Raw genomic sequence first — 72,089 nt, forward strand, 5'->3', positions numbered from 1 at the left:
TATGGAAGAATCAAGGAATAAATAACTTTGGTTCATAACATTTAAAATGTGAAACAAATAATCATTTCCATTTAATAATTCAAGCTATATAGATGTCCAAGTACATATTCTGACTCTTGGAAGTAAAGCCATATCTAAAGGGTTATTTGTTGTTGTTTTATTTATACCTTTCTTGAAATAAGTCTCAGAAATATCTATAAAACCCCAAATCAACATCATAAACTTTAGTTCTCTTACAGCCTCTGCATATAGCTTGACAGTTCTTCAACTTCTAAATTTGCAGAACCAGCACTTCAAAATGATAGGTAAATAGAGCCACCAGTGGCCCTCTGTGACAAGCCCATCCTTCACCCAAAGCATAGCTAAGGGAAGTATCATTGTGCCCCAAGCTTATGTATGCCATTTGAGACATACATCAGAAACAAACGTCTTTCTCACATACTAGTTTTAGAAGAACAAGTATCTATTTAAAAGAAAAGAAAAAGCAAGAAATGAAGCAACCATTCAACTAATCTCAGTAAAAAAGCTATTTGGGATAATTTTTTAAGTTTAGGCTTGCATTTTCTTTAGCCTGGGTTTTCCAGATGACCATCTCATTCATTCACCTATTTGTAACAATAGTGCTAGATTAAAACCATATTAAGAAAGGACTTACTAATACATGATAAGCAGATACACCAATGGATGATAATAATGAAAATATGGAAATGTATAAAATACAAGTGGCATGAATCAGTTTAGAAAAGACATATTATTCACACAATGGGGAAATGACAATTGGATAATTATTTGGAAAACAAACTTGAATTCCTGTATTATAAAATATTTTAAAAGGAATTCTAGATGGATAAAAAATCTAATTATGAAATACATAAAGTATTAAAAGAAAATGTAGGTTATTAGTCTTGTAATTGTGTCATAAAGGAGGACTATCTAACTATGACCAAACATTTAGTGATAATATTGATAGGTTTGACTCTACAAAAATATACAATATTCTCTAGGACAAAATCCTCTTCATAAATAAACAAGTCATTTAGTAAGTTAGCTAACTATTCAGTTAGGTATATCTTTCTACCAAGTGACATTTGAGGTGACTCAAAAATATATAAACATCTATGAATATTTCACTGTTTTAAAAATACACACATGAAAAATTATAGAAAAAAAATGAGGCTGGAAAATAAGCTGATTTAACAAAGTCACAAAACACACCAATAGATACTAATTCATTATGGGCTAGGTACGCTGCGCTGTCCTAAGCTGTCCATTTCCTGAACATCTACTCCCATATATTTTAAATTATCCCAAATCTCTATTTGACTTAAAAAAACTCACACGTAAAAGAGGTCCAGGATGACACATAGTTAAAACACTGATGTCTACATCCTTACAATGCATTCTGTTTTGGCTAAGATAGTAACATGGTTTCAAAACATATTTCATGTAGGTTTAAATCTATATAGAGTTCTTCTAAAACTAATATCTGCTGGGGAAAATGTGAGTGTTTTTATCATTTGTTTTGAGAAAAATTATTGTAATATTTTCAACCATATGAGATAGAGTAAGAAAAATTGCTATAATAGATGAGAATAGGGCTTCCCTGGTGGCGCAGTGGTTGAGAGTCCACCTGCTGATGCAGGGGACACGGGTGCGTGCCCCGGTCTGGGAGGATCCCATATGCCGCGGAGCGGCTGGGCCCGTGAGCCATGGCCGCTGAGCCTGCGTGTCTGGAGCCTGTGCTACGCAGCGGGAGAGGCCACAACAGTGAGAGGCCTGCGTACCGCAAAAAAAAAAAAAAAAAAAAGATGAGAATAGTTTTCAATGCATATTTCAATTGTCTGCAGATAACTCGATGGTCCAAAGATACTTTAGAATACCCCAAAGTTCTGAGTATTTTGTTTTTCTTTGTCAATGAATTTGCATTTTAAAATAATGCAAACATATTATATAAAAATGGGGAAAACAAAGGGAAATTACATATAATTCCACGACATAAACACAACCAATTTCACTTCTTCTCTTCCAATATTTTTTCTCCTTTTTATCTGCTTGGATTTAAGAATTCCAGCACTTTACAACCTTTTTACAGTTACCTTTATGAGAGAAAGGATTTTCTGAAATAGCACCAGCTCCGTTAGAATGACCACCAATTCTAAATTAGAAAAAGTCCAAGGTAGTAAGGTTTTACAGCATCATTAAAAAAATCTCTGGCCTCCCAATGTATAATACTTTTGTATAGAAAACAGCTTATAGGATATGCTGAACTTACAACATAGAGGTTAAAATAGTTAACAAGAAATGTAATTAAGGTTTCCTGTCACATGACTTTCCCCCTCACTTCTTCTGCATGTTAGTGCTATCTGGACTAATTTTTAAAGAAACTTATTTTTTTTATCAGGCAGCATGACAGATTAGTCACTTATCCAGGGCCAATCCAAAAAATAATTTTTATGTTTTAAGTTCAGTTTCTTTTTCCTGTTTGCCTAGTTTGGGTGATATGATATGTGAAGAAAGCGAATCTTTTAAAAATTTGTATAGGCAGGAAAATCCAACATACTACACTACAAAGCTCCTGAAACTTTTGGGCACTTAAACAGAATTCAGTCATCTGTGTGTGAGATCTGCATATAAGTAGTAGTGACATTTTACAAATGCAACATGGTCCAAATGTTATAAAAACTGATCGTAAGGCTGTGTTAGTAAAATATTCAACTTGGTGTGAGTGAAATAACATGTTTTTTTCCCACAGAAGACAGTTATACTTTTTCCAATACATGAGGAACTGTATGCAATTTCTGACTTTGAATAGAAAAATACATATTTCTTATAAAATTGCTACTATCTTTTACCTTTCCAACATAATTTCACATGCACAGACACATGGGAATTGGGTAAACTGCATTACATTATACCAGTATTTCCTAGAAATTTGACTCCCCCCAATTTTACAAGATAAATTTCCTAGTGTTACCAACAAATTAGCTGAAATTTTTGTTTTTCTATTAAGAATTAACAATTCTAAAATATAGCCAATATTTTATAACTATAAATGGAATATAGAGTGATCACTATATTGTACACCTGTAACTTATATTGTACATCAACTATACCTCAATATTAAAAAGAACAGTTCATTTGAACCGTCCTGTCATATCTTAGACAGCAATCCTAATTGATTTGAAAACTCAATCAACTGAAAACCCAAAGACTGAGTTACAACACCAAACCATGCATAAGTATGCAAATACAAATATATCTTACTGACATCTTCTCACAATTCCTTATTCATAATCATTGGGAACGTGGCATCAGAGGGTACAGAGAAGCCCTGGCAAGAGCTGGTATGCACACTTCACATGGAGTTGCTGGGAAAAAGACATCAGTCCATTGTGGCAATGGCATCACAGGAGTTAGTACCCCTGGTTCCACCAGTGACTATCTGTAAATCTGATCTTGGACTACTTCTTTCACTTTCTGAGCTGTGAGTCTATGAAAAATTGTTAATGCAACACAGACTCAGGAACTATTCAAGCAAAAGAAAACAATAAAATATTAATGGCATCAAAAATTGTGAAAAATGAAAAGTCTTACCCCAAAATGCTTTTGGGGTAAGCTCTTTCTCAAGTAATAATAGATAGAGCTTGCTATTTTGGGATCTGTGAGAAGCTCATGAAATGAAATGGCTTGACAGTATCTTTCTGGGCTGGTGGGGGGGGGGAGGGGGAGGAGTTAATTGTCTTCCAAGTCCAAGAAGGTGAAAATCTTTCCAGAAATTATTTCCATAGCTCTTCTTTATCTTGACTCAGGCTCTTTCCCCCATTTTCCCTTTCTTTCTCTTTTCAAAAATCACTTTTACTTCAACTTATTTTCCTCTAATCTTCCTAGCAAAAACATTTGTTAAATCACTATTCTTCTCTCAAGCCTGAGCTTGCACCCCTGATCCCATCCCTGCCCCACATTTTCCTGCATGATGAGGGGCTGAAGTTCTAATTCTGGCCCATCTGCAAAAGCAAAGGAGGTGGGAGAGTGGATGATGTGGGATAGAGAGAGTGAATCCTTCTATAATGATCCCTACCTTAAGTACTGTCTGGATATTTTCCTGATATTTCTGTTATTCTACTTGACAAGCAACTATCCCCCCCAAAAAAGAAAAAAAAAGCTGTGTGAAGTAGTTAGTCAGAGTTTGAAGAATTATTAGTGACAGAAATGGAAAAGCCACCTACCCAGTTTTCTATTCTTCTTTCACTGAGATTCTGTGGGCAGTAGTGTTTCTCAGAGCATACTTCAGAAAATAATGCAGTTAATTTCTTCACATTTAATACCATCAATTAGCTTCTATTTCAAAATGGATTTTCCTGCTTTCCAAAAAATTCAATGCTCATTTACTTTGATCTCTTTATAGTTGTCCCTCCTCCTTAGCTAGAAAGTCTTTGCTTCTTGTTAAGTATCTGCCAACTTGGAAAGCTAAAGTACCCAAAACTGGCAGAGATACATTATTGTCATCCCTATGTTTCATTTTCCCAGAACCTAGCATAGGAAAAAAAAAAAACAACCCTATTTTCACATGCAGCTGACACTAGCTCAGTTGCTGAGATTAGCTCATGAGGGTGGGGGAAACGCGTACCAGTTCCCTTTCATATATGTATCCTTTTTATCCTCTTCCATCTGCAACTCAATGGTTAGAAAATGTGATGGGTTAGAGAAATCTGTTCATTCTGGTAAACTGTTTGGAGGTGTCAAGGCTAAGAATAGTCATGGGCTGACATTAAATAGTAGGGACACATGCTGAACTGGCTCACCCAAAGCTGGTGTCTACAGCAGCACACCAAATTAGAATTTAGATGGGAGACCTTTTTTAGAATATTCTTGGATAGGATTGCTCAAAGACATCTTAATTTAGAGATGCAATGTGACCCTGAGGGCATGAATTCCCATGGACAAGACTGATTCAGGTGCTCTTAAAAACTGTCTTTAAGCCAGAACATAGAGGAGAAAACGATCACAATAACCTCCCCCTATCAGGAGGACAATTTCCACTGAATACAGAACTCATTTAACGGCAAGCAGGTTAAGCAGCAAAGCCAATCTAGAAGAAATTATAATGCTTTCTAAAATTATGGAACAATCCTGTTCTTTGAAGTTGTCTAACTTGCAGATCTGTCTGAGAGTTTAGCTGATTCACATCTTGGCAACATCCATATTCAGCCTAGGTTAAATATATGTCTTAATCTATGTCACTATGAATGTCACGATTATGGTAAAAATATCAATTTCCTTTGGAAGCCATGTTTCACTTCCAGTCACTGCTCCTTTAAATCACTTGCACATGTTTAAACTTAGATGGCCGAGTGGTTAAGCTGGTAGATTTCGAAAAGAACAGGTCACTCTTTAGATCACATTTGGGAAACTATTTGTCTGTGGATGTAACCGTTCTTCTACTCTGGAGATTTTCCTGACTTCTCTATTAAAAAATGAATCTTTCCCATGTGTTCAGATTTAACCAAACTGCTCTTTAAGTCTGTTTTCTTTCACAAACTATCAAACACGTGTGTTCAAAGAGATGCGTTAATTCACAGACTCACAGGGCAAGGAGGCTTAGGCTTGAGAGCTCATGTGGCATTCGAGTACATAACCCTGCCTCTAGGCAGGACCCTGCCAAAAACCTATCAAGAGAACTGAAAGTGTAACCCACCTTCTAGAGCTAGAGGGAAGAAGTTTTCAGTGATTTTAACATTTAGACACCCCCTGCTGCCTACCTACATGCCTAAGAGGGATCCCCCATGTTGTCATTTAAAACTATTTCTTCACATTTTGTTCACCACAGAGTTAGAACACATAAACTTCTGATAATAATGCGATTTCACACACATTAGGTCAAATAACCCCCACTGCTTTTTCCCTTTTCCTCATAGCTCCACATATTAATATTTCAGTCAACAGCATTGCTTTGTGCCCTTACATTGCTATGGCAAGAATTAGAAAAAAGTACATTCCTCTAAACAAATAAAGTACATTCTGGATTCATTTATTCATTCTACAAACATTGCTTGAAAGTTCCTATGAGTTGGAGTAGTTCTAGGGACTGATATTACAGAGGTAAACAAAGAGAGAATTCCTGCTCTCTTGAAATGTAGAGTCAATCTAGTGAAAGGAGATAGACAATAAACAAAGTATACAAGTGAAAGAAAATAAATATGGCTATAGATGATAGCTTTTCTTAATGAGAAGGGAAAGCCCACAGCAAGTACAGGTTTAGGAGACAAAATCAGGATTTGGGGTTTGGACATATTGTTTGAAATGCCTGTTAGATTTCCATTAGATTTGTCAAGTAAACAACTGGATACAGGAATCCAGAGCTGAAGGAAGATATCTAGGAGATACAAATTTTGGAGTCAACTGTTGACTAAAATTTCACTTAGGATTAATTTACTTCTATCATTTATTTTGTAACAAGGAGCCTGTCATTTCCATTTGAACCAATCTCCCCATTCCATACTTCATTTTTCAATCAGAACAATTAGTTAATTTCATTGTTTTATTCTAATTTTCTAATAAAATTTGACAAGTATCTACTGACTATATTTCATTTCTAAGCTTAATGAGAAATTTCACCTTCTGCCACATTATATTTTTACCAAAAGTTATTAAGTGTTGACTCTGTGTCTTGTATTTTATTAAGCATTTCCTATGTATCATGTCATTTAATTCTCCAAAACCTTTATAAAATAGGTATTACCACGATCTATGTTTTGTTATCAAAGAAACAGAGACATTAAGCAAGTTGCCTCGGGTGACACGGCCAGTGTCTTAAACACAATGTTATACCAGTTCTATAGTCTCCCAACAAGTGGATATGTTACCTGACACCAGATCATCCCACTCTTTAGAGATATATATTTTAAGTCTACGAATATCCACTGAGGGCTCTTTCAATGCAATGCAACATCTATAGAACTGAGCTCAAGATGAGCAGGTATCCAGAAAAGGACTTCATTAATGTCTACTGAAATGAAGAGGGGTAAAAAATTGTGCATTGCTAAGTGTCTTCACAGAATTATCTTATTTAGTCTTCACATTAAACTGGAAAGAAAGGTAATATTATCTGAAGGCTCAAATCAAGTAACCAGCTCAATTCTTAGAAAATGTGAAAGCCTGGATTTGACTAACAGCATGTCCAACTCCACTGCCATATTCTTCCCACTGTGATAAGCTGTGATAATCTACTGAAATATCAGTTGGTCTTTTTAGTCTTCTACTGGAAGCACACTGAGGATGGTTGAGTGTGAAGATTAAAATGTTTTTCCCCACTACTATCATGAATTTATAATTAGCACCTGTGAGCTAATAGAAAATATACATATTGGTCTCTGTCCCTGGTTCCTGGCACAGAGCTTCTACAATTCTTGAAGTGATTAGATCATCTTTTGTTCTAGTATTTAGACTATGACTCTGTCCCTGACACAGAGCTCTAAAACCCTTATAAATTCCTAAGGGTTAAGAGAAACAGGAGCATCTTTTGTTCTGCTGACGTGACTCTGGGTGGGTTCCTGGATGGCTCCTAGATGGGAGCTGCTCACCAGAAAGACCAAGCTGTGATTAGAAACTTGGAATTTTCAGCCCCACTCCTCATTCTCCAGAAGGGGGAGGGGGGCTGGAAATGCAGTTAATAATTGATCATGCCTGCATGAGGAAGTTACCATAAAATCTCAATAGTATGGTAAGCTCCCAAGTGGGTGAACACATCTACATACCTGGAGGTGATGCATCCCAACTCCATGGGGGCAGAATCTCCTGCACTCGGGACTCTCCCAGACCTCATCTTATTTTTCATCTGTATCCTTTAACATACCCTTTAATAAAGTACAAACATGTTTCCTTGAGTTCTATGAGCCCCTCTAGCAAATTAATCAGATCCGAGGAAAGAGTCATGGGAACCTTAGATTTACAGTCAGTCAGCCAGAAGCATAGGTGACAACCTGGACTTGTGACTGGCATCTGAAGTGGAGTGGAGCAGTATAGTGGGACTGAGCCCTTGACATGTGGGATCCAGTGCTATCACTAAGTGGACAGTGTCAGAATTGAGTTAAATTGTAAGACACCTAGCTGGTCGCAGAATTGCTTGGTGTGGGGAAAAAAATCCACACATTTGGTGACCAGATGTATCAGAAGTGAAGTTGTCTGTGTAAAGTAAAGGAGGGGAAAAACTAAGGTTTTCCTACAAAGCACCATTTCTCTGTGGATGATGGAAAATAGCTACCACTTATTGAGGAGATAAGATATATATATTCAACTAGAAAGAAATCTCAAATGAAGAACAGTTAAGTGATTCACCCAATGTTGCACATAAAATTAAGGGCAGGACTTGGAATAAACACAGGTGTTTTGCCTCTGATCTTGTTTTCAATGCTGCCATATATGTGTATAAAAGAGCCATTTAACTCAGGTTGTACAGTGAAATAGAAAACCATGAGAACTAAATTAAACTTATTCTCTCAAAACCAACATTAACCTTTCTGCTCCTTTCCTCAGTTAGGTCCTGAAAGAAGCCTAGACAATAGCTTCATTTCTAAAATGGATTAATTTGTGAAATTTATACCATATAATAAAATTATTTGGAATGGAAAGTGACTGTTTCTTCTTCCCCCACTTCTTAAACTTTCTTTCTAAAATAAATACACATATTATGCAATTCCACTAAATTATAATAATGCTTAGAATTGCTCTATTGCTGGGCTTTCTACTGTGAGGACCACTTCTAGGGAGCTTTATTTATAATGGTGTCATTTTGAAATCTCAGTAGCTAATCCCCTTGGATGGGTTCCAAGAAACACCTGCCTTATGATGAATTTTTCTCTCTCATGAATAGAATCCCAAAATATGCCAAGGTTGGGTCTAATACATCACTATTTCAAGATATAGAAACAGATGAATTGAGACTGAACTTTCATATGATAACTAGGACCAAAATGTTTTCCCCAAGCTGTGAGGAAGCAAAAGGAAACTGATTGTGGGAACAAAGTCTCTTGTAGAGAAAAGAAGTTATGAAAGTAGTCTAGAATAATTTATAGCAATATATAACTGCAAGTGCTTTTATTACACATTCTAATATTTGGTTCTGACAATAACTTGGTGAGATAAGCAGGTGAGGTACCATTACGTTCAGACCACAAATGAGGAAACTGAAGCTAAAAGAGATTAAGTGGTTCACCAAGAAGACCCCAAGATAGGATTAGAATTTATAAGAGATTTGATGGCAGAGGACACAGCAGACATGAGATGAGCCTTCAGACTGCAATGTAGGTCTATCACTTATGGAAAGAGAATGAAGGAAGGAGGATTGTGTAGATAGACTCTTGAACTACAGCACAATTTCAAGAAAGTTTCAGCCAAAGACCTTCGATGGAGGAGCAAGCCCACTGTCTTGGGAGAATGGGTTGCCTTATCCTCTGTCTTTGGCTGAGAGCAACCCATAAAAAGCATGGCCACAAAGTGAAGACAGTGGTGGGTCCAGAGGGGCAGGAGCCGGGAATATTAATCAATTATGTTCCTCACAGCTGGAGATCTGACCAGCACACTTTCATGACTGCCACAATCCCCTATGCTCACCCAAACAGCAATTAGAAATGGTGGTCCCAGAAGTCTCCTGACATCCAGTAGAGTATTTTATAGTCTTTTTTTTTCAATTGAAGTAGGATTGATTTACAATACAATGTTAGTTTCAGGTGTATCACATAGTGATTTGCTATTTTATACATTACAAATTATCACCCAGTCTAGTTACCATACAACATTATTACAATACTATTGGCTATGTTCCCTATGCTGTACATTATACCCAAATGACATTATTTTAGAACTGGAAGTTTGTACCTCTTAATCTCCATCATCTATTATACTCATCCCCTACCCCTTCCCCCCCCAACCATTGACCACCAGTTTGTTCTCTATATCTATGAGTCTGTTTCTTATATTTGTTTGTTTTTGGATCCTACATGTAAGCAAAATCATATGATAATGGTCCTGCTCTATCTGACTTATTTCACTTAGCATAATACCCTCTAGGACCATTCATGTTGTCACAACTTTCAAGATTTCATTCTTTTTTATGGTGGAGTAATATTCCATTATATATACATGCCACATCTTTTATATCCATTCATCTTTTGTGGACACTTAAGTTGCTTATATATGTTGGCTATTGAAAGTAATGCTGCAATGAACATAAAGTACACATTAGTATTTTTGTTTCCTTCAGAAAAATACCCAGAAGTGAAATTGCTGGATCATATAGTAGCTCTATTTATAACTCTCTGAGGAGCCTCAATATCATTTTCCATAGTAGCTGTACCAATATACATTCTCATCTACAGTGTATGAGGGTTCTCTTTTCTCCACATCCTTGCCAACACTTGTTATTTGTTGTCTTTTTGATGATAGCCATTCTGACAGGTTTGAGGTGGTATCTCATTGTGGTTTTGATTTCCATTTCCCTGATGATTAGTGATGTTGAGCATCTTTTCATGTGTCTATTCACCATCTGTATATCTTCTTTAAAAAATAAAGTTTATTAAGGTTCTCTGTCCATTTTTAAATTGAGTCTTTCTTTTTTTTTTTCTGAGGTTGAGTTGTATGAGTTCTTTGTATAGTTTGGACATAACCCTTATCAGATATATCGTTTACAAATATCTTCTCCCATTCAGTAGGCTACCTTTTCATTCCGCTGAATATTTCCTTTGCTGTGCAAAAACTTTTCAGTTTGGTATAGTCTGATTTTTTTATTTTTGCTTTTGTCACCCTTGCCTGAGGAGACATCTAAAAAAATATTTTTAAAACTGATGTCAAAGACTGTACTCTGTATGTTTTGTTCCAGGAATTTTAGAGTTTCAGGTACTACATTTAAGTCTTTAATCCATTTTGAGTTTTTTTTTTAATATATGAGAAAATAGTCCAGTTTGATTCTTTTGCATGTAGTTGTCCAATTTTCCCAAGACCATTTATTGAAGGGACTATCTTTTCCCCATTGTGTATTCTTCCCTCCTATGTGGTATATTAATTGAATATAAGTGTGGATTCATATCTGGTCCCTCCACTGTGTTCCACTGATCTATGTGTTTGTTTTTGTGCCAGTACCATACAGTTTTGATTACTGTAGCTTTGTTGTATAGTTTGAAATCAGGAAGCAAGATACCTCCAGCTTTATCTTTATCAAGATTGTTTTGGCTACTCAGAGTCTTTTGTGTTTCCATAGATATATCAAAATTATTTGTTCTAGTTCTGTGAAAAATGCCATTGGCATTTTGATAGGGATTGCAATGAATCTGTAGATTGCCTTGGGTAGTATGGTCATTTTAATAATATTAATTCTTCCAATCCATAAGCATGGTATATCTTTCCAATTGTTTGTCATATTCAATTTTCTTTCATCAATGTTTTAGTTTTTACAGTATAAACCTTTACTTCCAAGGTCAGATTTATTTCTATTTTATACTTTTTGATACAGTTATAAATGGGATTATTTCCTTAATTTCTCTTATTGATAGTTTGCTGTTAGTGTATAGAAACACAGATTTTGTATATTAATTTTGTATTATGCAACTTAACTGAATTTATTTATTAGTTCTAATAGTTTTTTGGTAGCATCTTTAGTATTATCTATATATAATATCATATTTTTCCTTTCCAATTTGGATTCATTTTATATCTTTTTCTTATCTGATTTCTGTGGCTAGGATTTCCAATACTATATTGAATAAAAGTGGCGAGAGTGGGTATCCTTGTCTTGTTCTTCATCTTAGAGTAAATGCTTTCAAGGTTTTTTACCATTATATGATGTTGGTTGTAGATTTATCATATTAATACATGGCTTTTTTTATGTTGAGGTACGTTTCCTCTATACCTACTTTGGTGAGTTTTTATCATAAATGGATGTTGAATTTTTTCAAATGCTCTTTCTGCACCTATTGAGATGTTCGTATGATTTTTATTTCTTCAATTTGTTAATATGGTGTATCACACTGACTGATTTGCAGATATTGAATCATCTTTCATCCCTGGGATAAACCCCACTTGATCATGGTGTATGACCCTTTTAATGAGTCAGTTTGCTAATATTTTGTTGAAGATTTTTGCATCTGTGTTCATCAATGACATTGGCCTGTAATTTTTTTTTTGGTGGCATCTTTGTCTGGTTTTGGTATTAGGGCAATGCTGGCCTTGTAGAGTGAGTTCAAAAGTGTTTCTTCCTCTACAGTATTTTAGAATAGTTTGAGAAGGGTAAGTGTTAACTCTAAATTTTTGGTAGCATTCACCAGTGAAGCAGTCTGGCCTTGGGCTTTTGTTTGTTGGGAGTTTTTTGATTACTAATTCCATTTTATAACTAGTAATCAGTCTATTCAGATTTTCTGTGTTTTCCTGATTCAGTCCTGGATGATTGTACATTTCTAGGTATTTATCCATTTCTCCTAGATTGTCCATTTTATTGGCATATAATTCTTTGTGGTAATCTCTTATAATCCTTTGTATTAATATTTCTGTGGTGTCAATTCTAACATTTCCTCTTTCATACATGATTTTATTTATTTGGGCCCTCTTGTTCCTTGGGTAAAGGTTTATCTTTTTTTTTTTTAAATCTTTTAAAAGAACTAGCTCAGTTTCATTGATCTTTTCTAAATTTTTTGTCTCTATTTCATTTATTTCTGCTCTGATATTATTTCTTTCTTCTACTAACTTTGGGTTTGGTTTGTTCTTCTTTTGCTAGTTTCTTTAGGTGTAAAGTTAGACCGATTTTTGTTTGTTTGTTTTCTGGGGTAGACTTGTATTGCTATAAACCTTCCTCTTAAAACTGCAGTTGCTGTGTCACGTAGATTTGTGGTTTTGTTTTGTTTTTTTGGCCACACTGTGCAGCTTGTGGGATCTTAGTTCCCCAACCAGGGATGGAACCCAGGCCCCCAGCAGTGGAAGCGCAGAGTCCTAACCACTGGACTGCCAGGGAATTCCCAGGATCCTTGTGTTTCTATTTTCATTCATCTCCAGGTATGTTTTTATTTCTTCTATGATTTCTTCAGTGACCCATTGTTTGTTTAATAGCATATCATGTAGCTTCCATGTATTTATGTTTTTTGCAGTTTTTTTCTAGTGGCTGATTTCTAGTCTCAACCAGTGTGGTTGGAAAAGAAGCTTGATATGATTTCAAGCTTCTTAAATTTATTGAGACTTGTTTTGTAGCCTAACATGGGATCTATCTTGGAGAACATTTCATGTTGAAACTAATGTGTATTCTGCTTTCAGATTTAATGTTTTATATATACTTATTAAGTCCATTTGGTGTAATGTTTCATTTAAGGCCAGTTTCCTTATTGATTTTCTGTCTGAATGATCTGTCCATTGACATAATTTGTGTGTTAAAGTCTCCAGTTATTATTGTGTTACTGTCAATTTCTCCCTTTATGTTTGTTAATATTTTTAAAATGTATTTAGGGGCTTCTATGTTGGGGTCATAGATATTTACAAATGTTCTATCCTCTTGTTGGATTTTTCCCTTTATCATTATGTAATACCTTGCTTTGTCTCTTGTTAAAGGTTTGTTTCAAAGTCTTACATAAGTATTGTTACCCCAGCATTCTTTTTGCTTCCATTTGCATGGAATTCTTTTCCCATCTCCTCACCTTTACTCTCTGTGTGTTTTTAGATCTGAAGTGAAATCCTTGTAGGCAGCATATATATGGGTCTTCTTTTTGTATCCACTCAGCCACAATATATCTTTTGATTGGAACATTTAGTCCATTTACATTTAAAGTAATTATTGATAGGTATGTACTTATGGCCATTTTGTTACTTGTTTTCTGGTTGTTTTTGCAGGTTTTTGTTGTTCCTTTTTTCTTCTCTTGCTCTTTTCCCTTGTGATTTGATAACTATCTTGAGTGTTATGTTTGTATTTCTTATCTTTTTCTGGTGTGTCTATTATAGATTTTTGAGTTTGGGTTACAATGAGGTTCATATATGATTATTTTAAGTTAATAATCTCTTAAGATCAAATGCATTCTAATATCCATGCATTTTACTACCCCCCACACACATTTAATGTTTTCAATGTTATATTTCACATCTTTTAGTTTTCTGTATCCCTTAAATACTTGTTGTGAATGTAGATGATTTTTACTACTTTTGTCTTTTAACCTTCCTACTAGCTCTGTAAATGACTGATCTACTACCTTCTCTGTAATTTTGCCTTTACCAATGAGATTCTTCCTTTCATATTTCTAGTTGTGGTCTTTTCTTTTCCATTTAGAGATATCCTTTTAACATTTCTTGTAAAGCCAGCTTAGTGGTGCTGAACTCTTAGCTTTTGCTTGTCTGTAAAACTATCCCTCCTTCAAATAGCAATGGTAGTCTTGCTGAGGAGTTTCTTTGTTGTAGATTTTCTCCTTTCACTACTTTGAATGCAGTGTGCCACTCCCTTCTGGCCTGCAAAGTACTATTGAAATGCCAGCTGATTGTCTTCTGGGAGTTCCCCTGTATGTAATTAGTTGCCTTTCTCTTTCTGCTTTAAATATTCTCTATTTTAAATTTTTGCCATTTTAATTATATGTCTTTGTGTAGACCTCTTTGGGAATCCTTGTGCTTCTGCTTTAAATATTCTCTATTTTGCTTTAAATATTCTGCTTTCTGCTTTAAATATTCTCTATTTTAAAATTTTGCCATTTTAATTATATGTCTTTGTGTAGACCTCTTTGGGAATCCCTGTGCTTCCTAGACTTGGATGTCTGGTTCCTTTACCAGGTTAAGGAAGCTTTCAGCTATTCTTTCTTCAGATAAGTTCTCTGCCCTTTGATCTCTCTCTTCTCTTCCTGGGATGCCTATAATATTAAAGTTAGTATGCTTGATGTTGTCCCAGAGGTCTCTTAAACGATCCTTGAAAAATTTTTTTTCTCTGTTCAGCTTGGATATTTTCCATGGCTTGGATATTTTCAGTCTTCCAGTTCATTGATCCATTTCTCTGTGTCATCTAATCTACTGTTGATTCCTTCTACTGTATTTTTTATTTCAGTTATCGTACTCTTCAGCTCTGTTTGGTTCTTTTATTTCTAAATCTTTGTTAAACTTCTCACTATATTCATTCATTCTTCTCCTGGGTTTGTTGAGCATCTTTATGATCATTATCCTAAATTCTTTATCTGGTAGTTTGAATATCTCTACTTGGCTTAATTCTTCTGAAGTTTTGTCTTGTTCCTTCATTTGGAACATATTCCTCCATCTTCTCATTTTGCCTAATCCTGTTTTTATTTCTATGTATTAGGTAGGTCAGTTAATTTTCCAATCTTGGAGAAGTGTCCTTATGTAGATGTCCAGTGGGGCCCAGAAGCTCACTCTTCTCTGGTTACTATAGCTATATGCTTTATTGGTGCCTCTATGTGGACTGTGTGGGCGCTTCTGTTGTGGTGGGCCCAAGTACTGTGGGCATGCTGGTTGGCAGGGCTGGCTTCTGGCCTGGTTGGTTGCCAGGTCCTGTCTCATGTGGTGGTTGACAGCCCTCTGGTGGGCAGGACTGTGTTCTGGCATGGTTGCCTGTGGGGCCCTAAGTGTCCCAGGACTGTTGCAGACCCACTATTGGGCAAGGCCAGGTTCTTCTGTGGTAGCTGGCTACTCAACCTGGAGAGTCCTGGGACTGGTTCCAGCCTGCTAGTAGGAAGGTATGCCCCCAGTGCTAATAGGCTAGAGGGAGAACTCCAAAATGGTACTTGTAAGCACCAGTGTCCTTTTGGTAAAAAGAGCTTCCAAAATGGCTGCTGCCTGTGTTTCCATCCCCAGGGGGGAGTCTCAGTTGCCTCCTACCTCTCCACGAGGCTCTCCAAGATTAGCAAGTTGGTTGACCCAAGCTCTTATGAAACTACTGTCTTTGTGCTGGGACTCAGAGCATGTGAGATTTTGTGTGTGCCCTTTAAGAGCTGGATTTCTGTTTCCTTTAGCTTCCTGGCTTTCCTGAACATAAGCTGTGCTGGTTTTCAAAGACAGACATCTTGTATAGGTCCTCGGGGCTGGGGAGCCTGATGTGGGGCTCAGTTCCCTTGCTCCTTGAGGAGAACTTCTGAAATTGTTATTATCCTCCCACTTGTGACTTGCCTATCCAGAGTTGTGGATCATGGCTATATTATGTCTCCACCCCTCCCACTCATCTCATTGTGGTTCCTTCTTTAGGAAGGAAAATATTTTCTGCTAGGCTTGTGGAAAATATTTTCTGCTAGGCTTCAGGTCATTCTCATAGATAGTTTTTCTGTAAATAGTTGGAACTCTGGTGTATCCATGGCAGGATGTGAGCTCAGGGTCTTCCTACTCTACCATCTTGGCCACGCCTCTATCTGTACAGTCTTTAACGTGAATGATACATGACACTAATAAATATTTTTGCTACTACAATCATGATTGTGAATACAGTCATGTAAGTTGTCAGATTCTGTTATTTTTTTAAAGCCAAGTCTATAATAGTTATGCATACAAGCACCAAGTTGTAGAGTGAATCTACCAAAAAGTTTCAGATGCACAAAAACTATCTCAAATACAAGGAGAAAAAAATCATCTCCCATCATAGATTACTTTTGCCACCTCCAACTATAAATTGTGATTCAAATGTATTCTACTTGCTAGGTGAAATTTTGATGGATACATAACACTCTAGAGCCTATTTACTTTTGCTCATATATCTGTTTGAGTGAATTTATGTAACTGAGTTATTTAAAATGAAAAGTCACTCCTCATAAAAAATAAAAGGTATATTTATATTTACCAAGCACCACCTATTTTGGCATTGCAAGGAAACCCTTGTTTTGTCCTAAAAACAAGTCTGTAGATATATACATCATTCCTTCAAAATACACAGGAAGAAATCAAGGTTCAGAGACATTAACAACTTACTTAAGGTCTAACAGAAAATGCCAGTCTTAATTTGAATTTGATTTCACTGCCTATCAAAAAGAGTGGCATTATAGCCAATAAAACACAGATTAAAATACTATAGCTTTAAACATATCCATTTGATTGCTTAATGTTCCTTGTTACCTGCCTGATACAGATTTTTTTTAAAGTGGACCATCAAGAGATGGAAATGGTTTAGAAGTGATACATTACCATGACTGTCTTTATAACATGGAATAATCATTCTCCCTTCCCCACCTATCCCCACTTCTGACAAAAGGTCCTGATAGGAATTCTTCTTGGTATTATGGATCAAAAAGAATCCTACTGAATTATATTTTTGCTTGGACCTGGCTTTTGAGATTCCAGAAGAAATTAGAAAATTTTTTTAGTCTAATGGAATAAAAATTTTCTATAACCACAAACATTAGAAAGTTGGACAAAAGAAATCAAATATCATTTTCAGTTTTTCTCCCATGTTACAATATCCATGTCATTGGATGTGCTTGTTTTTGTGCCTATAATATCCTTTTCAATTTCTCTGCCATTAAAATCAGTCTTTAAGATTCAGTTTATATCTATGTTTTTTCTTTCCCATGAAGCCTCTTCACCATTCCTCAGTCCACCCTTCCTTATAACACCTGGACGATGGCTGACTGTTTCTCTGTACAATACCCCAACTCTTCGTACAACACCTCAATTATAGCTGTCATCATACTTCTGTGCACTTACTTGTCTGCCTTAAGTGACAGCCAAAGAATCCCATGGGGCCTGAAATTCACTTTTGCTCAGTTTTGTGTTTTTGGTGCCAAACATTGAACAAATCTTTCTTCATTGAAGGCAAGACTACATGGTAGAAAGCAAATGACATGGAGAAATTCACTATAGACCTTAAGAATCTTAATAAAGTGCTGCCCATTTATACCTAATCTTCTAATTTCCTTTTTACAAGTGTAATCATATGGTTCTTTCAAGGAAAATTTGATGTTAAACTTTCATTCATTTTTATGTTATTATTATCAAAACATACCATAGAGAATAAATCATAATTACATTATATTCTCAAGATAACATTCAATGTAATACATAGATGATAGAATGATAGGTATCTAGATGGTAAGGAAGTAAATATTTTAGTAATTTCTAATACCCCCAAAATAACCAAAATTTTGAAATATATTGACTCATATTTCATGTAAATAGAAACAACAGAAATGGTATACTGAGCATGGCTTTAGTATTAAGGAAACTTTCCTCTTTGCACTAACCTTGAACTTGTGTTATCTTAATGTCTCCAAATATAGTATTCCATTAAAATTTTGCCTATGGAATAAAACTGACTAAATGCATCATAAATCTTCCATAAATTATAATACAGTGGTTTAAATTTTGTAGGAGATGCAATAGAACAATGTAAGTAACCATGTTTCATTCATCTTAGTATTATACATTTTATGCATCAGCATCTCTTTCTTAGAATTTAAACTTCTTGATTTCAGCCCTCCTTATAAATTTCCCAAAGGGTTTCCCAGTATCTTGCACATTACAGACACTAATATATGTTAATAAAACTCAGTTACAGCAAAAATGAAAATTGAAAGAGAAAATAAATATCTTGAAAACAAATTAAAAAAATCAATTTGTGGGTTCTCTTCTGCCACATAAAAGCCACCATGTGTCTTAATATAGCCATAGAATGGTTTCATCACTTCTGCCCATCACTAAAAAGTCTGCTTTAAGAGCATTAAGCCCATCTGAGTATTATCTTATAAATCTAGAGAAATAGTTTAGAAAATTTCAGTGTCTTGCATTCTGACAATATCTTTGCAGAAGAACAAAACAAACTGGTCATTAGGAAAAATGAAATCATAAATCTTTCTGGGAATTAAAAGAAGGAAAATATTTTATATTAATTCTTGAGAAAACATGACTCAGTGCAGTTATAAGTTTATGTATTCTAAATGTATTTGTATCGAAAACAGATCGTTATATGGTAAAAACAGATTGTTATATAGTAGAAAAGCAACAGAGTTGGATAAGGCAAGTCTATCCATCACTATTTACCTATGTGACCTCACACATGTCCCTTAATCTCTCAGGTCCAGTTTCCTTTTCCATGGGTCTCTACCTCACAGAGTTTTCATATGGAACAAATGAGATAATGCATGTTAAACTCATGTGAACACTAAACTAGAATACTCAGACGCTATTATTATATCGTGTTTATAAATCCCACATAAACATAAAGACACACAGTATTCATAGAGAATTAAAATATATCCATTGCATGAGCATACGTGCATTCCACAAGTAGCACTCTGTCCTAACAGATTGCTGTCACATTGCATTTGTATATGTAAGCATTAGTGCCATTTTCACATACCTGTTAAGCAATCTTCTGTTATTACTTTGCAACACATCATCTATGTCTCTCTTTTTACTAACATAAGACCATTATCTTGCCATTCAGCAATGACAGATGATTCATCCATGATTACAAATGACACATTCTTGATATACGGGGTGGGGAGAAAAAGAAACAACTTTGCTTCTTTTTTTAAAAAACAGATATATTCTACCTGTGCCTTGGATTCAGTTCCTGAGAAAAAGTCACAGAACATATTCAGTGGCACAAACTACCTGGGATACATCATGTAGGGTAGAGGACAGAAGAGATATTTTCTTCACCAGTTACTTGTAAATTTTAACAATATACACTATTCCACATGGAGAATTCAAAATGGTACAGGTTTGCACAGGAGAGGAACTCGGGGAGAGGAGTGAAAAAATTTGTTAATTTAGTAGCACAAAATAAATCCATGGTCCATTTTTCCAGTTTGTCCAATTTTTCCAGAAAAATTGGAATGCCAAAGAGGCAAAAGGGGTTTTCCTACAGTCTTTGACATGGTGGTCTTACTTTCTGTCCCAAGTCAGTATTTGCTATCTAAGTGGGATTTTTTTCGTTGATTTGTAAATTTATATATGAATATTTTATTATCAATTATAGCTAACTTGTATTGAATGCTTACTATGTACTACCCATAATATCACCTCTCATTTAAAAAAACTTTACACAGCAAGTAAATACAAGTGAATAAGTCTTAGGTTACATAGAGAATTAGTGGAAGAGCATGGATTTGAATCGAAGCGTGTTTGAATCCAAAACTGCTGCTCTTAACAACTACTTTATTTGGCCTATCAGGGAAAAATGGAAAGATTAAGTCATATAAAGCATGAAATTAATCAACACTTAAGGATATAATTAGCAAATACGCTTCTTGAAGAGTTTCTTTAAAAAAGGGAGGGGTGCTTGTTATTGCCATTCCTTTGTAAATACTGACCTAATAAGGACTCTTAAACTTTGTGGGTACAAAGTCACCATCTATTAGCACATCTGTGTATGCAGGAAGAGACCCATGGGAACAAGAAAACAATACAATACATACAGCCCGATACATGGAATGAGGAAAACATGCTCAGGTTCCTATAGGAGCACAAAGATGGCTGAACTGTCGGGTGGGGTTAAGGAAAAACTTCTCCAAGGAAGCCAATCCAGATCAGAATTTTGAAGGGAAAATTTTCTAGAGATGTGTAGTAGAAAGGGGAGGTTTGAGAAGGGAGAGAGCATTTACGGCAGAAGGAACAGAATGTAAAAGGAATGGAGGTATGAAAAAGCAAGGTGCATCTCATTAAGATGCATGGCATGAAGCTCCCTCAAACGGGAATGAATGGAGACAAGATTTAAAAGATGGGTGGAGTCAAATCATAGTCTTGTACGTCATGTAAAGAATTTGGATTATAGGTTTCAGGCAAGATGGAGTTATTGAAGAATTTTATATAGGGCAATGAATTGAACAGACTTGCATTTTAGATAGATTATTTAAGTCTTTAAGTAGATGTAATGGGATCAAAGCCACAGACAGAGAGACAAGGTGGCCAAAGGTGCTCAAACCTGACTAGATTTTAAAAGTAAGTAAGTTCTTAAACACTGAGAGACCTAAAAGTAAATCTTTTTAAATAGTGTTTTGAGCATATGAAGGACAATCTTATAATCAATTACTGCCTTGGAACCCTGTTGTTGCATTCATATGCCTAAGGCCAAAATGACAACAATGGTCTCAGGCACAATTCCATATTCATACTGTTCTTTTACCAGTTAATAAGATAAAATTCTCTTTCGCCATTATAATTCTCAAAGGAAAGACATTTTTCATAGAATAAGGCTTTAATTTCTTAAGTTATTTAATAAAATGAGACAGATTTGGTATCATGAGAATGATGTAACAGACAAATTATTTACATACTATTTTGATTGTCTAAGCCAAGTAATAAAAGAATGAAGACAGATTTTTAAATGATGAATTTTCAAATGAGAAAAAGTGACAAGAAAATTTGATTATCTTGTAGCATATAGTATAAGTATAATAAACTCAAAAGAAGCAGTGCTGTAGCATCGAAAGTACAATTCCTAGTAGCATACATACCAGTTAGAAGGTTATCAGTAAACACACAGTAAAAGAACTTTTCATTACATTTTGATAGTAATTAATTCCATTAAGTTGGTAGACCCATTAAAATAATTTAGTCATTAAAGTACCATTGTTAAAAAGGTACCTAAAATGATCATGATGAGAGTGACTATGTTATAAATGATAGTTTATTAAATTTAGAGTCAAAAGAATTAAGTGAACAATAAATAAAACGTGGAACTTGATAATACATTTTCAATAGTAAACTTTGGCACCTTGGTTTCAGCAGAAAAAAAAGGTCTGTGACACTAAATAAATGTTATCTCAAATGCTATTGTTTTGCTGTTTTGTTTGTATTTAATTTCTACATTTGTTTTGATTTGAAGTTTAATTACAAATTATAAGCACAAGGGGTTTATGCTTAGTGTTATGTGATAATTTTAAATAAACAGTTGGTGTTTGTTGAAATTTTTTCCTAAAAGGGGACACATATTACTGAAGTTTAAGAAACACTGCCCTGCATGAAAAAATGATGAGGGTTTACATTAAGATATTTAGGGAAAGTTTGGTAATGATACTATACCATTGCTTGGGAAATTGAATAGATAAATTCATTCTTTTACTTCCAGCAAAAAATATCTCTTTGGCCACCTATAGTATATCTGCCACTGTTTTCAATATCAAAGATACAGAAATAAAAGTCATAGTCCTGCCCTGGAAAAGTATAGAAGTTCCATATGCTGAATGTTAGCAATATGAAGCTTAGCCCATGTTGCTCCAGGATTTTATCCCAAGGTTGCCTCAGAGATCCCAGGTGATCAGAAACTCAAGAGAGTATTTTCATTATTTCTCTCTAAATCAGTGAAAAATTTTATCTGCTAGTCACTATTTCCTTTATAATATTAAAAATACAAAAGGCGATAGCCTAAAACAGCCTTCAGGTAAGTTGAAATATTTACTAAGCCCTAACACTTCCTCCAATCTTGAGTATTCCTAGTAGATACACAGGTAGCCAAGTACAGAAAATCACAGCTCTCTTATCCAGCCAAGCAGAGCTGATGACTGTGCTCAGATAAATGGATATTTGTCTCAAAAACTGATTTAGTTTATGCTCACGTGAAACTTATGTTTATGTTAAATAATATTTACAAATATATTCATTAAAGTATTTGAATAAGAACTATTTTCCCTTTCTATTTTAGTAAATATGGGCTTTGATAAACATTTTAAAGTATAACAAAGGAAGAAAGAGGAGAGGGAAGAAAGAAGAAAAAGGAGGAGGAGAGAGGTAGGGAGAAAAGCTAAGGAGAGAGAAGGAAGGGGAGAAAGAGAGGAAGAGCCAGAGAGAGAGAGGAAGAGTGACACATATCAGGAAGGGAAAGTTCTTATATCTAAATAGACATATCTTGAAAGTGTAATCATATAAAATCCTCATCATCTTCATCTTTGGACTGGCAGAGCAAAGACGAGTACAGTTATTTGTTTTAAGCTATCACTGGTGACATTTTCTTTGAGCTCATATCCAATCTTACCCGAGTTCTGGTACTTGTCACTTGCTCTTAACATCTCTGTTTTCAGTTTCCTGATCAGAAAAATGGGCATGAAAAGGAATCTAACTCATAGAAAAGGTGAGAGGATTAAGAGTTGATACACGTAAAGCACTTCGACCACCGCCTGGCATGCATGTGGTGAGTGCTAAATTTGTGTTTATTATTATCATTATATTATTTACTGAATGGCCATTGTGAACAGAACACCATCCTGGTGGCTAAACTGAGCTACTAGAAAATTGGCAGTCAACCCTCCTGCCCTCCAGGGACAAGACACACTGCTTTGGAACCAACAGTGTGATGAAATGTTTTATAAGGTAGCTCTAGTTGAACTAATTACCACCTACACCCGTCTGTGCCATTTGGTTCCTTGCCAAAAAAATACATGTTATTATGTAGATATGGGCATATTCTTTCATAGGTTTGATTTAAAATAGTTGTTCCAGAGGCTTATCTAACTAGGAACTGCATCAGAATCTCCCGGGGAACTTATGAAAAATGTAAATACCTAGGTCACACCTCCAAAGAAGATAGATCTAGAATCGTTAACGACTGTACAAAAATGCCATTTATGTGCATATTACTCATCCTCAGACACAGAGCATGCAGAAAAATGGAAAGCATTCAAATTTACATGCTGAAGAATACCCAGAACATACATTCACATTACTTAAGTGGAAAGGAAATGACTCCATATCATTTTATGACTCACAGGGCACTGCCTGGCCCAGGCATCAAGAGGCAGCCGCTTCTAGTGAAAGCTCTGCAGTCAGGCAGGCTGTGTTAAATCTGGCTTCTCCACTTAGCAGCTGTGTGAACTTGGCAAGTTCCTTAACCTCTTTGTGTCTCAGACTCCTCCTAGGTAAGAGAGGTATTATAATCATAGAGCTTATCTCATTGGTTGTTGTGCAGATTAAGTACAATAAATGTAAAATACTTGAAACACTACTTGGCATACAGTATACCCTCAATACATGTCAGTTATCATTATTAACATCAGGAATTATTATTATTAATCTAAGTCCATGACAGTCAGTGTGTGCTTGAGCAGTAAGGGGTTTTCCCCTCTTCTATTTATATTTTCAGTAATGTATTAAATTAGAAGCCTTTCTTTTGTAGCTGTTCCTGAAAGTAAGCTGTCAAAAAAAAAAAAGAGTTAACATGGAAAAAAATATTTCAGTAGCTCAGGAATTAATCTTTCCAACACTACCTATATTCTTTTTAATCTGGCGTGTTTTAAAGCAACACAGGAGAGAGAATTGCTCAGCAAATACCAAGCATTTTTTATGGGCAATTTCAAAAAATCCAAAGAAAAACACAAAGAAATGTATCTAAAGGGGTGAAAGTAGAGGCAAAAATCAGTGGAGTGGAAAAGAAATTAATCAATAAATCACCCTTTAGAATGAATTCCATTTTCTCTGTATAGATTTGTATTAAAAACAAAAAAGGGAAAACAATCTGTTTGCTAAAAGTACACATGAAGTCCTACTCATCCTTGCCTAATAGATTCCAAAGAATTCACATATACTCCTTGTTAATATAGAAAATTCCTAAATTAGTCTCTGCCTAAATTAACTAATGGGAATTGGAAATCTGGGGGTAGTGAGATTACACTCTGTATGAAATGCTCCTTCACAAACACCCTCCACACTTCAGGCCCATAAATTATTAATGTGCGTTATGGTTGTTAGGGGCAATGTATGGAAATGTATCCAGATTCCAAAATCCCAAATAAAAGTAAATGGTTAAAAATGAAAGAGGGAGAAGGAAGGAGGCCATTATATTGGTTTGGTGAGAGTTGACGCATCTCTACTACTCCATCAGCATTGATTTTAAAGATCTGAATGACATACAGATGGATGAATAATTCAGATTTCATTTATTAGTCCACTGACCCTACACATGGCTTCATAAAAATGAAAATAATGTTATTCTCCCTCTTCATCCTCTGTAGAATAGAATATGCATATGTAACTGGGTAGAATGTTTTTGATGTAGTTTGCTCCAGCACACTGTATACACATATTTTCATGTAATACATTTGGAAGGAATGTTGAGACAAACAATTTCAGTAACATGTGCTATCACCATAAAGGAGACCATTTTGCCTCCTACTGGCAGATGACTTAGGTCTGTGAAAAAACAATGCTGATTATCATGTAACAACTGGTTACCTGGCAACTAGAAACTAGACAGTGTAGCAATACAGTTCTATGTCCTTAATCTAGGATTGACACAAAGGGAATTGTCACCAATGCATCTGCAGGGTTATATCCTAGAAGATTATGAGTTTTCTCCCATGGGCTGCTCTAAGAGTTTAAAGCCTTCACATTAAATTTTCTAGCTTGGGAAATAGAGTAGTTGGTGATGCTATTAACCAAAATAGAGATTCTAGGGAAAGAAACACAATTGTTCAGGGTAAGATAGACTGAGTAAGATCATTCTTTGAACAGGCTGAGTTTGAGATCTCTTTGGGGCATCAATGAGAAGACTATTAGGAAGTTGAAAATTTTTCTGTTATGGGGGCAAATATATTAACTGTATATTGCTAAAACCATTCATTTGAAAGTCACTTTATATAAAGTAATATTAGGTAATCTGTTATTTCCTTTTTCAGTGGGTACTGTCTCACTATCTTCTTTGGGTTAGCTCCACTTAGCCAAAGTTCAGTAAGTATTTTCCAATAAATTATATAACAGTATTAAAATTGAAGTTTTGGCTATGACCCTCTGACAATAGTTACTAGATATCAAAGGCATTTGTAATACAGAGTGTCCTGTAAGAGTTTCAAAATAGATGTGTGAAAAATATATGAGACTCTTAGTATAAGAGAATTCTTACCTCCATTATAGTTGTATAAAAGGGTTGAAACAAAAATTGCCAAAGAATTGTGCATGATGCTCTTTTTCTTGAGAGGGTGCTACTCTGGTCTCCACTGACCTCCAGTGGGTGGAGGTATTGCCCTACAACATGGGTGGAGAGTTTAATATGTGTCTCCTACAGGCCAATGAACTACTAATTAGGAGGCTGAGTTAATGAGCTAATGATAGCAGACTAGAAGACCAAGACTTATAAATAACTACACTCCCAGAATTTTCTGAAACAAAAGATCTATGAGTATTTCCTGTGGGCCAGACATGGCCTTTAAACCCAGCAGAAAGAAAACTGGTGGTGGGCTTGTCACATCCTATCCACGGGACATTTAAAGGACAAAAATTGTTGTCAACAGAGGGGTGTTAAAGGTATCCCCAGATTCCCAAGGAATGAGGAAGGAATAAACAAGACACTGAAGATGATTTTATCACCCTCAAAAGAGCACTGCAAGTGAGAATTCTCTCAAGAAAAACAATGTGCCTGTGGGGTACACTTCATCTAAAAAGTGTCAAAACTAGATTACCACATCTATACCAGGCAAATAACTATGTCCCAGCTCTCTTTACCTCATTACCCTCTCAGCTTTCACCCCAAAGAAGCCAGAAATCTTGATTCATAAGATGGGTAAGGGGAAGTAGAATGGTGAGCTAAAGGAAAGATATTGACATCTTTCCCCTATAAAGGCTTCCCATTTGCAACAGGCCCAACATAGAAGAAAAGAAGAAAAGCCTCAACCTTCTATCACATTTGGGGTTATACTTTAACCTGGGAGAGAACACTGTAATTAGGGAATTGGGAATTCTTTTCTGCAACTTAAAATTACTGCACACCTTTGTATTTCCTTAAAGTGAAGAGAGAAATCTTACTGTCTGCCCAAATTTTCATTCAGGGTCAGGAGCAAAACTAGTCCCAGTGAGCAGACATAAAGGAACTATGGAAGACCAGATAAGCTGCAGTGCTTGTGCAATGTCCTTGTTACCATGACAATCTCCTAACATGATCAGAAGTCAGAGAACTTTTTTTCTTTTTTTTTTTTTTTTTTTTGCGGTACATGGGCCTCTCACTGTTGTGGCCTCTCCCGTTGCAGAGCACAGGCTCCGGACGCACAGGCTCATGGGCCTAGCCGCTCTGCGGCATGTGGGATCTTCCCAGACCGGGGCACGAACCCGTGTCCCCTGCATCGGCAGGCGGACTCTCAACCACTGCACCACCAGGGAAGCCCAGAAGTCAGAGGACTCTTGAGTGATCTGGTCTACTGCCCACCCCATGCCATATCTTCTGCTCTAGCTTTCCTGATTTACCCAGCCTCTGCCCACATACAAATGATACAAGATGAGTATTTTGCAAGCATGCCCTTTCCTTTTTTTTCCAGTTCCTATTAAAAAAAATTCTTTAGTGAATTTAAATCTACTTCCCTGAACCTTCTATCATGTTGCCCTTATTCTGCCTTTTCTAGTTACACAAAATAAGGTAAGTGCCTCTTTCATCTGATTGCTCTTTTTTTTTTTTTTTGCGGTATGTGGGCCTCTCACTGTTGTGGCCTCTCCCATTGCGGAGCACAGGCTCCGGACACGCAGGCTCAACAGCCATGGCTCACGGGCCCAGCCGCTCCGCGGCATGTGGGATCTTCCTGGACCGGGGCACGAACCCGTGTCCCCTGCATCGGCAAGCGGACTCTCAACCACTGCGCCACCAGGGAAGCCCTGATTGCTCTTAAGGTTCTTGAAAATAGCCATCATTATACACTTTTTTTCCCCAGCCTACTATTCTCCACACTAAACAATTCTAGTTTCCCCTGATCTTCCTCAGTTCTTTTCCCCACTTCCACAGACAAATGTCGACAGGTTAGGAAGTTTTCCATCTCTCCCCAAGAAAAAGGAACAACACTTGTTCTGCAACTATGAGCTATAATGAACATTTTCATAACATACTGATATACTTTATAAATTTAAGATTTTTGATAAAATGGTAGATCTCTGGAGTTAATAGTCAAACACTTGACTTCTTTATGAGAACAAACTACCAGTCCTTCTATTCTCATATTCTGTGTGGGACTTTCTAAAGTAATGCTCTTGGCCTCTTGCCCTTCCCTCACTCATGCATCCCCAGAGGATGTGAGTTGCCAAGTTCATGAGTGATGACCATTGCTTCAGTTTTTATAACAATAATCTATTAATAGGTCATAAGCAGTGGGCATTAAGTCTCTTCCCTCTCTGCCCAATACCAAGAAAAAACAATGACTTGGAGAAAACAAAATTTTCCTAGGGATAAACTGTCCCAAGAAGTAGATTGACAATAAGGCAAGAATGAGGAATGGTTGGTGGAGAAGAAAGAGACTGGAAATAACATTTAATGGTCATTTTCTAAACCATATTCTCCAAACAGAATTAACTGTGATACTTCCATCAAATTTTATTAAATATTGGTGAAGAACAAATGGGCATAATTTATTAGACCCTAAAATCTCAGCCTTTGGTCCTCTGATTTGGTGTTTAGGAAAAAAAAGATCATGAATTGTATTTGGAGAGTGCTTAAGGACTTAGACTTCAGTAAACTTGGGCCACATGGGACTTTGACATTGATTGGCCATCATAGCTAATTGTGGCTAGTACTTGTTTGCTGAAGTTAGTTTTAATGGGTTGGGGTGCTTAGAAAATTCAAGATAATAAGGCATAATGTGTGGTCCTCAGCAACTCACCTTGAAATATACAGGTACTGTTTTTATATAAACAGCACAGCTGAGGCAGATTTAATTATATAGCAAGAGAGTCTTTGTGTAGACAGGCTTTTTAAGAATTAGGAGAACAACTTTTTACTACATCTTTTTCTCAGTGTGATTTTCAGATGAGGAGGCCAGGACTGCAAAGGCAGTTGAGTTCTACTAATGCCACAGAGTACTAATAAGGCTCTAGGTTCACACTGCTAGTGCCAGGCCTAGGTAGAGAACACCATAACCACTGTCCCAAAATCCCTCCTACAGAGACAAAGTAAAATAATAAATTGGCAAGAATGAATTTTATAGCTTAATTTCTTTCATCTTTTAATGCAAAATCTCAAGACAATGTGATTTGGAATTTTAAAAGCTTGGACTCCAACTTCTAAGGGCTTAAACTTGCAACTTACTATAAATTTTCCAGAGAGAAATGAAAGTTCAAAAGGTAAGAGTAAATTTATATTAAAATTTGGGGCACCTCTATAGTGTTGGCCTTGAATTATTAGTATAACTTAATGTTGTCAAAAACTCATTTTAAAACTTATGTTGACCTATTCTGGACTACATGCCTGGGAATTTTGCAATGATAACTAAATGGCAAGTGAATTTTCATTCCTGAGTATAGTGAATTCGTGATATGATTTAATCAATATACTGTTGTAACCCATTTTTGAGATTTACAGAGGCAAAATTCACACCAATAACCAGAAGTTCAAGGAGAATCCTTAGAAGAACAATTGTTAGTATTAGGGGAGACACCTCATGCAAATGGAAGCAGAACTTACACTGGCTTAATATTCCAGACAAATGGGTTAAGAGAACCAAGAGCTAAGAATGTGGAAAATAGCTCAGAAGAGGACCATTTATCCCCCCATTCCTCAGGTTTCCACGTGGAGTCAATTTACTGAAGCAACACTCCTGACCACTTTCCAATGTCTTTCTTATACTGTTACACCAGAGGAGAAAGGTACCTGGCAGATGAAAGTTACCCATGGGTCCACTTTTCTCAGTTCCTAGGATTTAATCTATGAAAAGACCCAAATATTAACGATTTGGTCTTTTTCATTCCCTCTCTGCCTGTGACCATGAGAACATGATACTAGATAAATGTATCTTTTCTGGAGAATCAAAACTTCTCTCAGATATATTGTTTCTACAGCTAGAGGGAAAGTAGAAGGGAATAAAGGGTTAATTATAATATCATCTGATCCTTTTGTCTCAGCCAAAATGAGGGCAAAATAAACAAATAAAAAAATGAGAAACATGCAGTAAGAGAAATGATAAAGTGAGTTCTTCAGGCAGAAGAAAAATAACCCTCAGCAGGAAGCATGTAAATTCAGGAAGAAATAACAAGCAATGGAAATGGGATAAATCAAAATATATCAACTCAAAAAAAGTATCACAATATAATTAATAAGTATAATTAAAACACCTGACAACACAAATTGTGGGCAGCAGGTGGTAAATGAAGGTGAAATATGTCAAGGTCCTAAAATTATCAAGGAAGTGGTCAAAGTAATCATTTTTATTAGACTGCATTAAACTAGGATGAATATTGAAATCCCCAAGTTAGCCAGTAAAATATTAGGAAAAAAACAAAACCAAAAATATTGCTAACAAATTAGCCAAGGAGAAAAACAGACTGATAAAAATATTTAAATACTAAAGAAGAAGGCAAGAAAAGACAAAAAGGGAACATAAACAGGTAGCCTAACTAGAGATAAGTACTAAGATTGTAGGAACAATAAACACACATGTAAGTAAATACTCAAGGACAAGTATATTATTACTAGACTGGATAAAAATGTCAAACTTTATGACATGCTAGTTATAAGAAAACCACCTTAAATATACAAATTACGAAAAAATTGAAAATAAAAGGATATTCATTAACCAATAATAAGCTTGTATAGCTATAGTAATATCAAAAACAGATTTGAGGCAATAAATGAGATAAAGGAAGACATTTCTCAATGATAGACCAGGAAGGTATCATTTTCAATTGCATCAAATAAATCATATACATAGGAATAGATCCAACGATAGATTCAGAAGACCTCTTCAGTGAAAAATCTAAAATATTATGGGGAAGAAATTTTTTAATCTAAATAAATAAAGAAACAGGCTGGTCATGGAGTAGAAGGCTCAATATTATAGAGATATCAATTCTCCCCAGATTAATTTGTAGATCCAATGCAATCCCAATCCCAATCCTGAAAGATTTTTTTGAAGACACTGACAAGTTGATTCTAAAACTTACATGGAAAATAAAAGGCCAAGAATAGCCAACATGGTGTTGAAAAAAAAAATCTGTAAGATTTATCCAAATATCAAGGCTTATTATATAAATAATTATATATTATTATGATAGCAATTTAAATAGTATGCTGTTGCTAAATGCAGTTTAAAAAATACCAATGGAACAGAATAGAAAGATAAACAGACACATGAGCTAGAAGAGATAGTATAGACACATAGCCACATAAATATGGTACTCTTGTCTATAACATAGGTGATGCTACAGTGCAGTGGAGAGAAGATGGTTTTTTAGTAAATCATCTGGGTCAGTATATATTGAAAACTAAATTTACTCTCACACTATACACAACTATCAATTCCAGGTGGATCATAAACCTAACTGTAAAACATAAAACAATAAAGATTTTAGAAAAATATTTTCAAGAACTTGCATATGCTAAAATTACTTAATAAGGACACAAAGCACTAACTGTGAAGAAAAATGATAAATTGGACTATATTAAAAATTTGAAGATTTAATGAGACACCTTTAAGAGAGTTAAAATCATGCTACAAAGTGGGAGAGAGTATTTGTAAGACATACACTAACAAAAGGTTAATATAAAAATATACAGAATTCCTATAAATCAGTTAAGGCAATGGCAGAAATGTGCAAAAGACTTCACAAAAGAGTATCTCTAAATGGCAATAAGCATACAGTATAGTGTTAAGTATGATTATTTATAAGGGAAAATAAAAATAACCATGAAACACTCAAATATTCATAGCCAATTGATTTTTAACAAGTGTGCCAAGACGATTCACTGGGAAAGAGTGGTATGTTGAATAAATGGGCTGAAACAACTCTATATCCACAGGCAAAAGAATGAAGCTGGAACCCTACTTCACACTGTATACAAAAATTAGCTCAAAATGGATCAAAGATCTAAATCTATAAAATTCTTAGATTAAAAACATATGTGCAGCTGGGGATTGATCAAGATGATGGAGCAGGAGGACATGGAATTCACCTCCTTCCACAAACACATCAAAAATACATCTACATATGGAACATTTCTCATGGAAAACTATCTGGAAACTGAAAGAAAGACTCCTATACAACCAAGACTGTAAAAAAGATTGATATGGAATCAGATAGGAAGGGAAAAGAAGTGATCAGGTTGGGACCTGTGCTTCTGGGAGGGGACTGAGAGGAACAGGGAGATCTGCCCTGGGGAGTAAGCGGTGCAAGCCACACATTGGGCACCCCAGTCCTGGCATCCAACACAGGGAAGGCAAGCCCCCTTGGTTGCTTGGAGGGCTGCTGGGACTAACAGGAGGGCTGTGGGAAGCCTATGTGTGAAGAGTGCGTGAATGCTGTCTTGCTCCTGAGGCAAGGCAGAGAGGGTGGATTGAGGACTACTCCAGTGCCTGCCTGGTTTCCCATGACTGCCCTGGCACGTGCCCAGTCTAAAATGAGCAAATGCTCCAGCCCCGCTTACTTCACCTCACAGGTCCACACTGGAGAGCTTCCATGACTAGGGAGAGACCTTGGCCATGGGATGCAGGGGCGACTTGGACCCAGGGTGGCATCTGAGCACAGCAGGGACAGCCATTGCTGGTGCTTACACAGGTGGCACATCAGGGTTTGACCTAATATCTGATGCTGGTTGGACCTCCACAGCCTTCCTTGATACATACCAAGAGCCCATGCAGGCCTTGCCTGCCTGGCAGCACGAATCCACAACAGGACGGGGTGGCAGGGGCTGGGGGAGTGATTGGCTGTGAGGGAAATGGAGACTCAGATGCAGGAGGGGCTGCCATTACTGGTGCTTGCACAGGTGACACATTGGAAGCAACCCAGACCTCTGCCTGTGGCTGGCCTGATGCTGCCCACGTCCTCTCATGAGCTGAGAGCCTGCATGGCTCCTTCTTACTCCAGTACTGCTCCCCTCTGGGACAAGAGTGCTGGTGCTGGGAGAAGGGAGACCACACTTACAGGGAACAGACCCAGCTTGCCTGACCCTCAAAGCTGCTGCTCCATCAACTTGGGATCTGACCCTGCCCCTGATAGGGAAGTGATGGCCACTGAGCAGAAGGGAGGACCCATCTCACAGCTGGCTCTGGCTCTAGTTCCTCCATCTCCAGCCCCACCTTATACTAAGGTGAAGGCTAACAGCACACCCTGAGGAAAGACATGACTTCTGTTCACATCAAATCCAAATCTCCCACCGAAAGCACTGGGTACACACAGACTGTATAGAGACACTCACACATAAGGATACCCCTTCAAGGCTGCAGTAGGTAACTGTTTCACCTCAATTCCTAGAGAGAAAGTTAAGCAACATGAAAAGACAGAGGGAACTGGTCTCAATTGAAAGAGGAAGAGAAAAATTCTGAAGAAACTATAAATGAAACAGAAATAAACAATTCACCAGATAAAGAATTCAAAGCATTAGTAATAAGAATGCTAACTGAATTAGGAAAAAATAGATGAGAACAGTGCAAATTTTCACAAGGAAACAGAAAACATCAAAAAGAATCAGAACTGAAGAATATAATAATTGAGATTAAAAAACACACTCGAAGGTATGAATAAAGAATGCATGAGTGATCTTGAACACAGAATAATGGAAATCACCCAATCAGAACAGCAAAAAGAAAAACAAAGAATGATAAAAGTTTAAGAGACCTCTGGGATAATATCAAGAGTATCAACATTTGCATTATAGGTGTCTCAGATGTAGAAAAGAGAGAGGAGGGTTGAAAATGTATTTGATGAAATTATGGCTGAAAATTCCCAAACCTGAAGAAGGTAACATATCCAGGTAGAGGGAACACAAAGGGTCCCAAACAAGATGAATCCAAACAGACCCATACCAAGACATATCATAATGAAAATGGCAAAAGTTAAAGTGAGAATACTAAAGCCAGCTGGAGAAAAACAGAGTTATAGACAAGGGAACCCCCATAAGGCTAATAGCTGATTTCTCTGCAGAAATTTGCAGGTCAGAAGGGAGTGGCATGATGTAGTCAAAGTGCTGAAAGGGAAAAACCTGCAACTTAGGATACTCTACCCAGCAAGATTATCATTTAGAATAAAAGGAGGGATAAAGAACCTCTCAGATAAGAAAAACTAAGAGAGTTCATCAATACTAAACCTAACCTAAAGAAATGCTAAAGGGTCTTCTCTAAGTGGAAAAGAAAAGGCTATAACAAGAAATAATAATCTATAGGATAGGAAAAAAACCACTAAGAAAGACAAATATATAGTAAGGGCTGAGGATCAATCACTTAAATAAGCTAGTATGAAGATTAAAAGACAAAAACTTTAAAAGCAACTATAACTACAATAAACAATAAAGGAATAAACATGAAGATGTAAGATATGACATCAAAAACACAAAATATGGAATGATGGGAGTAAAAAAAGTTAGCTATTTGAGAATGGATTTGAACTTAAATGACTATCAGTTTAAAACAAGTAGATATAGTTATACATCAATTATATGAATCACATGGTAGCTACAAATAAAAAATCTACAATAGACATACAAAAACTAAAAAGAAAGGAACATAAGCATACTACTAAAGAAAATCATCAAAGTACAAGGGAAGAAACAAAAAGAAGAAATGAACAGGAAAGAACTACAAAAACAACTGGAAAACAAGTAATAAAGTGGCAACTTATCAAAAATTACTTTAAATGTCAATGGACTGAATGCTCCAATCAAAAGACATAGGGTGGCTGACTGGATAAAAAAAACAAGACCCTTCTATACGCTATCTACAAGAAACTCACTTCAGAGCAAAAGACACACAGGCTGAAAGTAAGGGGATGGAAAAAGATGTTTCATGCAAACAAAAATGAAAAGAAAGGAGGGGTAACAATATTCGTATCAGACAAAATAGACTTTAAAACAAAAGCTATAACAAAAGACAAAGAAAGGCATTATATAATGATACAGGGATCAATACAAGAAGAGTATATTACACTCATTAATTTGCAACTAATACAGAAACTGCTAAATATATAAAGCCAATACTAACAGACATAGAGAAATTGACAATAATACAATGATAGTAAGGAACATTAACACCCCACTTACATCAATGAACAGATCATCCAGACAGGAAATCATTAAGGTAAAAGTGGTCTTAAATGACACAATAAACCAGTTAGACTTAACAGTTATCTACAGGACATTCCATCCAAAAGCAGCAGAATATACATTCTTTTCAAGTGCACATGGAACATTCTCCAGGTTAGATCACATGATAGGCTGCAAAACAAGTCTCAACAAATTTAAGAGAATATAAATTATATCAAGCATTTTCCCTATCACAGTGGTATGAAATTAGAAATCAATTACAGAAGCAAAAATAAGTAAAGCACAAACACGTGGCAATTAAACAACATGCTACTAAAAGACCAGTGAGTCAATGAAGAAACCAGAAAATACCTCTAGACAAATAAAAATGGAAACACAACTTTCTAAAAACTATGGGATGCAGCAAAAATTGTTCTAAGACAGAAGTTTATAGTGATAGAGGCCTATGTCAGGAAACAATAAAAATAGCAAATAAACTACCTAACCTACCACCTAAAGGAATTAGAAAAAGAAGAACAAACTAAACCCAAAGTCAGCAGAAAGAAGGAAATAATAAAGATCAGAGAATAAATAGAGACCAAAAAAACAATAGAAAATATCAATGAAAACAAGAGCTCTTGGGCTTCCCTGGTGGCACAGTGGTTGAGAGTCCGCCTGCCGATGCAGGGGAAACGGGTTCGCGCCCCAGTCTGGGAGGATCCCACATGCCGCGGAGCGGCTGGGCCCATGAGCCATGGCCGCTGAGCCTGCGCGTCTGGAGCCTGTGCTCCGCAACGGGAGAGGCCGCAACGGTGAGAGGCCTGCGTACCGCAAAAAAAAAAAAAAAAAAAAAAAACAAGAGCTCTTTTTTTGAAAAGATAAACAAAATTGATAAAACTTTAGCCAGGCTCATCAAGACAAAAAGAGAGGGGACCCAAATCAACAGTAAGAAATGAAAAGTAGAAATAACAACCAATACTACAGAAATACAAAAATCATAAGAGAATACTATGGCTAAGGAAAAACACTCCTGGGTCTTAGCTTTCCCTGTCAGGATTGTGTGCACTCTGTAACATCTTTGATCATGGTAATCCAGTTTTCCTAGTAACTTTGCTAATGTTACATGCTAAGTGAAAGAAGCCAGACACAAATAGCCATAAAATGTATGATTCCATTTGCACAAAATGTCTAGTATAGGCAAGTCCACAAAGACAGAATGCAGACTAGTGTTTCCAGAGCCTGGGGGTAGAGAGAAATGGGAATAGAGTTATGGGGTATCCTTTGGGGGTGATGAAAATGTCTGGAATCAGATAACAATGATCGTTGCACAACAATGAATATTTTAAGAATCACTGAATTGTACACTTTATAAGGGTAAATTTCATGGTATTTTAATTATATCTCAATTAAAAATATATACAATAAAACCACAATCAAGGCCACAACACACCCATCAGAGTAACTGAAATTAAAAGGACTGACTACTGAAGTTGCTCAAAATGTGTCAACAACTGAACCTCTCACACACTTCTGGTTGAAGTGTAAATGTAACAATCATGTTGAAAACTCTTAAGCTGCATCAACTAAAGCTGAAAAAATGCATACCCTATGACCCTGCAATTCTGTCAGCATAAATGCTACAGAACTATGGAAGTATGTTCACACAACACACAATATATGTTGCAAGGATGTTCATATCAGCACTACTCATAATATCCCCAAACTGGAAAAAAGGCAAATATCTACCAGCAGCAGAATGGATTTAAAATATTTTGTGGCAATGTTCATGCATTGAAGCACTGTAGACAGCAACGAGGATGAGCAAACTACTGTTACATGCAACAACATGGATGAATCTCACAAACATACTGCTGAGAAAAATAAGCCATGCATAAAAGAATACTGACTATATGATTCCATGAATATAAATGCAAGAAATAGGCAAGACTTGCTTAAGGTGTTAGAAATCAGGATACCTCTTAGGGGCATGTGGTAATAAGAAAAGTGCAGCATGAGAGGCCTTCGGAAGTTTTGGCAATGTTCTCTTTTTTGATCTGGGTGCTGGCTACAGGGATCAGTTAATTTTATGCAAATTGTTCAGGTACATATTTATGTGTGGGGCACTCATCTTTATGTATATTATACTCCAGTTTACAAAGTTCAGGTTAAAAATAAAGAACAGAGTCAAGAGAGAAAAATCAAGTATACACGAATATTTAATATATATTAAAGTAGCATTTCCAATCACTTGATGACTTTTTTGGACCAGAGATGAGAATAATAAGACTTTATGGGGAAATTTATTAAAGATTTCCCTCCAAATTGAATAACAATTTAATAATACTCTTGTAATAGCTGACAATTTCAAATGTTTTTAAGAATATTGGGCATATTTTCCTATTTGATTCTTTTATTACTATCTATGACCATGATATTCAATATCACTGATCTTCTCCTGCTAAAAACTTAGCAAGTCTCCAAACTGGATATGTGAATAAGGAGGCTTGATTTTTGTTAGTGGCTCTATGCTTGTCCCTGGGGATTACCACAGTCTATTCTAGATTTTCTCATACAGCTCAAAATATTCAGGAGACTGAGATCAGAATTATTTGCCTAAGGTTTTAAGAACCTATGTGAAAAATTGGAAAAGAATTTACTCATCTCCAGTCTTGAGGGTGTTTCCATGATTTCTCAAATAGTAATAATCAGTATGATTCCATGTTAATCTATATATGTACAAAAGAATTTAAAATTCCATTTAATCCCTGTCTTTATAATCAGCTACTACTTCTGATCATTCATGCTTAAAGTAAATAATTTTGATATTTGTAATATTATAAGCTGTGCATCTCCTTATGGGGATAAAAAAATCTTTTTATTAGCTACTAAATTTTTTACGCTGGTAGGAGTCCACAACATTTTTCAAGGCTGAATTCAGTCCCAATTCCCTGCTTTCACATTAAAGCCTACATAAACTGCTCCGTATGAATAGTTATTTAATATTTTATTAGAGCTTTTAATTTTACTATCCCCTCAGTAACTTACTCCCCTGCTTACTAACGATATGGTCAAGAAATTCTTCCCAAGAGCTAATATGAATTTTCCATTCTTTGTCCCCTACCATTCTAAAAAAACTTGTTACATCTTTCCTATGCCCCTGCCCATTCTTCTCTAACACCGTTCCTTTATGTTCTCCTTCCCATTTCTAACACCAACTGTTCCCATAAATTAGCTAGCAGAAGCTGCCCTAACTGAGCATAGCACATATGCTAAGATCATCGGCGTAGAATCAGAAAACTGGGTTCAGCCTAACTCTTATTATGAGTGTAATTAAAAAATTTTTTAAATTTAATTTTATTTATTTTTGGCTGCATTGGGTCTTTGTTGCTGCGCGTGGGCTTTCTCTAGTTGCAGCGAGCGGGGGCTACTCTTCATAGTGGTGTGCGGGCCTCTCACTGCAGTGGCTTCTCTTGTTGTGGAGCATGGACTCTAGGGGCACAGGCTTCAGTAATTGTGGCTCGTGGGCTCAGTCGCTCTGCGGCATGTGGGATCTTCCCGGACCAGGGCTCGAACCCATGTCCCCTGCATTGGCAGGCAGATTCTTAACCACTGTGCCACCAGGGAAGCCCATGAGTGTAATTTTATATTACTTAACTTCTGTCAGCCTTATAATAATCTTACAATAGAAATAATAATAGTATCTATTCTATAAGGTTATTGTGTAGATTATATGATACAGAGTATGAAGTAAACCAATGCCTGCTTGTACTAAAAGCTCAATATAACACTATTGTTATAATAATTATAACACTATTATTGTAGTAGTTAAAATGTTTTTGATTGCAAGTCAATAAAATAACTAGATTAATTCAAAAAGGGGAGAGCAGGGCAGAGTATTTGAAGGACACTTGGTGGAAGAATTTGAAAATCAATGCTTTAGATACACAGCAATTAGGGTCACCCAGGGGCCACAGCTGCAGGGGTCTAGTGTCAGCAGCATTAATGGCACACAACCTGAAATGTGCTCTAGGTCTTCATTCCAAGATTCAGATTCAAGGAGATAGCATCTTATTGCTCCAACATGGTTCAGGATATTTAGTACTCCTGCATCCATGAGCCAAGAACAGGAATCCACAGACACCACCACTAGAGATCCACTCCTATGTAGGAGGCTAGCACCAAGAAAAGGGGCATTGGGCAGCCACTCCTGCTGCTATCTTCCACTATTAGAACAGCCACTAACTACTACTCTTACAACTTCTACTATTGCTGATGGCTACATCTCCTTTTATTATTATTGGCAAGCCACTCTCACACTTCATCTAGAGTCAGTTAAAAGCCAGATAGTAAGTACTACAGAAATCCTGGTCCCACAAATCATGCAGGGTTTGGAATTGTCATTGCTGCACTTTGTGATACCCTAAAGAAAGACAAGAAAATCCCATTAAAAGATTTATTTGGAAGAATTTAACTTTATCATTTTTAAAAAGACATAATTCTACTCACAGGCTTGAGTGCGGCTAACTCACTAAACCTGAAAAATATGCGTAACAATGATAACTAGCTTTCAGAGACTTTGTTATGCCCTCTAATTTGCACATTATTTCTGACTTCACCTAGCACACTCTAAACAATGTTAGATTTATACTCATTTCTGCCTCTACCTGGCACAGTATTGCAAATATGTGCTTATAAAAGGATTCAATTAAAGTAGAGTTAAATGACCCAATTTTGATTAAATTATTTAAATCATTATTTACTTAAACAAGTAAATTGCCATGGCTATTGATGGCATTTCTTTGGGTAAATACCACCAAGCACATTCAGGCAATATTTATCTGAATAAATATTGATAAACAAACATTTACCTGAATATATAACTATAAGGTAAAATTATAATTAGGAAACAATAATTAGGAAATAGGAAATTAACATGATTGATCTAGTACTGTCTTTACTATTTCTCCTAATTGAAGGGCACCCTGCTCGTGCACTAAGGAAAAATCCTCTTGATGGATTAATCCTATTAAGAGTAACACCTAAAATATAGGGGAAAAAGAATTAGCAGATGAATAAGAAATTATTCACAATAGAGTATACAGATCTTCCTTGATTTGTGATGGAGTTACATCTCTAAAAAACCAGTGTAGGTTGAAAATAGCCTAAGTTGAAAAAGTTTTTAATACACCAATTGCCGAATATCATAGCTTAGCCTAGCCTACCTTAATTTTGCTCAGAACACTTGCATTAGCCTAGAGTTAGGCAAAATCATCTGACACAAAGCCTATTTTGTAATAAAGTGTTGACTATCTCATGTAATTTATTGAATACTGTACTGAAAGTGAAAAACAGATGGTTGTATAGGTACAGAATGGTTGGTAAATGAATCAGTTGTTTACCCTCATGATCGTGTGGCCAGCTGGGAGCTGTGGCCCACTGCCTCCGCCCAGCAACAAGGGAGATATCATACTGCATACCCACTAGGCCAGAAAAGATCAAAATTCCAAATTCCAAGAACAGTTTTTTACTGAATGCATATTGCTTTCGCACCACCACAGAGTTGAAAAATCCTAAGCCAAACCATTGTTAAGTCATGGACTGTCTGTACACATGTTGGTAATGGAAAAAGCACAGACTTTGTAGTCCAGCAACCCTGGGGTTCAGTCCTACTTCTGCCATTCACTTGATGTGAATTCATGAATCAATTCCAAAATTTGAGCCCCAGTTTCTTCATCTGGAGAATAGACACAATAGAACCTACTTCCAGTTATTACTCTGAGAGGACAATGTGTAAACAGTGATCAGGGTCTAGCATGGAGTATGGCACACATATTGACAGGTCACTTTTTTCTCCAAAGGAAAGTGGAAACCAACTTATTTTGCAATTGACAGAAGGTAAAAAAAATATGTACAATTTAACCCTTTCAGCAGCACAAAACAAGTTATGTTAAAATAACATTCGAGTTTTTTATTCAAAAATGTCAGGCATGGCATATCGTTTGATTCTGTAATGAGAATGCAAAGGTAAAGACGAATTTAAAGATGCAGATTGGTCAAGAGATTTGCTCAAGTCTAAATGGAAGTCTGGGGTCAAGTCAGAAACAAAAGCCCAAGTCTCCTGACTTCAGCTGTGTGCTAGGATGTACTCTTTGCCTTAGCTCCAGGTGGCACCTATTCCAGGGTTTTGGGTGCTTGCCATACATTAGCCCTCCTATCTGTACTTGAATATCAGAGCAGCAGCAAACACAAATAGGTAGAAAATCAAAGATATGCACTGTGTTCAGAGCAGACAATGTGTTTCTTGTGTAAAAAACAAAGTTAAAACTGTGTAAGCAAAAAGAACAAACAACATACTGAATAAAGGAATCTCGGTTTCTGGAGGAGAAAAAGAAAGATTGTGTATATGGAGGGAAAAAAAACACCCTAGTGTAGTTTACCTTGCCAGTACAGCATGGGCCAATCACCTCTCTATTCTGATGTCTTTTTAATCACCCTATCCCATCCTGTCTCAATAGAATAGCTTAGTTACAACTAAAGAAGCCAATAGACTCTGGCTATGTTCTAGTTGAAAACATACAAAATGGGGAAATGAAGGAAAAAAACTAGGCTATTTTCCCCAAAATATTTATGGAAATCATGCTGCACAGCTCCTCAAGAAAAAATAAAAGAGGATTATTCTTAGGTGAAAGGAATCAGGATGAGGATGAAAGAAAAATAAGCATAGAAAAGAAAGGCCTTTCACAGGATTTGTACTGCACATGTGCACTTATTTTATTCAGAAGGGTGTTGCTACAGAACCCAGCAGGGGTAAACCATTATTTATCTCTGGTTATTAGCCAAGCCTAAATTGTGTAACAAAAATAACAAAAGATTTTCTTTACATCTAATTAGACATAAAGGCTAGAACAATGTTCTTGTGAAAGGATGCTTTTAAGATGCTTTTTTGGAATTGAAATAGTAACAACATTTGTTTTGTGTGGTAAACAGAGCCTTTTGGCAGTGCAGTTGCTTTCATTTTGAAACTGCCAAGAATTATTTGCTTATCTATGGAATTTCAACTACTCTCCCTGCCTGTGAGTCATATGGATACTAATCTAGAATAAATGGGGCTGCATTGGAGAACACTGGAGTTTACTGTGGCCATCAGGCAACTCCCCCTACACACACACACACACACACACACACACACACACATCAGGTACTCACATTACCCGACTAGGAGCAGAGGGTAGAAGACGAAAGAGAATGTAAAAGAAGAGAAAGAAGAAAGACACAGAAGTATCACCAAAGGAAAAAACAATGCAATGAAGGAAGGACAGGAGAGAAAAGGAAGGAAGAGCAATGTCAGAGGGAATGACAGAATTCCTAGATGCAAAATTGAGGTAGAAGGGAAAAGTGTCAAAAATTAATAAAAAGGAAGAAGGAAAGGGACAAATGGGAGAGGGTTGGTAGACCAAGGAGGAACATAGAAAGTGAAGGGAATAATAGGAAGTAAGTGGGAAAAGGCTTGGAAAGACGTTATGAGGCAAGAATAACCTCATATAACTTGGAAGGAACTGCAAAGTTGTCTAAATGATAATGGTATTTGACAGTATGATATGTATTTATAGCTGTTTCCAGCTCTCTCTGAACACTATATAGGATTATCCAGATTTTCTGGGGTTTATCACCACAGGCATGTAGGATTAACAGCCTGATGAAGTAAAGAATTATCCAATCCAGTCCTGAGGCTTGTGTAGCACTCTTCCCTGAGTAGGGTACATAAAATGCAATAACCAAGGGAAAGGAGAAGGTGTATAGGTGTGTATAGACATTCCCCAACTTACAGTGGTTCAACTTAGGGTTTTTTGACTTTACAATGGTATAAATTTGATATGCATTCAGTAGAAATCATACCTCAAATTTTGAATTTTAATCTTTTTCCAGGCTAGTGATATGCAGTGATACCCTCTGGGCGGCTCCCAATCAGCCACTTGATCATGGATGTCAACAACTGATACACTTGTAACCATTCTGTATGCATACAACCATTCTGTTTTTCATTTTCAGTAGAGTATTCAATAAATCACATGAAATATTCAACACTATTATAAATCACATTTTGTATTAGACAATTTTGTCCAACTATTGGCTACTGTAAGTGTTTTGAGCACGTTTAAGGTAGGCTACACTAAGCTCCGATGTTCAGTTGGTTAGGTGCATATTTTCAACTTAGGATGGGTTTATTGGACATAATCCCATCTTAAGTTGAGGAAGATCTGTGTATACATTTATCTATCAATATCTAAAATTCTTTAAACTAGGCTTGAAATATAAAAAAGTACTAGGTTCAGAGAAATTCATTAAATTAACAAGTATTATTTAGCACCTACTATGTGTCAAACTGTGGGAATTCAGTGGAAAGAAGTGTAGACACAGCCTCTGTCTCCCAGAGCTGAGAGTCCAGAGTGTGGAGTGTGGTAAATGGTAAGTCACAGGAAGTCCAGAGCTACAGGGAGCAGGTAACCAGAGACCCAACTCAGTTCAAGCGGAAAGTAATAAAACTGAGTCGAAAACTTAAAGATGATTGATAACTAATCAGGCAAAAACAAAAAGAAGGGAGGGGTGTTATGAGGAAACAAAGGGAATGTTCAAGACAGAAGGGGTAACAGAATGAAAGAATGGTCTTTTTGCTTTACAAGAAGTCTCTCTCTATGCCCATTAGCACAACGTATGATGCAAGTGTCAAGTTACGATGTTGTAGGGAAAGCAGAGCCATGTTGTGAAGGGACTTACTTGTTTGCTGTGGATTTAGGGCTTTATAATCAGGACAATACAAAGCCACTGAAACATTGTTCAGTGGGAATTAACACTACTAAATTTTTACTTTCTAAATATCACTCTTTGGAAAGTAGATGAGAAGTAGGCAAGACTAGTGTCAAGAAGTTCATTTAATAAGCTCTTACAAGAACCCATATGATAGGAGAGGGTGGTCTGGACCAAGGCAGGAGCAATGAGGTGAGAGACAACGATCTGGATTCTCAAGATACTAATTTGCAGAATCAATGAAATTTGGTAATGGACTAGAAGTGGAGAGATTGAGGTGATGCCCAGAGTCAGTGTGAACAGCTCGCGAGATGGTGTTGCTTTTCACTAATCTAGGAGTAAGGGATCAAAAAGAGAATTGTAAGTAAAGAAGTCAGAGGAATGTCAAACTTGACACCAAGAGGCATTAATCCTTAGTGATAGTTTTGTAAAATGAACTGAATAGTCCTGTGCGAGTTTCTCCCTTTATAGTCACATATTCATTAAACACATTCAATAAAGGTTTACTGAATGAATGATTGAATTCCAGAATGGATGTGAGGGAATAAACAAATGAATAAGTACATGAGTAAGTGACGTAGTAAATGGATGAGAGAAAATTCATGGAGGGAGGAAGGCAATGGGCATGAAAAGATTTTTTTCCTCATCATTTGAGTGTAAATCTTACACACAAAATGGAGTCAGTCTTGCAATTTCAGGAAGTCTAATACTCAAGATGCTCAGTGCAGAGCAAAGATAAAATCCACAAGAGAAACAGTACTGAGGCCTGATGAAGCTCCATTTAAGAATGCAAACAGAGGTTTGCATACTTTATAGGTATTCATTTATCCCAAGGAGATGAACAGTTATAAATAATGGTATCCTTGTTAATGCTTTCAAAGAAGCCCAGTTTAGACTTCAGATTCCGTCATAATGAGTGTTGACTTCTATCTTACTACATCCTTAGATACGTACATGCTTATTTAATGATCATTTTAGTATGATTTGTAAAAGACAAATAAGGTAGCAAAATGGTATCATTTCACCCCTGGAATCAGAACTCTCTGGGAGTTTTAAGATCAAAACTGTGAAAACAAACAGCAAGATCTAATAAAAATTAATTATTGACTTGCTGCATTTTAGCACATCTCTGGCCACACATATATGCACACACATATAAGTGAGAGTGGAGAAGGGGCGCCAGCTAGTGTATACTAACTTACCAGATCATCACCTAAATGAGCTCTTCCACCCTTACACGGCGCTTTCAATGCAACTCAGACGAACTCATTTCTCACTCAGTTGTAAGCATATTTAATAATTCAGAATGGAGACAGCTCTAGTACTAAAGGATAGGTTGCTTTAGCTGATAGCAATATCAATACGTAAGGTAAGAACTTCTTAACCTGTCAGAATAGCGCATAATCTTAGGAGCTCATGACAAAACGTGTGGCTATGAGTCAAAGCAGAACAAACCTGATTGTCCTTAGGCTTAAATTATCCTGTTAATTTCTATATAAGATGGAATTTTTATTAATATGGCTAAAATTCCATTCTTGGTTGTTCAAAACTCCCAGAAATAAAAATTTTAGTTCTTAAATTATTAGCTATTAGAGAAAACATTCAAAACAGAAGAACCTAGAAAGGATTTACCCTTATTTCATCATGATACATTATTTAACCTCTACAGAACTTTTCTTCTTCATTTTAAAATCTTCTTATCTTGGGGGACTATTGGAATTGTTAAATGCTTTAGCACATGTAAACATTTAACAAACATGATACTGACCCATATAAAGTGTGCAATAAAGGCTAACATAACTGATTTTTAATCAGGCTGAACTCTATGGAAAACAAGCCAGGAACACTTTTTCCCCCAACTAGTTCCTTCAAACATGCTAGACTAGATCTCTTTTCTGGTCCTAGACAACACCTTGAGTAATTCCTTCAGCTTTCTGGCCACTTTCATTTACGAGAAAAAAAAAAACAACACACTTTGGCAACTGAGAATTCACTTTCAGATATTACATAGCCTAGTCTAGTCTAAAACCAAAACTGCAATTTCACATCCAATTCAGTCTCTCCTCACATCACCCAGGCTTAGAAACCTCTACGGAAAGAGAGGCTTTTACTCTTCCTTGTTCTTGGACTTTTTCTTTCCTCCTTCTTTTATTTGCCCCTCCTTTTCCTCTGGGATGCTATTTGGTCCTCTTCCTCCTGCACTATATTAGGACTCAGGAGGGGGTATGGGGGTGGGAAACAAGCATAAAGTGCTGTTGTAATCTGACCGTTTGTTCCCTCAGTGTGGCAGATGCCCAAACACCTGCTTTCTTGCAGTGCATATTCCCAGCTCTCTCATAGGCCCTGCAGTGACCTTCCTACCATCCAATTTCCTCAAGCAAGCAAAACAATAACCACCTGACCTCTTGCAACACCCCACTATTCATCTCTTGCTTCCAGCAGATACTCTGGAGCTTCAGACTGTTGGAGATTCCTTGCCCAAGCAGGCTGTCCTCACGAGCACAGTTCCATCAAACTATCTTGAGTCCAGATACCTTTTAAGGTATAAAACTCATGTCTTCTTGTCAAACCCAAACGTGAAGATTCCATCTGCTTCTCACTGCCCTCCTCCCATGGCCTGCTGTCACAGACCACTCCACTCACTCTCCCAACTTGAGAATTCTCAAGGCAGGAGCCAAGAACCAGTCTCTTTATTCACGTACACTCTCAAACTCTCAGAATGCATGTCAAGCACTTCTAAGAACTGCCTTCCTCACTCTACTCCTGTCTTAGATAAAGCAAGTAAATTAGTCTCTGTAGCTCAGCAAACACCCAGCTCGGGTGTGAGATGCCATTTTCCCAGCTTGCAACCTCCTCCAAAAACCATAAGAGATTTTCTTGGAGCCTCCTTCACTTGATTTGAAGGTAAAGGAGAAGAGAAAAACAAAAATACTTCACCCCTAAAGCTATTACTCCCGATTCTTACAAATTTTTTCTTCATTTTCTCTGTTTTGACTATATAGGTTGAACAGTGAGTGAGAGAATTTAAATGATCTTCTTAAATCCTAGAGGTGGTTTCTCATCCATAGAATTATTAACACTCTGGATAAGATCTTTTTTCTTTTGTTTGAGGAGAGGAGGCAGAGCTGTACAGTGTAGGATATTTAACAGTGCCCCTGCTCCCTACTCACTAGATGCCAGAAGCTTCCCTTCCCCTTGAGGTATGACAATCAAATATGTCTCTAAACATTGCCAAATAGTCTTTGGGGGCAAAATCACCCCAGATGAGATACATTGTCCTAGAGGTATGGTAACCAGTTGCAGCTCGGTGTTCTCTTTAGCATGTGGAGATATTTTTGTTTGCTTTGGGGTTTGACCTGAAATTTCGAGACAACAGAAAAAATCCATATAGTTATACTAGCTCCCCACCCCCTAGCTCCATTAATTTAGTGAACATTCACTCTTTATTCACTAAATAAATCTTCATGTTCTGCTAGGTACCAGACAGTGTCACAGGTATTAAATGAGAGAAGACTCTACATCTGGGACCTTACAGGTTGGTGATACTAGAAGCATCACAGAACATTCAGCAGATGGACAATATGATCGAAGTGGTGACCAAAGGAGACTACCTGGGCATCATTGTGTATGATGAAAACAGAGGGAAATTTGAAGCCTGGAAAGCCAGTTAGGATGCAGTTGCCATAATAAAACAAACAAACAAAAGAATTTTAAAGGGAGTAATGATCTGGGTATGTCTCCAGGTAATGAAGAGCAAAGAATAAAACAGAATGAAGTTGAAAAAAACATTGATGGAATTGTGTAAGTAAAAAAACATTGATGGAAGTAAGAGAAGAAAGAGATAAATATCTTCTTTGATTTCTTTCATGGGGATTATCACAGTTTTCCTTGCAGATATGGGATTGTTGGGATAAAAAAAGCAAAAAATGTTAGGCAGATGATTGTGGGGAAAAACAAGAGTTTTCACTGGGTTTTTGGATATTCATATATGGTAATTTTGGTTTGAGGTTGGATTATTCAAGGCTATTCTGTATACAGAAATTCAAGGTGAGGATCTCCCTAGAAGAGATGCATTGGTCTTCACCTCATTTTTCTCTGAAAACCTTAAGATAAACATAAGTGAACTGGTTGATCTTTCAACGATGTTTTGAGAAAAACAGCTCATTACCAACTCAGATTCACAAACTAGCATCCAGACCATCCAACAATAAAACCCAATCTTTAAACCACCTCTGATGACTTTACCTAAGCAGAGTCAGCCTATCCTTCACAAATAGGAGACCTAACGCTTCATAGGCCCGTAAGATGACATATTTTAGAAGCAAAGACTAAATAACTAATTTAAAGAAGCTTTTCTTTTAAATAATATGGCAAATGGACAGCACTTGTTAAAACAACAAGGTTCCAAATATAGCGTAAAAATGTTACTCAAGTAGCCATAGGATTGCTTAGCTAAAAAATATTTAAAAATTAAAAATTTAATGGAAATAGAATTTAACCTATTTCTTCTTCCTGCCATTTCTCCCTTTGTTCAATTGCATTTCCTCAAATTTTAGATCAGGAAGGTTAAATTGAAGAAACTTTTGCTCTTTGGAAATGAACCTATTACCTTATTATCCCCTCACCTTTCTGCCAATCATTCTACAGCTCCCATGATTGTTCCTTCATTTTTTTATCTCTCTTGCTTCTGTAGAGAAGTCTAAGAACATTTTTAGGAGTTCTATAGTCTTGGGTTCAAATCTCAAATACACCTTTATAAAGTTATTCTACAAACTCAGGCAAGTCCTTCTCTAAGATTTCATTTCTTTAAAGTCAAGAGAACATTTTCCTTACATGGTTTTATGTTAATTAAATGAATTAAACATATACATCACAAGTATAGAATTCATTGTAGTTGTTTTTTCCCCTCCCCTTCCCCTTCTGCTAAGTGATTTAGTAACAGGAGATATGAAAGGCATGATATGCCTATTTGTATTTGCTATTATATATGTTAAAACAATAATAAAAAATATATTTTGGGGTAATACAATCTGGACAATGTCAAACATATAAAGCAAAAAATACATAAATATGTGTAGAAAAGAAATGCAAGAATACATATAGTTATTAACAGTGATTATTTTGGATGATAAAAAATAGATATTTATCCTTTTCACTGTTCTGTTTCCCTGTCTTTATATAATATTTAATTTCCTAATGAAAAACATAAACTTCATGGAAAAAGAAAAGGAACTTTCTAGCAATTCCAATGTTCTCATTAATGAAAACAAAGTTTACTGCATTAACTAGTAACTCAGAGAAATACTCCTCACACTAAATAAGATAATGTTCTTTCATAGTCCTCTACACTATGAGTGGACCAAGCCCCAGTGGTACTGATGGAATATATACCCTCAGTCTCTGTCTATGGCACTGACTTTGGGCTTTTTTTTTTTTAATGAAAATAATTTCCAGATCATAATAATAGCATTAATCTAATCAGATTTTAGTAAATCAATTATCCTTATACAGATGAATACTAATAGTATGATCATTACTGTGGCTTAGACATGTCTTTTTTTCTAGCACAAGTACAGAACAAATCTCAATAGTCAGGAATATATATTCACCATGCTCCAGCTCAGTTTTGTCTTTATTCTGACTTCTGAAGAGTTACTCAAATAGTCTAAGTACTGCAGCAATGGAAGTCTAATCCACATACCACTTTACAGTTTTAATTCAGAATCACATGGACCCTACTTAAACTATTGCCTCTCTCCCCTGCTACCCCAGCAGTGACCTTCAAAGGGAAAATGAAGACTTCAAGAACTTTCTTACTATATTACAATCAGTCATTTGCTCATCTATTTTCTTATCATAATGCATTCTCCTTTAAGACAAGGGAGGTGTTTCAGACAAGTGAGATGTTTCAAACTCACCCATCAGCAGACAGGCTGCCTGAAGTTGTACTAAGCCCACAGACACCCCAAAACACACCACCTGATGCAGCCCATCGGAGGGAAAAGATTCAGCTCCACCCACCAGAACACAGGCACCAGTCCCTCCCACTAGGAAGCCTACACAAGCCACTGGACCAACTTCACCCACTGGGGGCAGATACCAGAAGCAAGAGGAACTATGAACCTGCAGCCTGTGGAAAGGAGACCTCAAATACAGTAAATTAGACAAAATGAGAAGACAGAAATATCAGGTGGGCCAAAAGGTTCTTTCAGTTTTTTCCATAAGATGGCTCTAGTAGCACTTAGTTGTCTTTAACTTCATTTGAAACAATTTTGTTAGATTGTATGCGACAGCTGTCATATCAGCATGCATTTAAAAAAAGACATCAAAATTGGTGAATTTTTGTGTAGCTATTTTAATATTGAAGATGAAAAAAAGCAACATTTTCAGCATATTATGCTTTATTATTTCAAGAAAGGTAAAAACTCAACTGAAATGCATGAAAAGATTTGTGCAGCATATGGAGAAGGTGCTGTGACTGACTGAACGTGTCAAAAGTGGTTTGCAAAGTTTCGTGCTGGAGATTTCTCGCTGGATGATGCTCCATGGTTGGGTAGACCAGTTGAAGTTGATAGTGATCAAATCAAAATAATAATTGAGAACAATCAACTTTATACCACACGGGAGATAGCAGGCATACTCAAAATATCCAACCAGGCATTGAATATCATTTCCACCAGCTTGGTTATGTGAATCGCTTTGATGTTTGGGTTCCACATAAGTTAAGGGAAAAAAACCCTCTTGACCATATTTCTGCATGAGATTCTCTACTAAAACATAATGAAAACGTCCCATTTTTAAAACAAATTGTGATGGGCAAAGAAAAGTGGATACTGTACAACAACGTGGAATGGAAGAGATCCTGGGGTAAGAGAAATGAACCACCACCAACCATACCAAAGGCCTGTCTTCATCCAAAGAAGGTGATGTTGTGTATATGGTGGGATTGGAAGGGAGTCCTCTGTTATGAGCTCCTTCCAGAAAACCAAGTGATTAATTCCAACAAGTTGTCCTCCCGATTAGACCAACTGAAAGTGGCACTCAATGAAAAGTTCCCAGAATTAGCATAATCTTCCATCAGGATAACACAAGATCTCATGTTTCTTTGATGACCAGGCAAAAGCTGTTACAGCTTGGATGAGAAGTTCTGATTCGTCTGCCATATTCACCAGACACTGCACTTTCGGATTTCCATTTATTTTGGTCTTTACAAAATTCTCTTAATGGAAAAAATTTCAATTCCCTGGAAGAATGTAAAAGGCACTTGGAACAGTTCTTTGCTCAAAAAGATAAAAAGTTTTGGGAAGATGGAATTATGAAGTTGCCTGAAAAATGGCAGAAGGCAGTGGAACAAAAGGGTGAATATGTTCAGTAAAGTTCTTGGTGAAGATGAAAAATGTGTCTCTATTTTTACTTAAAAAACCAAAGGTGATTTTTGGCCCATTTAATATATTGCAGTTGAAGTAGCAAGGTAAAAACCCATAGGACCAAATAAATGAAGAGGAATCAGGCAATCTATCTGAAAAATAATTCAGAGTAATGATAGTAAGATGATCCAAAATCTCAGAAATAGAACGGAGAAAATACAAGAAACCTTTAACAAGAACCTAGAAGAACAAAAGAAGAGGGGCTTCCCTGGTGGTCCAGTGGTTAAGACTTTGCCTCCCAATGAAGGGGGTCCGGGTATCATCCCTGGTCAGGGAGCTAATATCCCACATGCCTTGTGGCCAAAAAACCAAAACACAAAACAGAAGCAGTATTGTCACAAATTCAATAAAGACTTTAAAAATGGTCCACATCAAAAAAAAAAAAAATAATAAAGAAGAAATAAACAGTGATGAACAACACAATAACTGAAATTAAAAATACACTAGAAAGAATCAGTAGCAGAATAACTGAGGCAGAAGAATGGATACATGAGCTGGAAGATAAAATGTTGGAAATAACTGCCAGGGAGCAGAATAAAGAAAAAAGAATGAAAAGAATTGAGGACAGTCTCAGAGACCTCTGGACAACATTAAATGCACCAACATTAGAATTATAGGGGTCCCAGAAGAAGAAGAGAAAGAGAAAGGGTCTGAAAATATTTGAACTGATTATAGTCAAAAACTTCCCTAACATCGGAAAGGAAATATTCAATCGAGTCCAGGAAGCACAGAGAGTCCCATACAGGATAAACCCAGGGGAAATATGCCGAGGCACATATTAATCAAACTATCAAAAATTAAACAGAAAAATATTAAAAGCAGCAAGGGAAAAGCAACACATAACATAAAAGGGAATCCCCAAATGGTATCAGCTGATCTTTCAGCAGAAACTCTACAGGCCAGAAGGGAGGGGCAGGATACACTTAAAGTGATGAAAGGGAAAAATCTACAACCAAGATTATTCTACCCAGCAAGGATCTCATTCAGATTTGATGGAGAAATCAAAAGCTTTACAGTCAAGCAAAAGCTAAGAGAATTTGGCACCACCAGACTAGCTTTGCAAAAAATGCTAAAAGAACTTCTCTAGGCAGGAACCACAAGAGAAGAAAAAGACCTACAAAAACAAACCCAAAACAATTAAGAAAATTGTTACAGGAACATACATGTTGATAATTACCTTAAATGTAAATGGATTAAGTGCTCCAACCAAAAGAGACAGACTGGATGAATGGATACAAAAACAAGACCTGTATATACGTTGCCTACAAGAGACCCACTTCAGACCTAGGGACACATACAGACTGAAAGTGAGAGGAGGGAAAAAGATATTACATGTGAATGGAAATCAAAACAAAGCTGGAGTAGCAATACTCATATTAGACAAAATAGACTTTAAAATAAAAACTGTCACAAGAGACAAGAAAGGACACTACATAAAGCAGCAAAATACACTTTCTTATCAAGAGCACATGGAACATTCTCCAGGACAGATCACATCTTGGGTCACAAATCAAGCCTCAGTAAATTTAAGAAAATTGAAATCATATCAAGCATCTTTTCTGACCACAACACTATGAAATTAGAAATCAATTACAGGAAAAAAACTGTAAAAAACCCACAAACACATGGAGGTTAAACAATACGTTACTAAATAACAAAATCACTGAAGAAATCAAAGAGGAAATAAAAAGTACCTAGAAAAAAATGACAACAAAAACATGACAACCCAAAACCTATGGGATGCAGCAAAAGCAGTTCTAATAGGTAAGTTTATAGCAATACAATCCTACATCAAGAAAAAAAAAATCTCAAATGAACAACCTAACCTTACACCTAAAGCAACCAGAGAAAGAAGAACAAACAAAATACAAAATTTGCAGAAGGAAAGAATTCATAAAGATCAGCCCAGAAATAAATGAAATAGAAATGAAAAAAAATAACAAAGATCAATAAAACTAAAAGCCAGTTCTTTGAGAAGATAAACAAAATTGATAAACTTTTAGCCAGACTCATCAAGAAAAAAAGGGAGAGGACTCAAATCAATAAAATTAGAACTGAAAAAGGGGAAGTTACAACTAACACTGCAGAAATACAAAGGATCGTAAGAGACTACTACAAGCAACACTATGCCAATAAAATGGACAACCTGGAAGAAATGGACAAATTCTTAGAGAGGTACAACCATCCAAGACTGAACCAGGAAGAAACAGAAAATATGAACAGACCATTCACAAGTGCTGAAATTGAAACTGATTAAAAATCTTCCAACAAACAAAAGTCCAGGACCAGGTGGCTTCACAGGTGAATTTTATCAAACATTTAGAGAAGAGCTAACACCTATCATCCTCAAACTCCTCCAAAAAGTTGCAGAGGTAGGAATACTCGCAAACTCATTCTACGAGGCCACCATCACCCTAACACCAAAACCAGACAAGGATATCACAAAAAAAGAAAATTACAGGTCAATATCACTGATGAACATAGATGCAAAAATCCTCGACAAAATACTAGCTAACAGAATCCAGGAACACATTAAAAGGATCATTCACCATGATCAAGTGGGATTTATCCCAGGGATGTGAGGATTCTTCAATATACACAAATCAACAATGTGATACACCATATTAACAAGAAGAATAAAAACCATGTGATCATATCAATAGATGTGGAAAAAGCTTTTGACAAAATTCAACACTGATTTATGATAAAAACTCTCCAGAAAGTGGGCATGGGGGAAAGTACCTCAACATAATAAAGGCCATATATGAGAAACCCACAGCAAACATTATTCTCAATGGTGAAAAACCTAAAGCATTTCCTCTAAAATCAGGAACAAGGCAAGTGTGCCCACTATCACCACTATTATTCAACATAGTTTTGGAAGTCCTAGCCATGGCAATCAGAGAAGAAAAAGAAATAAAAGGAATCCAAATTGGAAAAGAAGAAGTAAAGCTGTCACTGTTTGCAGATGACATGGTACTATACATAGAAAATCCTAAAGATTCCACCAGAAAACTACTAGAGCTCATCAATGAATTTAGTAAAGTCACAGGATACAAAATTAATACACAGAAATCACTTGCATTCCTATACACTAACCATGAAAGATCAGAGAGGGAAATTAAGAAAACACTTCCATTTACCATTGCAACAAAAAGAATAAAATATCCAGGAATAAACCTACCTAAGGAGACAAAAGACCTGTATGCAGAAAACTATAAGACACTGATGAAAGAAATTAAAGATACAAACAGATGGAGAGATATACCATGTTCTTGGACTGGAAGAATCAACATTGTGAAAATGACTATACTACCCAATGCAATCTACAGATTCAATGCAATCCCTATCAAACTACCACTGGCATTTTTCACAGAACTAGAACAAAAAAATTCACAATTTGTATGGAAACACAAAAGACCCTGAATAGCCAAAACACTCTTGAGAAAGAAAAACGGAGCTAGAGGAATCAGGTTCCCTGACTTCAAACCATACTACAAAGCTACAGTAATCAAGACAGTATGGTACTGGTACACACTCTTTTTAATCGCACTTGGAATATTCTCTGGGACAGGTCACATGCTGGACCACAAATAAGTCTCAATAAATTTAAGAAGATTTAAATCATATCAAGTATCTTTTCTGAACTAAATGGAATAAAATGACAAAATTCAACATTCACTTATGATAAAATTTCTCAGAATGTGTATGGAGGAAACACACCTCAACATAATAAAGGCCATATATGACAAAACCAGTGAAAAGCTGAAAGCTTTTCCTCTAAGGTGAGGAACAAGACAAGGATGTCCACTCTCATCACTTTTATTCAACATAGTATTGCGAGTCCTAGCCACAGCAATCAGACAAAAAAATAAATAAAAATAAAATAAAAGGCATCCAATTTGGAAAGAAGTAAAGCTGTCACTGTTTTCAGATAACATGATACTATATATAGAAAATCCTAAATATGTCATCAAAAAACTACTAGAATTAAGAAATGAATTCAGTAAAGTTGCAGAATAAAAAATCAATACATAGAAATATGTTGCATATCTATATACTAATAACAAATTATCATAAAGGGAAATTAAGACATAATCCCATTCACAATTGCATCAAAAAGAATAAAACACTTAGGAATAAATTTAACCAAGGCGCTGAATGACGTACTCTGAAAACTATAAGGCACTGATGAAAGAAACTGAACATGATGCTGTTGGAGGACGGAGGAAATGAAAAGTGCCCATTGAACTTAGTCACCTTGACACTAAAAAACAGTTAACCTAGAGGATGGTGGTAGGTACTTTGAAATAGTATGTGCATTCCTAAGTCAATTATATGAACCATAATTCAAAAAGAGTCACGTACCAATATGTTCATTGCAGCTCTATTTACAATAGCCAGGACATGGAAGCAACCTAAGTGTCCATCAACAGATGAATGGATAAAGAAGATGTGGCACATATATACAATGGAATATTACTCAGCCATAAAAGGAAACAAAATTGAGTTATTTATAGTGAGGTGGATGGACCTAGAGTCTGTCATACAGAGTGAAGTAAGTCAGAAAGAGAAAAGCAAATACCATGTGCTAATGCATAAATATGGAATATAAGAAAAAAAAAGGTCATGAAGAACCTAGGGGTAAGATGGGAATAAAGACACAGACCTACTAGAGAATGGACTTGAGGATATGGGGAGGGGGAAGGGTAAGCTGTGACAAAGTGAGAGAGTGGCATGGACATATATACACTACCAAACGTAAAATAGATAGCTAGTGGGAAGCAGCCGCACAGCACAGGGAGATCAGCTCGGTGGTTTGTGACCACCTAGAGGGGTGGGATAGGGAGGGTGGGAGGGAGGGAGATGCAAGAGGGAAGAGATATGGGAACATATGTATATGTATAACTGATTCACTTTGTTATAAAGCAGAAACTAACACACCATTGTAAAGCAATTACACTCCAATAAAGATGTTAAAAGAAAAAAGGGGGCTCCCCTGGTGGCGCAGTGGTTGAGAGTCCGCCTGCTGATGCAGGGGACACAGGTTCGTGCCCTGCTCTGGGAAGATCCCACATGCTGTGGAGCGGCTAGGCCCGTGAGCCATGGCCGCTGAGCCTGCGCATCTGGAGCCTGTGCTCTGCAACAGGAGAGGCCACAACAGTGAGAGGCCCGCGTACCGCAAAAAAAAAAAAAAGATTTATGAATGGATAACTACTCTTGTGGGCATGAGGAACACATCAGTGAAGGTTTTAATCATTTTATGGGGACTAACAGAGCATAGAAGCCTCCTGGTCCTAATGATTATTAAACAATACCTATTAACTACAAAGCCCTTGATGACAGAATGGTAATTTACTGCACAGTACAGTCCTGGGTAGGGTCAGCAGGACAGGAGAAACTGTAAGGACCCAAGATGGTGTCCATTATGCTAACAGCCATACATAACACAAATAAATGCAAAGTTATATGGTGCTCATGGATTGGAAGAATTAATATTGTTACAGTTTCCATAAGCAATCTACATATTCCATGCAATCTGTATCAAAACATGAATGACATTTTTCACAAACTGGGACAAAAAATCCTAAAATTTGTATGGAACCACTAAGGACCCCAAATAGCCAAAGCAATCTTGAGAAAGAACAAAGCTGGAGGTATCATATTTTCTGATTTCAAACTATACTACAAAGCTATAGTGTCAAAACTGTATGGTACTCTCACAAAAATAGACATATAGATCAGTGGAACAGAATAGAGAGCCCAGAAATAAACTCATGTTTACAGGATCAATTGCTTTACAACAAAGGAGCCAAGAATATACAATGGGGAAAAGCTGGTCTCTTCAATAAATAGTGTTGAGAAAAGTGAACAGCTACATGCAAAATAATGAAACTGGACTACTTTCTTACACCATATACAAAACAAAGCTCTAAGTGGACTGAAGACTGAAATGTAAGACCTGAAACCACAAAACTCCTAAAAGAAAACACAGGCAGTATGCTCTTTGCCATCAGTCTTAATAATAATTTTTTGGACATGTCTCCTCAGGTAAGGGCAACAAAAGCAAAAATAAACAAATGGGACTACATCAAACTAGAAATCTTTTTCACAGTGAAGGAAACCATCAACAAAATGAAAAGGTAACCTACTCAATGGGAGAAGATATTTGCAAATAATACATACGACAAGGGGTTAATATCCAAAATATATAAAGAACTCACACAACTCAATATCCAAAAACAAATCAGATTAAAAAATGGGCAGAGGGGCTTGCTTCCCTGGTGGCGCAGTGGTTGAGAGTCCGCCTGCCAATGCAGGGGACACGGGTTCATGCCCCGGTCCGGGAAGATCCCACATGCCGCGGAGCGGCTGGGCCCGTGAGCCATGGCCACTGAGCCTGTGCGTCCGGAGCCTGTGCTCCGCAACGGGAGAGGTTGCAACAGTGAGAGGCCCGCATACTGGAGAAAAAAAAAGAAAAGTGCAGAGGACCTGAATAGATATTTTTCCAAGGAAGACATACAGATGGCCAACAGACACATGAAAAGATGCTCAACATTACTAAAGATGAGGGAAGTGCAAACCAAAACCACATTGAGATATCACCTCATACCCATCGGAATGGGCATTATAAAAAAGACAACAAATAACAAGTGTTGGCAAGGTGGTGGGGGAAAAGGAAATCCTTGTGCACTGTGGGTGGGAATGTAAATTGGTGCTGCCACTATGGAAAGCTTCCTCAAAAAATTAAAAATAGAATTACTATACAAATTAGCAATTCGAATTCTGGGTATTAAAAAAAAGAAAATACTAATTTGAAAAGATATATGCACCCTTATGTTCATTGCAGCATTGTTCATAATAGCCAATATATGGAATCAACCTAAGTGTCCATCTATGAATAAATGGATAAAGAAAGTGTGACACACACACACACAACCATACACACACACAATGGAATATTACCCGCCATAAAAAGAATGAAATCTTGACATTTGCAACAACATGGATGGACCTAGAGGGTATTATGCTAAGTGAAATAAGATAGAGAAAGACAAATACCACACAATTTTATTCATATGTGGAATCTAAAAAACAAAAAACCAAAACAAAACAGAAAGCAACTCAGATACAGAAAACAAAGTGGTGGTTTGCCAGGGGGAATAGGGGTGGGGAGTTGGGCATAATAGGTGTAGGGAATTAAGAAGCACAAACTTCCAGTTATAAAATAAATAAGTCATGGGGATATAATGTACAGCATGGGGAATAGAGTCAATACTATTTTAACAACTTTTTATGGTGACAGATGGTTACTAGACTTACCATGATGATCAATTCATAATGTACATAAACGTCAAATCAGTATGTTGTACAGGTGAAACTAATATAATGTATATAAACTACACCTCAATTTTAAAAATGTTTTCAGTTAAAAAGAATAAAAGTGGAAGGAAATCCACCAGCAGTGGAGAAAGAAAAGATAAAATTTCCAGATAATTTTTGGTGGTAGAAGCAATAGGACATTCAGATCGAGTAGCTATGTGAGTTAAGGAAAGGATAACTCGAGAATGACTCCTAAGTTTCTCATCTGAGTTATTGTGTGGGAGGTGGTCTCATTTACAAAGCCAGGACAGGGAAAGGAGGGTTTTGTTTGATTACTGTTTTGTTTGTTCATTTTTTCATTCACTGGTTGGTTAGTGAGGGTGGCTGCATAACAGTTTAAGAGTTTTATTTAAAAATTAATTTTAAAGGGGGATGTTGGAGAAAGTTCCTCAGCAACAGGGCATGGTGGTGCTGAAGAGGGAAAATACAAAATTGTAGTCAGTTTAACTAATGTCCTAGGGCTAGTTGCTCAGCCACACAAAGATTGAATTTTTTTATATCTAAAGTGAAAGTCCTAACAACACATACTCCATAGTCTGTCAAGAGCATCAAATGAGAATCCGTATATGAAAGCCATGTTGTCTCCCTTGGACTCCAGACTTGAATATGCAACTTTCTGCTTGATGTGCATTTGAACATCTCACAGCCTTCTTAAAATTAAAATTTTTTAACATCTTTATTGGAGTATAATTACTTTACAGTGGTGTGTTAGTTTCTGCTTTATAACAAAGTGAATCAGTTATACATATACATATGTTCCCATATCTCTTGTCTCTTGTAAATATTTTCCTTCATACCACACCCTCTCAAGTAACCACATTGTCTGGAGGCTGAAATATTTATGTAAGACTAACTTAAGAAGTGATTTCTATGACCTATACATGTTTTCTATCCAACAGACATAGTTTTCAAATACTCTTGGGTTATCCAGTTGCCTGTTTCCCATGAGGTGTGTTGGCTTCACAAATATAGTAGATTTTCTCAAGTTCCTGAAAACCAAATTGGTCTTTTTCTTTATTAAGTTACCCCAGAAATTCAAAGGAATGTGAAGAATGAATTGAAATCCTAAGTACTAGACACCAAATTTTTTTCCATTTCATCTAAGCCCACATCTGCATGTCCCTGTGGGGGAAATATGATAGGAGTGAAGTCTGCCATCACACTTCCTTTTCTCCTCTGGCTTTCAACCAGTTCCTTTGAATATATGCTGTCATCCTATCACAGCTCTGAGAAAACCATAGCCTAGAATTATTTTATATCTCATTCCTGTAAAATCTAAGTCACCAAGTGGTGAATGCCATCAATTCACCATGTACCAGTAGAAGAGGGAGAGAAAACCACTACTAAAAGTTAGAGGTTATTTCTATTTGTTTTATAACCCACTAGTGACCTATAGTGTGAACTTCAAGCAGGGTGAGAAGGGTACCATACCAAGCAAGGCAGAACACTTAGGAGTACCTTAGAATCTAAACAAGTCATCTACCTTGTCCCATGCATGACTGTCTCTGAGATGGGAACCAGACCAACAAGCTAAATGCTTCTTATTAAATCTTCATCTATGTCATCTCAAAATTATCTATTTGTATTGATCAATATTCTACAGGGCAGTAATGATGAAATTATAAACAATTTGATCAATATTTGCAGTTATCTAACCTCGTGTATAAGTACATATGATAAACAAGGAGTGAGAGGACCCCACTGCCCTAAAATCTCTTCTCCGCACTGCCTAACTATGTCTCATTCCCGCTTCTCAGGCGTGAAATTCTACCAAATCAAGATTCATTTTGGTTAACAAGCCCATTTTGAAAGGTAAATAACTCTAACAGAATTAGTTTAACAATTAAGTCCTTTATGGAGAGTGCACTTGCTGCCTTAAATTACTTCCCTCCTAAACTCCAGTTGAGATATCCCCAGAGTAATGAGTACTTTAATAGCAAGAGGCTTAGAAGACAGAAGAGCAGTTTTGGAATATGAGAAGAAAGGCTTTAGGTAAAGACATGCTTAGGTCGAACTTAAAAATCAAGGGTTAGAGCAGCCAGAGGCATGAGGAAGTAAGGACAGGAGTAAAGAAAAAGAAGTAGGAAGGCCCTCAAAACAAAGGATAAATACTTCAAAAATGTGTCCTGGACTCGACATACTCCCAGTTTTCAGTGTAATATTGCCTCTTGACTATTCAGATATGAGACGATAACAGTATAATGGTCTATACTAAATGGTAAAAGTTAAAATCGGCCTTCATCTCCTCACATGCCATAGAAACAGATAGATCGTCTCAAAATTCATCAATTATGTGATTTAAAAAATTGCCATATAGCTTTATATTCCAAATTTTGATAACAGCTAAGAGGAATAAAAACTTTGATATTTTCCAATAGCCTTACTGATTTAAAAAAAAAAGAAAACCAAAAGGCCTATCAGTTTACGCAGTTGGGTTGTCAGATGTGAGGCTCATATATGGGGCATTGCCTTAATTCGCTGTCTCATGCTTACATTTCTCAGACCATTATGCTAGTAAGCCAAGGCCAGAAGTGAACATATTTTCACTCAAACACAAACCATCTTTCCTTGAATATTCTAGAGGCCAACAGGCCTCCAGAGAAGCTGTACACCGAGTACAGGGGAGGCTTAAGAAAACTGGTTTTTACCAGACTCAAGAGTCAAATGAAGGCATTTAATCTCTATTACTTACTCTGCAGCTCAAATACATTTTGCCAAGAGATTATTTATAGTTGTGGACACGAAATAGATGATCTGTGAACTGCCTGTGGCGAGAGTCACTTTAAGAATCACAGACCTCGCTGGAGGGAGCAGCGCGGGACTCTGTGGGCTGAGAGAGGCCTCCAGGGATTTCCGTTTTCATACCAGCTCTGCCCTCACAGCCACAGTGGCCCTGGGCAGTCTGTTACCCTGTTGCAGCTGTACTTTCCTCCCTTTGAGAGTTAATCAGCAGCCCTTGGGAGGAAAAACTAATTTAAATGATTTGAAAACAAAAGGTATTCCAGAGTACGGTTGATACTAAATAGCCAGACTTTAAGCCCTTGATTGCACAAGTAAATCAGTTCCCAACCCCTTATCTTACTCTATCAGCAGCCATCATCTGGCAGTTTTTACAAAATGCTCACATCTGCCGTCAGACCAAGTTTTCCCAGCCCTATACAGTTGTAAAATCTGAGGATTTAAAAATTACCACCTGAGTCCATATCACAAGCCCATCAAAGAGGAAAAGTCTAGAATTAACAGCTTTTTTAGGGCCTACTGACAGTGGCCACTTTGTAGCTTCCTTGAACAATAGACTCAGAGCCAACAAGAGCCAGACCCAGTGGTTGACTGGGAATCCCTACTCACACCAAGTGAGATCCGAAAATAGTTGTAAAGCTGATGTTTCAAGGCTGAGGCATGGATATACCTGTTCATGTCCTAGGAGAGCCCTGGAAACATCTTTGAAAGCTGATATATCCTTTATCATATCTGCCCAATATAACCGACTCAAGCTTCAACCCACTACCTTGACCTACATTCTTAACTATGCCAGTCATTCCATCTACCTTCACGAGGTTCTCAACTTTGGTGCTGGGACAATTGCTATTTCTGCGATCTCTCTGTTTTCAAAGTGTATCACTGAGAAAGGAGCACACTGAGTAAAAACCACGTTAGCTATTAGCGCCCCCCTAGTTTATCCCACTGAGATCTATATCCTTGATTTCAGTCATCAGTCAAGTTTGTTCAATTCATATGCCCACCTATATCAATACCAGAGGTGACTGTTGTTTTTGTGTGTGTGTGCTGTTATTGTCTGTAACTAAGACTTCATGAAAATGATGAAGGAATTTGTTAAAAATATTACTTACATGGGATGAACACTATATGCAATTTATTGCCTAGCTAACTTGAGCATACTCATGCAATTATTACAGTGGGAGGTCTGGAATATACATTCAGCTCCTGTCTAATAAAGGTTCATGAAAACCCTTTGACAGAGTGTTAAAAAGTAATCTTAGTTCTAATCCAGCATGGTTTCCTCTCCTTGCAACATTCAGGCTCTGCTAAACCTCTTTTGTGGGCCGCATGCTGTGTTTATTCATACTGGTTTGGGCTGAAAAACCATTTTATCACGATACTGATTCATAGTCTCTTTATGATGCCTGCTTACAGTTAAATTTAAGTACTAGCTTTAATAATTTTATCTCTAGGAAGCCCTTACTTCCCTCAACATTCTCTGAAGAATTATCTGCCACTAATTTGTCCTCATATTGTTTCCTTGATGCTGTAGTTCATCTCCTGCATCTGAGTGCCCCATGTGGTCGGTGTTTGGCATGAGTTCTGCATGTTGCTGGATGGGAACCATGACCATTTGTGATCCCTTTCAGGGACAAGATAGATTCTGGAAAGGGGTTACAAACAAAAAGATATACTCACCCACTTTGTGTAAATAAGGGCATGATGATTTCATCCCTATACCACCATTAATATCCATTCTGATTCTTCTTCCGGCTCGCTCCAACAATAAAAGCAATTCTCCAGCTTCTCTCTGGAAGGAGCTTGGCCACCCATCTAGCACCCCAGCTTTTGTGGCTTACATCCAAAGGATAGGCCCTCGAGTCACCTAGCTGTGATAGCCAACAGGGCTCAGCATTCTCAAGTCCCATAGGACCATATTAAACAAAAATGTAGTTTTCAAATGGGGGCACACAGCACCTCATGCAGCTATCTCCCCTTGGTTCAGTACAGAGGGATATCCACACTAGGTAACATCACTTGTAAATTTTCTGTGAACTTCAGACTTGGGTTTATTAGACTATTGGTCTAGGATGTATTAGACTGTTGAACTAGGATGTTTAGCCTTCGACTTTCCAGTTCCTGCCCAAGTTTGTTTTTTCCTTGAGGTAGTTAATGCATAAGCTATTAGAAATTAAGGACTTTTAGAAAGAGTCTAGATTGTTCACAATTTAAAGCAGATTTTACCAAATCTTCACAGATGCTATCCTATTTAAGGTTCTGTAAGTATGTCTTTCTTTCTGACTCATGCTCTTATACCATCTCCTCCTCTTCCTTTAACCCCTGAACTTCCCGTTTGCTCTCCCACAAAAAAAGACTTTTCCCCTACATCTATCTCTTTGGCTTCAGGTCAAAATCACTGACATCACAGCTGCCTACCAACATAAGCCCGTGTTACCCTCAACTCTAAGCAATTCTAGCATCCCTGATGCTTGCCCCTAGAGACTTGATTCATTATTCTTGCTTCAGGTAAAAATTTCTGAAGTTATAACTTCCTTATATTCCTCAAGCTTTACTTAGCTCCAGCCTTAGGGATCTCCTATCTCTTCCCTCTCTCTAGTTTGTACTAAACTCATTAAAAATATCTTAGATTTCCTATCTTTCCTTCTAACATTTGCCTGAACTAGAAAGGAAAATAGTCTGTACAGTGCCCAGAAAGAGAACACAAAGGGGAACATTTATGAACATGTCCTTCGCTTCATTCATGGGTGAGCATACCCTTAAGAACCAGCAAGCCTAGTTGGTGTTTTCGGTCCATTTGTGAACCCGAAGATATCATGACCTTAAGACTCCAGATATTTGCATTATACCACTTATTCTGGTTGCTCCTATCACCAAGAAGTCTTCTGATTATAGGTTGCCTTCCTACATAGCTTTTTGACACTGAGCACATCAGCTGACACAAGGATACCAATTTGCTTGAAAGCTAAATTTCTCATTATAAATTTATGCATTAATCTGGTTTGTTCATCACTCTTGTATGAGTCTGGTTAGTGTAGCTCATCTGGAAGAGATCACTTCCGAAAAATATAAATATTTGAGTTTCTGGATATGAATTTTTTTGGTCCCAGTCTCAGACTTTTAAGGACTTAAAGGTATATAGTAATCAGGGTTAAATGCTCAGTTCAGCTATATTCTTGGGAGTTTCTTAACTCACAACTGGGCACTTAAGTGGTCTTATTCTCAACTTCAATTACCACAAAATTACACACACACGATTTTTCTATAATTTCTTAGGCTCTTGTGAATGAAATTGTCTTTGAGTTTATCCATTTTTAATTCTTTGTCTGTGACTGGTATTGACATCCTTAAAATTAAGTCCTAAATCATTTTACTTTGCCAGTAGTTTGGTAAATTTGCAAAAGTCTTGGTTTCTTCACAAAGTTTAACATGCCTCCCAAATTTTAAGCCAAGAACTCTTCTGAGGAGCCCATTAACATTTTTATTAAGAAGAAATCAATGCAGTGTTTCCTGTTAGGAAGCATAATATATATTTTTTTTAGAATAAGAGAAAAATTACTTTTATTATTTTATTTTCTTATTACAATAGCAAAGCATGCATATCATAGAAACACTACGAAATGATATGAACCAGTAAAAGGAAATAAAGCCCATCCAGAAATAACTACTGTTAATGTCTTAGTGACCATCCTCTCAAAGTTCTCCTCCACCCCTGACACATATATACACACACACACACACGTATCAAAAAAGGAAATGACCTGTTCACTTAGTACTCTACTGCAATGGGGCCGTCTTGTTCTCATTGTACTTGCTGTGCCTCACACAGAGTGACACTCTGTAAGTGCCCAATAAATATGTGATGAACGAATGACCAATCCTAAGGTCTCTTCTAGCTCTGAACCCATTTGGTCTTTGTCATTCTTTTACTCTGTGAATCTTCCATGCATCCTTAATTTACCCTGTACTGGTTTTTTAAAAATTAGGAGACTTCAGTTTTTAGAACAGTTTTTGATTTACACAAAAATTGGGCAGATAGTACAGAGAGCCCCATATGCAGTCCCCCTGCCACCAGCACAGTTTCCCTATTATTAACATCTTGCATTAGTGTGGAACATTTGGTACTGTCAGTTTTGGGGTTTTTTAAAACATTCTAATAGATGTGTAGTAGTAGCTCACTGTTGTTTTAATTTGCAATTCCCTAATGATATATGAGGTCATCTTTTCATGTACTTATTTAAAGTCTGTATTTTTATTTAGTGAGGGGTGTGTTCAGATATTTTGCCTATTTTTTAACTGGGTTGTTCATTTCTTATTGTTGAGTTTTATGTGTTCTTTGTATATCCAGTGATAATTTCACTGGATACAGAATTCTAGGTTGATGGCTTTTCCTTCAATACTTTAAATATTTCACTCCATTCTTCTTGCTGGCATGTATTCTGAAGAGAAGTCCAATGTAATTTTTATCTTTGATCTTCTACAGATCAGGTTTCTTTAAAAAATTTTTTTTCTTGGTCTTTGGCTTTCTGTAGTTTGATACAGATTTTTTGGGTATTTATTCTCCTTGGTATTCTCTGAGCTTCTCTGGATCTGTGGTTTGGTGTCTGTCATTAATTTTGAGACTTTCTCAGCCATTATTGCTTCAAATATATCTTCTGTTCCTTTTTCTCTTTCTTCTTCTTCTTCTAGTATTTCCACTTCACATTTGTTCTACCTTTTGTATTCGTTCCACAGTTCCTTGATATTGTGTTCCATTAAAAGAAATCATTCTCTTTGCATTTCTTTTTGGAGATGACATATCTTCAAGCTCACTGATTCCTTTTAGAGTTTCCATTGCTCTGTTTACATTACCCATCCATTCTTGCATGTTGTTTCATTTTTCTTGAGAGCACTTAATGTATTAATCATAGTTGTTTTAAACTCCCTATCTGATAATTCCAAAAGCTATGTTATGCCTGAGTCTCTTATGCTTCCTTTGTTTCTTCAGACTATGTTTTTCATTGCTTTCTAGCATGTCATTTCCTTTTTTCCTGAAAGCTGGACATGACATAATGGGTAAAGAAACTGAGATAATTAGGCTTTTAGCATGAGCTGTGCTATGTTTAATATCTTCTGCAGCTGTAGATGCCAGAGGCTTCCTTTCTTTTTGTTTCCTTATTTTTTTTCCTTCTCATGTTGTTTTTATGTCTCCCTAAACACTTCTTAAACAGAATCTGTGTCTTGCAGCTCTCCGTTGTATGCCACTGTAATTGTAGTGGAGCCCTGCTGGTCTAGTGATTGGATGTGGGTGGGGGGAGGTGTTTTATAATTTTATGATTAAATGTCAGTTTTTTAGTGGGCCTGAGTCCCTGGGCTGTGGCCTTCAGAAATGTTCCTCAGCCTTCTCCCTCCCCTTATATGAGACAAGAAGACTAGAGGGGGTTAGAGTTGGCTGATTTCCCTTTTCTTAGGTCAATTTCTTTTAATTAATTAATTTAACATCTTTATTGGAGTATAATTGCTTTACAATGGTGTGTTAGTTTCTGCTTTATAACAAAGTGAAACAGCTATACATATACATATATCCCCATATCTCCTCCCTCTTGCGTCTCCCTCCCACCCTCCCTATCCCACCCCTCTAGGTGGTCACAAAGCACTGAGCTGATCTCCCTGTGCTACGTGGCTGCTTCCCACTAGCTATCTGTTTTACATTTCGTAGTGTATATATGTCTATGCCACTCTCTCATTTCGTCCCAGCTTACCCTTCCCCCTCCCCATGTCCTCAAGTCCATTCTCTATGTCTGCGTCTTTATTCCTGTCCTGCCCCTAGGTTCTTCAGAACCTTCTTTTTTTAGATTCCCTTTCTGACTTACTTCACTCTGTATGACAGGCTCTAGGTCCATCCACCTCACTACAAATAACTCAATTCCGTTTCTCTTTGTGGTTGAGTAATATTACATTGTATATATGTGCCACATCTTTATCCATTCATCTGTCGATGGACACTTAGGTTGGGAAGCATCATATATTTCTAATTATCTTTTCTTTTTAAAAAAATCTCCTGTCTTTCCTGATGATTGTTTAAAAACTATCTTTCTTCAAGGCATCACCAATTAAGTTAGATTGACCTACCTCAGCAAGCATCCTTACACTAGGCTTTTCTTTCTTAGATGTGGATTTTTCTCTGATCCTACTTCATTTATTGATCTCTTTGTACATAGAGTCTTTTGGTAACCTTTCATCCATCAACATTCTATCTACCCCTTTTCTGTCTTTGAGAAATGGTCAAAATTGGGCATTGTTGTGCTTGTGTAACTCATGTTTTACTATCCCAGCCTTGGCTTTAGTTTTAAATACTTCCTTTTCCTACTTCCTCTCTGTTCTCATCACACTAGTTTACCCTATGTAGTAGGAGGCAGATGTAAGGTCTGAATTATGAACTTACATTTAGGGAGAAATAGCTACAGATATTGCACTATGCTGGATGCATTTTCTCTGTGGACACATATACCCCTCCCTCCACAAAACACACATACAATGAAAGGTGAAAAGTGCTAGAGGAGTCCTGAAGGTAGCCCCACCCACATTCAGCTTTTAAGAAGACTTTTTTTTTTCTTTTGTGGTACGCAGGCCTCTCACTGTTGTGGCCTCTCCCGTTGTGGAGCACATGCTCCGGACGCGCAGGCTCAGCAGCCATGGCTCACGGGCCTAGCCGCTCAGCGGCATGTGGGATCTTCCTGGACCGGGGCACGAACCCGTGTCCCCTGCATCGGCAGGCGGACTCTCAACCACTGCGCCACCAGGGAAGCCCGACTTTTTTTTTGTTTTGTTTTTTTTACCTCATTTATGTAAGCTATATTAAAGTTTTCTCAAGTTGTCCCTCAATAAACTTCTAACACATTCTCCATAATGCAGCCAGAGTGATCTTAGCTAAAACACAACATTGCAATATGATGATGATTCAAATCCTTTTTGACTCCCCTTTCTATACAAAGTGAAACTCTGAGACAAGCGGACAGCTGTTCCACATCTGGCCTTTTTTCTGGGCCCCTTCTTTTCACTGGAGCTTCTTCTTCCAGAGCCTGCTTGCTCTATATATTCAACGTGAAACAAGCTGCTAGTGTTTCCAAACGGCCCTGCATCCTTACTAATGTTGTTCCCTCCGAGGACAGTTCCCTTTTCCCCTATATCACCCTGAAAGCTTATTGATTTTCACAGTATATTTTGTGTTCTTTCCTCTGCCTAATACTTTCCTGAATCTACAGCCACAGTAGTCCTTGCTTTGTGCCCCCAATCTACTTTATAGAGACTTATCAGGACCCCTATAACTCTTTATTAAGTTCATTTGCTTAAATTATACATCTCTTTTTATAAATCTCTATCCAAGTTCCTTGAAGGCTCCACAGATGCATGTAAATCATATTTTACCCAGAATGTATGACAGAATGTCATCAGATATAGACATATTGCTCCAGGAAATTACATTTGATAATATTGTCCTATAAGGCAACTATCATTCCACCAGTCCACACGCATGAATTCAGAATTTGTTTTTGAGCAATGTAGAATTTTCCCATCCTTTAACAATCTTTGTTCAATTGTCTCAGTGATCAAAAACCTTGATTAGTAAGGTAATTAGTAAGGATTATGATGTGGTCAAGGAGCAAAGAGCTTCCAAGTGGTACAGGTGACTCACAATCCAATAATCAACCCTGTGTTCTCACCAGTGAAGCAGGGTGATGCAGCACAGTCAACACACTAACAGGTATCACTCATGCACATGCACGGGTGCACACACACAGGCACACTCTCTCTTTCTCTGTCTCTAGGCACTGGGTGCAGATTTGTCAATAAGTTGACATCAAAGTGCAAAGGGTTTAGTGCAAAGTGAAAAGGCATAATATTTATCAAAGTTGGATTCCTAAATTTAGCTAAAACTATCTCAACTAACAAAGGGTTATTTGCCTGGCAAACCTCAAGTTAAAAAAAAAATTTTTTTTTAACAGTCTGAACCTTTGAGTCTAGATACAAAGAGGATACAGAATAATGTATTGCTTTTTCTAATTTCCTTCAAGTATTCAGAAGTCATGGAAATTTTTCCCCAAATTATTTTTTGCACTACCCAATATTCAGTTAAATTCAAGCTTGACTATAACCTTTTTAAAACCTGTTCTTATTTTCTTTGTAATTAAAGGAATAATATGATCTTGAGGAGTAAAGACAATTTTGTTTCTACCTTTGACTTCCACAGAATTAGTAGTGTCCTTGTATATTATATCACATTCAATATATATATACATAAGACATCTCATTACCACTTTCTGTTCCACAGACATAGATGAGAAGTTGCATAGATATGCATGCCTCTAAGTGTAATATAGATATACACTCTGATAAAAATTCAACTGGGACAGAACTCCAAAAAAGGACAAAATAAGCTAAATTACAACACATTTTCTTCTTTATTATCCCAAATGTCTTTTTAAATATCAATTCTATGAGTACTAGTCTAGTTTATTCCATATAGATCATATCCCTTAGGGGTTTATTATTTAGGTTTTCTTTGTACTCATGGCATTTTATCCCAAAGTGGAGTTTTGTCAGAATATTTTCTTCTTTTCTTACTAAAAATTATCTCAGGCTCAAATTAATAACTAGATTGCAAAAATTATTTTCCTAACTATCTAAATTATTTGAAGACCTTCAATATAAATTAACTGAGTAAATAAAATGAGCTATTACCATATAATAAAGATAATTTTTGTCAATCCCCAAATGGAATATGCATGACCACTAGAAACTGATACCTGCGAAAGAATTCCCTGATCCAATTAAATATAAGTATGTAAATAAATTTTATCATGAAAAAGAGTCAGTTGTAAAAACAGGGGAATTTCTCCAGGCATTTCAAAGAAGGAACTTAATACAGGGAGTTAGTGCTTACAGACCTGATAGAAAGGCTGCGGGGAAAAGACAGAGGAAAACACGGCTGGGTTTTGGGAAATTAGGATACTGTAGACGGTTAAGGAAATTGCCACTAATGAACTCAGCTGACTGTCGCACTGAAACAGAGATCTGCCATGTGCCCACTGTTGCCTGCTAATAAAAGTGACCTCTTGCCCCACTTCCAAATATCATGCAAATGTCTCATTGGCAGAATCTAACCTAGAGCCCTATTAGCCAGGGCGTATTGCTATTAATAGCCAAAGGGCCAGAAACAAACGCATAAGCTTTCTCCTGAGCAAGTCTGGAAAGTGTTACTTGATAAGAATACCATCTTTTGTTTGTTTTTTAATGTACAGATGTGGTGGCCATTTTTTTTAATGGATACAAATTCTTTGACACCTCTCCCATCTAGAGGTGTATTCTATGTCCTCTCCCTCCCCTAGAGTTGTGGGGTCCTTAGGGCTGCTCTGAAGATAAAGTACAGGAGAAGTGAATTCATGAGACTTGTGGGGTTGGGCTGTAAGACCAGAGAACTTCTGCTTGGCTCTCTTGGAATGCTTGGTCTCAACACTATCCAACTCAGAACACAGCCACAATGCTGAGAGGGGCTCTAGAGACAGTCCCAGATGAGCCCAGCTTTGAGTCACCCCAGCCCAGACATCGGATATGTGAGGAACAGAGCCTCCAGATATTTGTCCCACGCTGTTCCACTCACCCCCAGCAATGTGAAGCTTGATATATATCATAGAACATCGACAAGCCATCCCTGCAGTGTCTTGTCTGAATGTCTGACCCACCGAATTTATAAGCATTACAAAACAGTGGTTTTACACTACTAAGTTTGGGATGGTTTATTACTCAGCAATAATTCCTTGAACAACTCGTGAAAACATGTGAGAGAAGAAAAAATAATGAAGTGGATGGACACTCAGAGACTGCAGAACTCATCTTGAGTATGCAAATTTGAAAGTTGTTAACAGGTAGCCTAACAGGTAAGGTTTATGCACAAAGCTATACAATTAGGCTTACAATCATCTGTTATAGATCTGCAGCATTTGTCTTCCTCCATTTTATTTCTTCTCCAGTTATATAATCTTAAGTCTGGGCCCTGAAATCTCAGAGGGAACAGATCTGGTAGGTTTGGGTCTTCTTTACCCATTCCCATATCATCACCCAAATTACAATATAGTGCAATTTGGGTCTTTATTAACAAGTTACCATTTTCAAAGATACTGCACAATCTTACCACATTAATGAACTCTCATCCACACAGTCCCAGAGGAAAAGAAGGAACAAAAATTCCAATTACTGAATCCATTTGCTAAGAAAACCAAGTTCCCTGTAAGTGGAGCCTATCATATTTTTCTAAACCTTTCCCTTGAGTTTGGCAATTCAATTACACAACATTCTTATGGCTAAGTTTCTCTTCTGTTGCTTCACTTTTGGTCCAGATGTTCTCTTTGATTTTTATTTCTTTGTTCCTTTTGCTGTGCTATTTAGAGTGGTGGTTTTTATAAACTTTTATGAGACATTGTATGTTATCAAGCACCTCAGGGATTGGATCTATTCATTTCTCCATTCTGTACTCATTACCACCTCTTTCTCTACATGTTTGAATGTTCTGTGTGTATGAAACTGTAGCTCGTTCCTATGGCAAGTGAAAGTACTGACAACATAGGTCCTTGTACAAGGTACTTCCTCTCTGATGGAGATAGAAATAGAATATACAAATAGTATGAAAAAATGTGTATGCGAGAAACACAAGTAAAGGAAAACGAATCCGCTGTACTTATGACACAGTAAGAATAGTTTTATAGTTTGACCAGGCTCAGCTACAGGACATAGTGGGAACTCTGCGGCTTCAATGATTGGCCCAAAAAGTACTGAGCTTGAGTTACCTCTACTTTCTCTCCACTTGACTGAGCAACTAATGCATGCCAGGTAGTATGCTAGTCAGTCTTCAT

Source organism: Mesoplodon bidens (genome assembly GCF_964165515.1).
Source record: "Mesoplodon bidens genome assembly, chromosome: 6".
Lineage (NCBI taxonomy): Eukaryota > Metazoa > Chordata > Mammalia > Artiodactyla > Ziphiidae > Mesoplodon > Mesoplodon bidens.